At 45.4% G+C, this 70,464-nt stretch overlaps 3 protein-coding genes across 12 annotated transcripts in view; 2 read left to right on the forward strand and 1 right to left on the reverse strand.

Moving 5' to 3' along the window:
- Positions 1-230: 230 nt before the first annotated feature.
- AARS2 (alanyl-tRNA synthetase 2, mitochondrial) lies at positions 231-31,731 on the forward strand. 2 transcript variants are annotated; one of them, XM_081905646.1, is made up of 22 exons: positions 231-482; positions 2,661-2,849; positions 4,901-5,046; positions 6,136-6,330; positions 7,868-8,012; positions 9,492-9,637; positions 10,370-10,478; positions 11,799-11,837; positions 13,012-13,123; positions 14,254-14,381; positions 15,426-15,567; positions 17,767-17,936; positions 18,660-18,773; positions 20,142-20,282; positions 21,132-21,269; positions 22,483-22,592; positions 23,350-23,458; positions 26,514-26,636; positions 27,997-28,107; positions 29,218-29,301; positions 30,030-30,140; positions 30,784-31,731. In XM_081905646.1, exons 1-22 carry the CDS (start codon positions 246-248, stop codon positions 30,946-30,948), a joined length of 2,964 nt encoding a protein of 987 aa, XP_081761772.1. In that variant the 5' UTR covers positions 231-245; the 3' UTR covers positions 30,949-31,731. The 2 variants fall into 2 exon arrangements, with proteins under 2 accessions (XP_081761772.1, XP_081761773.1); XM_081905647.1 differs by lacking the exons at positions 231-482; positions 4,901-5,046 and having other exon boundaries at positions 2,745-2,849.
- Positions 23,476-53,175, reverse strand: LOC309366806 (uncharacterized protein). 4 transcript variants are annotated; one of them, XM_081905642.1, is made up of 20 exons: positions 53,037-53,175; positions 49,393-49,469; positions 48,223-48,389; positions 46,718-46,944; positions 45,695-45,847; positions 45,429-45,546; positions 44,630-44,780; positions 43,508-43,671; positions 42,822-42,867; positions 40,457-40,602; positions 38,755-38,881; positions 37,999-38,150; positions 37,619-37,776; positions 36,881-37,049; positions 36,585-36,665; positions 34,832-35,771; positions 33,923-34,118; positions 33,192-33,367; positions 32,003-32,131; positions 23,476-25,476 (listed from the first exon to the last, which is right to left on the reverse strand). In XM_081905642.1, the coding sequence occupies exons 1-19, from the start codon at positions 53,077-53,079 to the stop codon at positions 32,015-32,017; spliced, it is 3,408 nt and encodes a 1,135-aa protein (XP_081761768.1). In that variant the 5' UTR covers positions 53,080-53,175; the 3' UTR covers positions 23,476-25,476; positions 32,003-32,014. The 4 variants fall into 4 exon arrangements, with proteins under 4 accessions (XP_081761768.1, XP_081761769.1, XP_081761770.1 ...); XM_081905643.1 differs by lacking the exon at positions 23,476-25,476 and having other exon boundaries at positions 31,870-32,131; positions 40,457-40,599; XM_081905644.1 differs by lacking the exon at positions 23,476-25,476 and having other exon boundaries at positions 31,870-32,131; positions 40,463-40,602.
- Positions 53,176-70,281: 17,106 nt separating this feature from the next.
- DRC5 (dynein regulatory complex subunit 5) overlaps positions 70,282-70,464 on the forward strand; it is a 14,424-nt gene continuing 14,241 nt past the window's right edge. For 2 of the 6 annotated variants that reach the window (XM_081905312.1, XM_081905317.1), the window contains exon 1: positions 70,365-70,464. This exon is cut by the window's right edge and continues 6 nt beyond it. The gene's annotated coding sequence lies outside the window, so the exon portion shown is untranslated. The other 4 variants (XM_081905315.1, XM_081905313.1, XM_081905314.1 and 1 more) reach the window with 4 other exon arrangements.

Genomic DNA, 70,464 nt, shown 5'->3' on the forward strand with positions numbered 1-70,464 from the left:
GTTGGAGCATACGAGACAAACGTCCACCCCTCCTTTGGGCTGGACTGGACATAAGAAAAAACTGTAAAGCCAGGACTTCCAAGTCCGATGGTTAGGAACTATTAGGGTGGTCAACCGGTCCGTCACAATCCCACCATCCTCTGCAAGGAGGAAAGCATTCTTACAACGGCGGACTTCAGAGACAAATCCGCCCTAGCCATTGTAACCCTGAAGCCACGACTCTCGTAATTCCGCCCTCAGTTAAGATGGCGGCGGCGGTAGCAGGCAAGGGCTCGGTCAGGCGCCTTCTCCGGGTGCCCCCTGGCTGGTATTGCAGCTCCTGCCAGGGGACTCGTTCTGTTGCTTCGCCGTCCTCCGCGCGAGTGCGCCAGGCTTTCCTCCAGTTCTTCAAGGAGCGGCACGGGCACCAAGTGGTGCCGTCGGCTCCGGTGCGGCCGCGAGGGGATCCCGGGCTGTTGTTCGTGAACGCGGGCATGAACCAGGTACGTCCTCGAAAAGGGCGCGGCGGAGGAACCAGCCCTGCAGAGAATGGTTCCTACCGCTGCTTTGCGTGCCCGGTGTAATCCGGTTGGGATAGGACAAGTTATTCCTTTTCCTCAAGGTCCAGTCGACTCCGCCGCTATCCCTCCCTCTTACCTGCCGGACGAAGCAAAGGCCCTGTAAAAGGAGGAGCTCCGGCAGAGAAGGGAAAGTGTCAGGTTCAAGCTGAGGGGAAATAAAAACAAAACAAAATAAAGTAAAGTAAAGTAACTTAGGGAATCTAATGCATTTCCACTGGGAATCTTCCCCATGGGACTCGTCTGGGATTCCTTCTTTACAAGCTTTCTATGAAATACTTTAATCGCCCTGATGAAGTTTTTAAATCAAAGCAGTGCCTATAAGTGAAATGGAAATAATATTTTGCTTAATGTATTTGAGTAGATGTTTTCTGGTGGCCAAATCCCACAGGTTATTAGTGGGGAAACAATATATTTCATTTGGACAATAAAGCAAAATTGAAATGATTTCCATAGCGATAGCCTTGTGCCTCTTGCAACAAAACCAGCAAAGAGTCTTATGGCAGCTTAAGAGAGTAAGAAAAGTATGGTTGCATAAGCTTTGATAGACTGCAGTTTGCTACATCTGAGTTGCAGGGACACATAAACAAGATTGTAAGCAGTGAAGCTGGAAGGAAATGCAGTGCAGATAAGTACAGACAGGGATTATTAGTGATGGGCATTCACAAAGAAACATAATTGATAACATGTCCTGGCATTGATATGGGGACGCGGGTGGCGCTGTGGTCAAAACCACAGAGCCTAGGGCTTGCCGATCATGCTGGCCACATGACCCAGAAGCTGTTTGCAGACAAATGCTGGCTCCCTCGGCCTATAGAGCGAGATGAGCGCCGCAACCCCAGAGTCGTCTGCTACTGGACCTAATGGTCAGGGGTACCTTTACCTTTTATCTGGCATTGATAAGATGGTTAACGCATAAAAGTCTATTGTTCCCATTCAGTCCACTAGCAATTTAAATGAAAATGAAAATCGCAGCAGGCCCCAGGATGGGTTATAATAATTTTAAATTAAAAAACATTAAAAACAAATTGCAGTCACAGGAATAGGGAGGACCATGAAAACATACATCTCAAATGTGAAAGGGCCAAGGTAAAGAGGTGCATCTTTAGTATTTGCCAAAAGTTATAGTGAACGTTCCAGATGCACCCTTGTGGGGAGGGGATTCCAGAATTCAAGATGTATTGCAACACTTTCAAAAGATGCTTATTGCTTCAAAAAGGGAATTTCTAAAATCCTGGGGCAGTCACCAAGAATGCCTTTCTGGATGTACACATTTTGGTAGCTCCACATCCTGACAGTATGGAAGAGGAAGCCCCTCGTGTTAGTTGATAGCAAGATTTATTTTGAGCCTGTGCTATATATTAAGAATTCAGGTGATGTAAGTCACAGTTAAATTGGTATCCCAGGAGTCAAATAATTTGTTTTTATTAAGAAAAACTACCATTTTCACTTGTTGGGAGAAAACATCCCCTTTCTGCCCAACTAAATCATACTCTTGAGTACACCCTTTAAAATCAAAGACTTAAGTTACTTCCTTTTGGAGAAACCCAGGGTGGGTGGGTAACAGTAACCAAATAAAATCAACATTAATCCATGTGGTTTTTGTGGGGGGCTTACTGTTTTTGTTACTGTGTTACATATTTTTGTGTTTTTATGTGACCCTTGGCTGAAGGGAGGTATAGAAATTTTAACAACAATAATAACCCAGTATACAATGAAATACAATCCACCAGTAAAATACAGTGCTGCTGCAGCAATCATTGAGTTATAATGACTCCACGCCAGCTCTTGGCTATAGGCTTGGAGAAGGAGATACTTTTATGTTTTCACTTGAAAGAAAACAGTTGGGGGAGGGCAACCAGATCTCTAGCAGGGGCGAGTTCCAGAACTGAGGTTGTGCCATCAAAAAGATGCTGCCTTTTGTCACCATCTTGTGGTCTGATCTTGATGGAGGCACCATGAGCAGGGCCAACCTTGCCATTTAATTGGGCCCAGTAGTTCACTTGCAGGCTATTACAGCTTTATAGCATGCCTTCCCCTGGATCCCAGCTTCAGCATCTGTTGTATGTGAAAACTGCTTTGTGTTTCTCCTTCACTTTCCAGTTCAAGCCCATTTTCCTGGGCTCAGCAGATCCCCGGAGTGAGCTAGCAAGTTACCGGCGGGTGGTGAACAGCCAGAAATGTGTGCGTGCAGGTGGGAAGCACAACGATTTGGAGGATGTGGGCCGAGATGTTTATCATCACACGTTCTTTGAAATGCTGGGGAACTGGTCCTTTGGTGATTATTTCAAAGTAAGAGATGAGGCCATGCTTTATTATAAAACACATTAGGTGTTTCTGTTTATATTTTTAATTTGCTGCAGTATGGTAGAGACAAACTTTTGCGGTGATGTTTTGTTTTTAAACCACAATGCCTTTAGAATTGATTTATGCATGCAGAACTGCCCTGCGATCTTGTGATGAAGGGTGGTATATTAACAACAACAACTTTACTTGAATGCAATGCACACCTTTTTTTACCAAATTGTGTCATGAAAATTAGGGTGCACATTAGATTTGATGGCACCAGCAAATACTTTTTTGGTTTCAAGGTTTTGAAAATTGAGGTGCACATTATATTTGCATAAATATGGTAATAATAATAATATGATATCTGGACTGAAATAAGTGGGGGAATTTATGTTTCCCTATGTAAAGGACAATCTGCTTGCATGGGGAATCATAACATTGTAGAGTTTGAAGGGACCATCAGGATCATCTAGTCCAACCTAGCCTTGTCCCCAGCTTTCCACAGACAGGGCATTTTGATGTGGGGGAACAGTCACATATGAAATAAGCCCCCTCCCACACACCATGAAGTGGTCTAGATGCAGGTGAAATGGTGCCATATGCTATTGCTGCATGTTTGATATTTTAGACCTTGGAATGGTAACATGGGAGATGGTGAAGCAGGAGGTTGTGACCAATTATAAAGCATCTGTTTCCAGCTCTGCATTGATTCAAGAGCAGAGCATGGTGCTTTTATTTCATTTTTAATTGGGAAGCTAACAAGCCCAGTGCGTCTGAGCTCATATGCTGCTTAATGAGCCTGGTTCTTTTTCTTTCATCATTATTAGTTAGTCTTGCTGGCAGCATAAGACCTGTTAATCACCGTCAGTCTATCCACTTTTGCATATTGGTACCACAAGATGAGAGCAATTCTTGCACTCTTCATTTCAAACCATTGTTCAGAATTTCCTCCATTCTATCCTATGGCTCCAGTACAAAAACAATCAAAAGCAAGGCCAGACCAACAGCGAAAGAGGCTGTTCTGAGCTACAACAGTGGTGGGAATCTGCAGCCCTTCAGATGTTGTTCAACTCTTAAGTTCCCATGAGCTCCAGGCAGCGTCGCCAATGGTTGGGGAGGATGGGAGATGTAATCCAGAACATCTGGAGGGGGGCCACAAATTCCCTATGCTTGCACTACAAACATCGGAGCTGGAGGAAATCTCTTGTTGTAACTGGGGAACAAGCTTTTGTAGGTACTAATACACACACCCCATCATAGAAATGCAAGGCTTCCTTGGTTTTCCTGAGCATGTTACCAGCTGCTATTAAAGTATCAGTTGTGAGAAACCTGATGACATGTTGTCTAAACTAATCTTGTTTGTGTTTATGTTTACAAACATGATATAGCGAGTTTTCCTTCTCATACTTTTAGCCTAAGTGCTTTGGACAATGTGAGAGAACACAGTAAAAATGAAGTTCCCGAGTCATCCTCTGCCATTCATGAGCTTGTTTGTCTGTTATCTGTCTACATGCAACTCCCCAATTATGTGCGGCCTTGCTCACGTGCGGCGCCGGGAACCAAGAAGTGCTGAAAATTCCTCTTGGGTTGTGAGGAGACCCTCCTTAGGGCCCGAAGAGGACAAACAAAGCCCCTCTGCACCTCCGGTTTCTTCGGCATCCTCTTTGGGCTCTGGGGAGGGTCTCCTCACAACCCAAGAGGACTCTCCAGGGTGCTCCCCACTTATGCACATTTCACTTTTGCATGTGGGGACCTGGAACATAACCCCCATGCAAATGGGGAGTCACCTGTATTTGTATTTAATCCTTAAGCCTGAACTCATTGGAAAATCATACATGGAGTCAACAACAACCCTGTGAGGTAGCCTGCCCAAAAGGACTGAGTAAGCCCCTTTCTCTGGTTCAAATCTATCATTATGTATACTATGCAACACTGTCCTTGAAAATAAGATAAACTAAAATAGAAGCCACCCCCCTTGCAATTAAGTAACTTCCTTCTTATCCAAACATTGACTTGTTGTTTACCAGCATTTGACAACTTTACCTTGTCTTCAGGAGGAAGCTTGTAGCATGGCATGGGAGCTCCTAACACAGGTCTATGAAATCCCCAAGGACCGCCTATATGTCACCTATTTCGGAGGAGATGCCTCACTTAGTCTAAGTGCAGATGAAGAGAGCAGGGACATTTGGCTCAGCCTGGGGTAAGTAAATGAAAAAGATGCCAAAAGAGATAATACAGTAGTACCAGTGGTATGCATGCAGACGTCCAATTCAGTATCCAAAATAACACATAAAAAAGTTTGTAGTTTTTACAGGGTAAGTTGTTGAAAATGTGCAGGAAATGCCTCCAAAAAGCTTGGTAACTAACAAGGACTTTAGTTACGGTCTCTGCTAAGCACAGTTGGCAATCTTTATCTTTTCTTTGCATGGATTCTTGTTGGCACCTTGTCACCCTCTCTGCCAAAAATTCCATCTATCCAGATTGTGTCTATTCTGAGTAGAGAACTTGAATTTCTTGTCACAGTTAGACCTGCCCTGATGGGGAGTTTGTATGCTTTGATCTTAAAATGAAGTAAGCACTGCACAAATATATATATATTTAAAAAACATTGACCAAAGGCTTGCAATCAAAGTGGTAACTGTTAGGATATTTCCGTTCCACCTTAAAAGGGAGCAGGCTTTGTGAGTCACAGAGTCTGTGTATTTCCTGTTCACAGGATGTTTATGTTTTCTATTGCTTTCGTTTCTCTGTGTCCCTGAACGCGCAAGCAGGCAGTCATGTTTTTTCTTTGTTCTGACCAACGCTGAATAAGCTTGTAAATATGCTCTCCTGCTGTGCATCTTTCGCTGTGCATTATCTGCTGATAGAGCGTGCATCAGTTCTGGAATGTGGAAGGCTATTTTCTGGAACTCGTGTCGCTAATTGCTGATACTGTATCTACGGGAGATCGATGGACGTCCGGAGTCGACGTGGAGGCAGTGATGGCCTTTGTCTCCCTGGCAGTATCCCAACAGTAACATGGGGATGGGATAGAGTGTACAGAAAATATGTTAGAATGTGCAAAGATTGGATACATCCCAGCATACATTAGATATGACCAGCCCCAAGTATTTGCCAAGTTTTTCTGTACTTCTTGTTTTTTACTTATTAGTTTTTACTGATAAGGGGCTACCATTGTAGAGGAGCAGTATGATAACACATAGTTAATGGTAGTGTAAGTTTGGGGTAAGAAAAATGAGTGTGGTTTTATTGCCCTAGGTTCATAAGCCGTTCTCTTCTTGCTTTCCAGTGTGCCTCCCAGCCACGTGCTTCCTTTTCAGTTGAAAGATAACTTCTGGGAGATGGGCGATACTGGTCCCTGTGGACCCTGCACAGAAATCCATTATGACCATGTGGGCAGGGGTAGGAATGCGGCAGCACTGGTGAACCAGGGCAACCCTGAAGTGGTGGAGATCTGGAATCTGGTTTTCATGCAGTATAGCAGGTATGAAATGGTGGAGCAGCTTGGGTACCGAACTTTGTGCCAGAGCCTCACTTCTTGGTGGGAGGCTTCTATACCATTGGAACAATCACAAGAGTCTACAGTGGACTGATGTTTTGGACCACAACTCCTGCCATTCCTCACCATTGACCTTGCTGATCAGGGCTGATGGGACTTGTATTCCAAAACAGCTGGAGAGCATCGGGTTGGGGAAAGCTGCTCTACAGTAGAGTTGGGGAACTGGATCTGGCTGGCGGACTGGATCCAGAAGTAGCCAGATTCTTCCATTGCAGCCATGGCTCATGAAGAGAGGAAGCTGCCTTACATTGAATCAGACCCACTGGTCCATTTAGCTCAGTACAGTGGTACCTCGGGTATATACGCTTCAGGTTACAGACTCCGCTAACCCAGAAATATTACCTTGGGTTAAGAACTTTGCTTCAGGATGGTAACAGAAATCGTGCTCTGGCAGTGCAGTGGCAGCTGGAGGCCCCATTAGCTAAAGTGGTGCTTCAGGTTAAGAACGGCTTCAGGTTAAGAATGGACCTCCGGAACGAATTAAGTACTTAACCCGAGGTACCACTGTATAGTCTACACAGACTGTCAGTGGCGCTCCAGAACTTCAGACAGGGGTATTTCTTTCTCAGCTGCACTTGGAGATGCCAGGGATTGAACCTGGGACATTCTGCATGCAAAGCAGTTATAAATAAAATATAGTGGACCCACCACTTCTACATGGTTTGGGGTCCGCACACAAAGGCAAAATCATCTAAAGCCAGGAACCCCCCTAGAACCAACCTCCCGCCCCTCATGGGACCATCCCTACCAGTCCAGAGCAGGCCATGCCCTCTGCCACTGGGTGTCCTGGGCTCTGGAAGGTCATGTGAGGGTCCTGGGAATGTCCCAAAGCCCTCATATCTCCTTCCCTGAGGATGTTAAGCAAGGTGGAAGACTTGAAAAGCTCTCCCCATGGCAGGTGTCCCCCACTCTCTATTTATTTTCGGCCGTGCGCCTACAGTCATGATTGTGCAAGTAAATAACATGTTAAGTGGCAGACCCGTCGCGTTCAAGCTGTGGCTCCAAAGGTTTTCCCTTTGCAGCCTTAAACTGAAGCAAAGCTGTGGCTGCAAAGGAATAATTGGGAGTGCATTCAAAGTTATTCTTCCTTCTGAATGTAGCACCTTGCACCCTGCTGATTTCAGAAGAGTTCTGGAACATTCAAGAGCAGGGCGGAGGTTCCCTGCCAATGCTCTAGAGTAATTTGACCTGCCTTTCCAGCACCCTGCATAATGTAGTCCATATAAGAACTTTTGTAACGCCTCACTTTCATAGTCTGTTTGATCCTCTTTCTATCCTCTGCTGCAGCCTTCTGATAATGCTTCTGCTACCCTTCTCACTGGTTTCCCTACTACCGTATTTCCAAATTATGGTATCTCCTTTACTGTCTGGGGTTTTCCCCATCCATAGCTTTAGGTGAATAATCAAGCCCTTTGCTTCTGTCTCCCCCCCCCCCCTTGGTTACCAACTGGTCTATGGCCAGAGAGGCTGATGGGAGTCTACAGCAGCTGCCTGAGCATCATGTGGACACAGGAATGGGTCTGGAAAGGTTGATGACCATTCTGCAGAACAAGCGCTCCAATTACGACACCGACCTCTTCACTCCTATCCTGGATGCCATCCACAAGGTGATGATCAGTTGCCAGGGGAAGCCAAACTGAAACTTCAGAGGGTTTATATGTAAAAGCTACATACCTAGCAACATTAGCTGCTTCTGGGTGAGCAGAGAAATGGCAGTTCCTGGTCTCTTGGTGGTTTTTCATTGGGGGAGGGGACACTCCTAGCTGCACGGCTCTTTAGAAACTAGGAGAGATAGTTTGAGCAGCTGTGATATACCAGAGCAGTCATTCCTAAGGTGAAAAGAACAACAGCTGCAGCTGCTTCTTGGTCAAAACCCTAAAAGGGCTCAGGGAGATGGCAACACCAGTTTGCCAGCCCTTTCAATGTGACATTTCTTTCCTGGGTGGAAAAGTGCAGCTCTCGAGAGTTGAGAAAGTGTTGCAATAACACCTGGCCCTCCTTCTGAGTCTGGAATGAGTTCCCTGGCAGTCTCCTAGCTAAATCAACAAAGAAAGTGCTGCAGGATCAGGCCCAAGGGCCCATCTTGTGCAGCATCCTGTTCTCACAGTGGCCAGCCAGATCCCTGTGGGAAGCCCCAGTGAAACAGCAATGCTGCCCACTTCTGATTTGCAGTGACTGGTATTCAGAGACATCCTGCTTCTGACAGCAGAGCTACAACTATCTCTTTATGCTTTACAGTGGTACCTCAAGTTACAAACGCTTCAGGTTACAAACTCCGCTAACCTGGAAGAGTGTGCCAGTGGCGCAGCAGCAGCAAGAGGCTCCATTAGCGAAAGCACGCTTCTAGTTAACAACAGTTTCAGGTTAAGAACAGACCTCCGGAACGAATTAAGTTCGTAACTAGAGGTACCACTGTATAGCACATTCTTACACATGCCTTTGTGGAAATAATTCCCACTGGGCTCAATGGGGCTTACTCCTGGGTAAGTGAGAATAGGACTGCAACTGTAAAGGGCCAAGAGACACAGCCATGACAGTTCCTGCCCAGCACCCTGAATTATTTTCAGAGAGACAAATGGAACTGTGTACAGTGGTACCTCTGGTTAAGAACTTAATTCATTCTGGAGGTCTGTTCTTAACCTGAAACTGTTCTTAACCTGAGGTACCACTTTAGCTAATGGGGCCTCCTGCTACCGCTGCGCCACTGCTGCGCAATTTCTGTTCTCATCCTGAAGCAAAGTTCTTAACCCATGGTACTATTTCTGGGTTAGCAGAGTCTGTAACCTGAAGCATCTGTAACCTGAAACGTCTGTAACCCGAGGTACCACTGTACAAAGAGGAAGCAAGGATTGTGAATTGGGTGGGCGGGTTTTACAGCTATATTTCCAAGACTGATAGAGAGGCTTATGCCTTAGTTTGGCATAGTAGCTTCTATCTTGTACTTTTAAAGAACTTCCAGAGGACTTTAAACAAATGTTACAGAAAAACAATGATCATTTGAAGGAGACATCTGTAGTATTCAGTGCTATGAAACTTTCTGTGCAGCTCCCCTATTCAGGTTTCCTAAAAATATATTTGTCTTGCAGGGCTGTGGTGGGCCCAGATATCGAGGCTTGGTTGGAGAAGCTGACCCTGGGAGCGTGGACATGGCCTACAGAGTGGTGGCAGATCACGTGCGCACCTTGTCCGTCTGCATTGCCGATGGTGTTTACCCAGGCATGTCTGGTGCCGAGTAAGGAAGACGCACAATCACAAGGGTTGGTTGGGGCAGAGAAATGGCTCTGAACTTAAGGGGAGCTTAAGGAGACTTGAGCAAGATGGGGACTTTTGGAGGAGGAGGAGATTCTGGAGTGAAGAAGCAGAGTCTAAAATGGACATTGAGCAGGGGAGAGGAACCTCTGGCCCTCCAGATGTTGTTGGACTGCATCATCCCTGACTGTAGGCATGCTGCCTGCAGCTGGTGAGAACGGGAGTCCAACAACATCTGGAGGGCTACATGTTCCCCATTTCTGGCACAGAGAGACTACACTCTTGACTGCCGTCAGGAAACCAGGTGTGGAGGAGGCAGAAGAATCGATTGTCGATGTGACAGGTGTGAGATGCATGCAGGAGGATACTTGGTGATGAGTCCAGGGGAATCCGAAGGATAAATATTAATGGGATCTTATTGGTGGGGTGTTTGAACGTTGGGAGCAGGGCAAGGCTTTGGGGCGGGAGACCAACACGCCATTCAGCAAAATTAGAAGGTGTCCCCAAAGATAGCCTGGCTGGCTTACTACATTTTGTGATAAGTGAGAGAGTACTCATTTGCCATGTAAAGAGGAATGGCGTGGGGGCATAAGACCATTAAAGTCTGGTGTCTAAAACTGGCTAACTGCACTACCTGGTTGGGAGGCTGGTTAGAAAAAGAACAGCATTCTGACCAAGAACACTTAGCTGTTCTTGAAATTTCTTTTCCCTGCAGGCTTGTCCTTCGCCAGATCTTGCGCAGGGCTGTGCGGTTTTGCTCTGAAGTTCTCCATGCGCCACCTGGGTTCCTGGCCAGCTTGGTTCCTGTTGTGGTGGAAATTCTGGTAACTGAGAATTTTCCTGGGAGAGGCACTTGTTTCTCGCCTGGTTCCCATCCAAATGTTATAGCAATTTGCCTGTTTCATGTGTAGACCAAGAGTACACACCTAGTAACAGGATGAGCAAACTAGTTTCTTGAAATGATAGGCCCAGTACCTATGAGATCCTTTATTTATTTCACATTGTGGGTGGCGGGGGGGGGGGAGTGATAACTGTTTGCTTTAGGTCCTGATAAACGCTGGTGTCACCTTACTGAGCTACAAAGAGTCTGTTCCTTAATGTTTCAATAACTGAAGCTGTAGATAGAGTTGCTGGAGTTGTGACAAAGCAGAGAGGGTTGTATGTGAGGACAAAAGCTTCCTCAGATGCTATCCAAGGGAGACCTCTGTTATGCCAAATGCAAGGTGGTTCTTTTAAAAGAGTTTCAGAAGCAGTACAAAACACAAGTGAGTGAGAAGAAGATTTTACTTCTAAACAGCTAGCAATATATACATACCAAGCAAGCACTTCTGTCTGCCACTTGAAAGCCCTCAAGCAGCGAAGTGACTCCCCCAGGTAGCCTCAGTTCTCACGGCCCTGCAGCCGATCAGTCCGTGTACGGGTTTCTGAAAAACTCTGCCCAAACCATCCAATTTTATAGATAGCCACCTCCTCCCAATGCCTCGCTTTCCCACAACAATTTCCAACATCAAAGAAGGTTTCCAGCCCTATCCTCCTAGGCTGATTAAGGCAGCTGTGTGTGGGGCTTCACCTCCTCCCAACTGATTAGGACACCAAAGACTGTTCTCACACCATCAAAAACTTAACAAGGGCGAGGGATGGGGGAAGGAACAGAGGCGGGAAGGGTAACCATGTCAGATCCCTAACTCCTCATTTTGTCTTCTGGATGGATTTCCCATACAACCTTCCATACTAGGGAAAACATAGACTGGTGCAGCAGTCCCCCTAGGGTCTGTTCTTCATAGTCTCACTGCAAAATCCGCAAAGCACTTCATGCCAGAGAAGTGTGCCTGAGAGGTGCTTTGGTCAGGGGATTTAAAATGAGGAAACTTGGGCTGTGATTGCAGGGTTCCGCTTCTTTGACTGAATGACAGCCACACTCCTATTAAGCAGGGAGAAAGGACTTGAAAGGTGTGTGAGTTTAAAGGCCGTGGGTGGTCGCTGTGCAAACCAAAGCTTTAAATTGTGAAGTTCAGATATCCTGCTTATACAGGATAGTTCCTGCCACTGATGTAAGGAGCAAAGCTGTGTGCTTGGTAGTGCATGGGGAGGAGGCCTGGGGCTGGAAGCTCTGCTTCTGAGAGTCGGTCGTTCTTCCTTTGCAGGGAGATGCCTATCCGGAGTTAAGGAAGGATACAGACACGGTGAGCAACTGGAACTGGTGGGTCAAAACTCGTGTCTAATTAGTAATTACTGCCGGTTGCACGAAGTATAGGAACTATCCTCACTGGATGATGGTGTACAGAAACACCTTGTCTAAGTTTTCTCACGAATTCTCTCCAGTTGAATTTGCTGCACAGGAGCTTCCACTATTAAAGAAGGGATTCCCCCCCCCTCATTGGGAGGAAGCTAAAGGAGAGCAGCTGGGAGCAGGAATAAATGTAACACACTGAGCTGAAAGCAGGCTCTGTAGTTTGCTTCTTACCACAGCTGACCATGCTTACTAAAGCTGACCAGGTGCACCTAAAAGCCCAAACTTTTCTTAATATTCTGTACAATTTGGCTATTTCTTCCAGAGCAGAGGCTTTTTCTGCTACCGTCCAATCTAGTGTTGCAAATTTTAGTGTACATAGAAATAAGTGAAATGAAGTATTTTACAGGCATAGTTAGCAGAGCTGCGTTTCAAACCTATTTCCAAGCAACCAGTTTTGCTATAACCCCCCCCCCCCCCAAAAAAAAAACACAAGCAAAGCCTACAGCAGGGTTGCGGAACCTGTGGCCCTCCTGATGATGTTGGACTACAGTCCTCATAATCCCTGATGATTGATCATGCTAGCATGGGCTGATGGGAACTGGAGTCCAACAGCATCTTGTGCACTGGTCCCCCAACCCTAACCTACATCCTTTCCCCTTCTGTTTGAACCCAGGCATACACACACAGTGCACTTGCTTGCTGTTTTCCCCTACCTGCACTGGCTGCTTTCCTTCCACATGTACACAATATTCAGTAAATTGGATTTCTGCCCCGTTCGAAAAGCTGACCCTACTAAATGAGGCAGAATGGGTATAGCATACACCTTATTACCTACTTTTAACCCGCACCCCATCGGCTCATCACAGGGTTGCATAAAGGGCAGTGGTTTAAGCAAATGAGACACGACTGCACTACAGTCATGAATGACTGTACTCCACCTTTACTCCACATATTCAGAGCGATAGGAGGAGCCCTCGATGTCTTATGTCCAATCTTATTAATAGCTTATCACCTGCTGGATTTGCGTCCCCCCGCCGCTGCCTTTTAACACTTCCGTATCTCTTGGAGTTCTTTGGAATAATTGGTTTAACTGCCTCCTGAATCTGGCTCTGATCTCCCCACAGATTATGAATATCATCAGTGAGCATGAGGATGCCTTTCTCTCTTCCCTTCTGCGGGGGCGCCGCATTATAAACAGAACCCTCCAACAGATGGGTCATTCCAAAGTCTTCCCAGGCAAGTATTTTTTTCTTCTCCCTCTTGATGGCTGAAGGAGAAGAGAAAATGCAGTCACAAGGGAGGCATCACTTGCAATTTATTCCCATTTATAGCTGCCTGGCCTTTGAGTTGCCCTGCCTTTTTTCATCCTTGCAATTAAACACAATGTCTGTAACCGAAGGCACAGCTTACTTGTTCAGCAATAGAACCTTGCCACTGATTTCTGTTGAACTTTAGGTCCCAGACTTGTTCCTTTCTGTCTCCCAGTTAAGTATTAAGCATTATGTGTCACTGATACATCCCCTCCACCCCGGAGTGGTTTTATTAAACCACTAGCTAAGGTGGTTTTATGGCACACACCCTTGAAAAGGATAGGTCTGTTCATGGATGTTGGCCATGTTGGCTAAGTGAGAGAGGCAGTATCCACCTAAATAACATGTGTTGGGGACAAACAATGGGGGATGCTCTTCAAACCCTGCTTGCTAATGTCCAGAAGCACCTATCATGCCACTGCTGGAAATGGAACGCTGGGCTGGATCATTCATTCATTTCATTTCATTTATGAATCACATCCTGTGCAACACCTGGAACTAACTTAGCAACAAGACAACAAAACAATAAAACAGTTTCTATACAGGTAGAACCTAGGATAAGAATGTCCACTTAAAAGGCTTGTTGAAAAAAGGAAGGTTGTGAATAGGTGCTGAAAAAACAAGAGCGAGGCCTGCCTGAGATGTAACAGGAGGGAGCGCCAAAGATTAGGTCTGCCACATGAAAGGCCTGCATCTACATGGTCAGAACAGACCTCCTGATGAGACGGTACGTGCAGCGCAGTGCTGCTCAGTTGGGAATACAAAGAGCAAGATGATATTTTCAGATGGAGCTTTGTTTCATCTGACAAGACTTTTCTTTTTTTACATTCTTAAGGCAGGCAGACAAGCAGCCAATAGCTCTCTGACTGACCACAGTTTCTTCACTACCAGTGCACTTTCTCTCCCAAACGCACTGCATTTGAAGAGATAATTGCTTGTTTCTCCTAATGAATTTATATGCTGGAAGCCACCTTCAGCGTGTTCAATCCTTAAAGGTGGCCTGCAAATATTTTAAATAAACTAACACTCCTCCGTTGATCTTACTTCTGCCTGCAGTGGAGGTTGCTTGGTCTCTCCATAGCAATTTGGGTTTCCCCCTGGATCTTGTTGGCTTGATGCTGAAGGAGAAGGGAGTCCAGCTGGATGTTGCTGCTTTGGACCATGTGGCTCAGGAAGATGCTGAGGTAAGGCACAGATTTCTCTTCTTTTGTGCATCATGTTAATCTGCCTCAGACTTCATTCCCTCTGACTACTATCCTTCAAGGCATTCATTTACAGTGGTAGTTCCCTGGTGGCGGAATGCCCTCCCTAGTGAGGTGCACCTGTCTTGGTCCTGATTAATTTTCAGGAGGAATTGTTTTCACAGGCCTTTAGTGACTGAAGAATACTGTTCCTGGTAACCTCAAGACCATTGGATGGGGGAAAAAAAATTTAAAATAACTGCTTTTAGAAGTTTTTAATTGCAGTTGTTCTGTCTTAGAATGTTTTTTGTGGTTAAATTGTGTATCTTTTTGCCACCTTGGGCTCGTTGGGGAGGAAGGGCAGGATATACATTCAATAGATATGGCCTCCCATATGTTGTTGGACTCCCATCATTCCCAGGCAGCATGACTGGTGGTCAAGGAGCCTGGGAGTTGTAGAGGCTGCTGTATAAGGCCCTCTAAAGACACCCCTCAGTGTGTTGTAATAGTCCAAAATCTGTGAATAAGATTAATTGTAAAATACCCTCAGAAATCTAAATTCTGTCAAAGATCAAACCAAAGTCAGTGTTCACAAGAAGTTTGATCAACAGTACAAAATATCTAGCCTTCTTTCTTATTCTCGGCTGCTCTTTGAAATGGCTGTTGCATTTGGATTTTTATTTCCTCTCATAGGGCTGCACAGCAGCAAGGGAAGCTGAAGTGGGGATTATGTGGAAACTTGATTTTTAGGGCCATTGACTCCCAGGAGTCCAAATAGGGGACCTAATGCCAGCTGGTTTGTGGGATCCCCCAAGACTTCAGAGTTCTGCTCATCAGCTTTTGCTGTTGTTTTAAATCAGGCATAGGCAAACTCCAGCCCTCCAGATGTTTGGGACTACAATTCCCATCATTCCTGACCATCGGTCCTGTTAGCTGTGGTTGATGGGAATCGTAGTGCCAGACATCTGGAGGGCCGGAGTTTCCCTACGCCTGTTTTAAATGGTGCTCTTGAGCTGTCTCCCAATTGTACCCTTTCTTTCCCCACAGCGCAAATCTCAGCCACAGCAGGAGCAGAGAGCTGGGATGCACCTGGACCTGCATTCATTGGCCAAGTTGAGGCAGGATGGGGTACCTGCTACTGACGACTCTCCAAAGTTTGCCTATGAACTTGGGCAGGATGGCAGATATGGTAAGGTCTAACCGTGCTTGAACAAGGTGTATGAAAAAGCACTCTGGAGAAATGGGGGTTTCAGATTTGTATTCAAGAAACTTCTCACCTTATATATGTCTGGCATATTTGTTAATTTGTTGTGTGGAGAACATACTGTGTCTGCTTTATAAACTAAAGTCGACCTCTTCCTCTGGCCAAACAGAAACTGCTTAGGCTCCCGCAGCTCACCAAAGTAATACCCATAATCTGCTGTAAAGTTAGCAGGCTGCTGGTTCATGTGTATCATACATATACGTATTCTGTGCCGTTTCCTGTCTGTTAGGGAAACAATTTACATGCTAGTAAGAAAATATGCAAAAAATTACGTTACCAAGGTAAGGATGGTGAAGATACTGAAGTCTGTTCTTTCTGAGTATCAAAAAATATGAACACAACATACTAAATCTATGACTGTTGGGTAAATGTTTGCCGTTGTTTAAAGCGTTATAGTCCTCCAGTATCCCTTATCAGAAAGCAGAGCAAAGTGGCAACCAGTCTCTGAAAAAGCCGGTTTTCACATATTTTCCAGCAGGGAGATTTGTGGGCACTTTATTGAGTGCATTTGCATCCCGCTGCCAAGGTTTCCCAGTGAGCTTCATGGCTGAATGGGGATTTGAACACCGGTGTCCCAGGTCGTGGTTCAACACTTTTGTCCAGGGGTAGCCAGCATAGTACCCTCCAGATGTTGTTGGACCCCAACTCCCATCAGCCCCAGACAGCAAGGCCTGTGAAAAGGGATGATGGGAGTTGTAGTCTAACATCTGGAGAGCACCACATTGGTTGGCCACTCCTAGCTCACTTTAGGGGGAAAGTGCATAGTGTAACGTGGCGATAGGTGTGTATTAGGTTTAGTATATTCATGGAGTAGCAAACAGTGGCCATGACCATTAAGGGTTAAAATATACACTCAGACGGCCATCCTGCTGCTGCTTGATTTGTGTCCATAGCAGCAAAAGCGACACGTCAGGGAGTGTTATTAGATAATAGGTTGCTGTATCTGAGTGTTAAACTCCTGCCAAACTGAGCTAGATACAAATCTGTCGGACAATATAAAGCAGAGTTTTTCCATTGACGGACAGCAATTGAAGCAGGTTTCTTTCTGGCAGGGGGAAAAAACGGCTTTGGTTGATGCTAGCTGGGCGTTTGCCATTACTGCAGCAGACCTCAAGGTGTCACTGTTTCATACATAACCCAAAGTGGGTTTAGAAATCACTGTCACAGAAGAGTAAAGCCTGAATGGGTTTGCATAATCCATTTACATTTGTCTCATCGCTGTTGCCTCTCATTGGTAAATAATTGCTTGGCTTAAGGCAGAATGATCCTTAACAACTGATCTGTGGTAGTGGTTTCAAAACTCAGCCCAAGGGCTGTTTGTGGGGAAAGACAATGAGAGTATTGCCTGTCAGGTTTACCACAGCTGCCGTTCTCAGTGCTGCTAAGACTGCAGTTGTAGAGTCCAATATATTTATTTGGGGGATTTCTTGTTACAGATGATTATAATAACATTTTTGATTGTCCTGTATAAGGGATGTACCCGTTTTGAGGTTGCCAGGACTCTGTCCTCCCACAATAGGAGACAGGTGAGGTTCTGTTTCTGGTGGGCACATTGAGTTTCAAAGTTGCTCAAATCTCATAGAGTGTCTCCCAAGCAGAACATGATGTAAATGAGCCTAAAACCTCTCCGCCAAAGCTTTGGGGTGGAGGGCAAGCTACTAAGGTATAGTCTCTGCCATCATGCTGCACTTTGAAGGTGTCCCAGGTACAAAAGGACTGAGTAACAGGAGATGTGAAAGGCCTTTGCCTCAGACCCTCGAGGGCCACTGCCAGTCATAGGAAGTCCTGAGGCAGATGAGCAAATATAACAAGTCGTACTAAGGCTGTGTTCTGAATTCCTGTGTAGCACAACATGGATGAGCTTCAGCCATCCTGAATTCAGATTGGTGGAATAGCAGTTTGGGTTTCCAAGGAACATCTCCTGGGGCCTCTGTGTTCTGTTATCCTTCTACAGTGAAGTACCTGACTCTAAAATAACTGGGAGCTTTCCTGCATTTTCTGCAGTTGAATATATAAATACCTTAAGGGCAGTACATTGGCTGGCTGTTTTGGGTTCCAGATGGTCCAAGCGCATTGACTACCAAGGAGAAGGATCGGGTGTGATTTTCTTTTACCTCTTTGCAGTTTTCCGTCCATGTCAAGCCACTGTCCTGATGCTGTACAGAGATGGGTCTTTCCAAAAGGAAGTTGGCAGAGGGCAACAGTGTGGGGTCCTTCTAGACAGAACCTGCTTCTATGCTGAGCAGGGCGGCCAGGCACCTGACCAAGGCTACATGCTGCATGCAGCACAGCAGGTAAGGCTCTTCACTGACCAGGACTGAAACAGGTGCCTCCTGCCTGTTCTGTTAGGCTGGGCATGACCTCCCTGAAGAGGACTCTGTGCCCTGGCTCCAGTCACTGAGCAGCATCTTGTCTTTGCCTAGGCTTTCTTCTCTGTGTCTCAGCCACTGTGTGAGCTCTAGGAAAGGAAGAGGGTTAAGCTATTGTTTGATAGCAGTGCTCTAAGGGAATTCTGATGCTCTTACTTTGTAGCCGTCACCACTTCAATAGCAGAGTGAAATATTTCCTCTGTTCCCTAAGCCAGCTCTTTGTTGTAGATGATCCTTCTCTCGTGGAGGGTTGACTGGAATTCCCCTACACATTCATTGATATCATCCCTGAGTGAGCCAAGCAAATCACTCTTGAGCACGGGCCATTTGAGGTTGCTGCAAATCCTCACTGCTGGGAAAAATGCTAGAGAATTCATTGGTCATGTGAGCTCCTTGGGAGGTGGGGGGGGGGGGAGGAACTTGAGACACACAGACTGTTGTTGTAGCATTAACGCTGAGCACAGGCAAGCCTGTCTCTTCTGCAGCTCGTTTTGTGTTTGTCCCGGAGGTTAATTTAAGAGACTGCTATATTTTTTACAAGCTTGCCAGAGTGACCTGAGTTCCCTTTATTCCTCTGGAAAACCCATACTGGGAAGAGAATTGAGAATTTGTGCTAACTCCCCCATTTGTCTTGTTTCTCCTTTTGAGGACATGCTTTTCCCTGTGGTATCTGTACAAGTATCCGGTGGCTATGTGGTACATGAAGTGATTGTCTCTGAAACCCTGAAGGTCGGGGACCAAGTGCAGCTTTTTGTGGATGAGGTAATTGTCATTGCCAGGAGATGGCAGAGAGTTTCTGGTTCTGTGCTGTGCATCATGACTGGCACATATGCCATGTAAGCAGATCATATTGGGTAGGAAAGTAGTGCAGAAAATAGTGTTTTGTAATCCCGAGAGAGGATTAGGGGGACCAAGATACAGAAGATACAGAATTTTACCTCTGATCACACTTTCTCTCTCTTACAATTCTTAACAAACATAGATGTTGCAGCTTAATTTGTATCTAAGAAATCCAGGAACAGAGATCCCCAAGAATTCTCCTTTGCACACCCCACTAAAATGGGTGATATGCAAAATTGGATTTTTCAGTGGAAGTGTTCCTTTTCCCAGCATAATAGACACCAGAGTTCCAGCAGCAATCCTAGGCACATTTACTAGGGAGAATTGGATGGACTTTGCTTTGAAGCAAACATGCATGGGATTGGGCTATTAATTAATCCAGCAGTTCTGTTAAATGCTTCAAAGTGGGCTTGTATGCTGGATTGCTAGCTGGGGGGGGGGGGGAGTTTAATGTACTGTAACTCAGTTCTTCCAAAACAATGAAATCCTTCTCATGAATCATTTACTTCTAATAGGTAAAGTGGTTTTGATCCTTGTTTCCTTTGAGGGAGTTTACTATTTATAGTCTCTTTTGAGGAATAAGCTCTGTAGCAGAAGTGAAATGTCATATCGGGGATTTCCCATATGTTAATGCAGAATCTTTTAGGCTGTTTTAAGCCAAGCTTGCTTTTGTTATTTAGCTCAGGTGGTGGGCTGTTAAACCAGCCATGGCTGGTGTTTGGGCTATCAGGGGGTTTAATTAATTGCTGCTTATCTAGTGAATTTATTGGGAAACAAGTGTTGCGGATATAACAAGGACTCGGTTTTCTTTGGCTGTAGAAGACTGACTCTCTCCCTCCCCTACCTTTCCATAGCCAGCAAGGTAGTTCGTTCTCAGGTGCGACTTCACTATAGGTGCAGGCACTGTCCCCTTGCATACAGCTGTGTCAAATCTTGGTGGTGGTGGAGATGGGCACACAGCTCATGGACAGACAACATGCTGTGCATGCAGGAGGTCTTGGGTTCAGTCTCTGCAGTCTCCAATTACAACCGATCTCAACTACTGGGACTGGGGGAAAACCCCACCTAAGAGCCAACCAAAATAGCCAAGGTCTGACTTAATATAAAGCACCATGATTTATGAATTTGTAAGTTCAGTCTGCTAGTGCTATGCATTCATTGTGTCCTTCTTTTCTCCCCCGTCCCCCAACCCTGGATCTTCCTATTCTTCTTCCCCTGCCCAGGAAAACAAGGCAATGTCCACCAGTACTCCTTTCTCACCCCAAACATTGTGTTTTTGTTTGCTTTCAGGCCCAGAGGCTGGCCTGCATGACAAACCACACAGCCACCCACCTGCTAAATTTTGCGCTTCGCCAGGTCTTGGGAGAGGGTACGGAGCAACAGGGGTCCCATGTGACTGCTGAGTATCTGCGATTTTCCATCAGCACCAAGGTGACTACTGGGGTCTCCAAATTGCTCACATTAGAGCAGTGAGGGCAATGGGGCGTGTGGCTCATCTGGGAAGTTGGGCTGCAGGCATCAGCCCAGCACTTCCTCTCTTCTTCTGGCAACTCTGGAGTCCGGCCACTACTGCTTTAGGACTGGACTGATTGTTGCTCTGTGTTCTATGAGCCCCAGGCTACTTTGAGCCTGGCTATGGTAAAATTATCAGAAGAGCTCCATGGTGAATAGGGTCCTTTAAAACTACTGACAGCCCAGAATGTGCTTCCCTTGGTGGAGGAACATGTAACTGCTGGTGTCCCTTTGTGGTAAATTAACAAACGGAAAAAGGTGCTTGTTACTGTATTTGCTTGCTTGACTGTTTCCATGTGAGTTCAAGTGGAAGAGACTGTTGTGTTTGCCGGAGAGCTGGAGACAGTGAGGAAGAGTGGTTCACAGGATCTAATTTTAGAGTCTGGAACTGCAGAATAGGGCCTCGGCCTGCAATGAACACGATAATCCAATATCTGATAATCCGCAGAGAAGTAGACTTCGCCCAACCTTAACTGCTCAGATGGAAGCTCTATGCTTTTACTAAAGCAAATAAAGGAACTTATTTAAGTTCCAATATTTTTCTTAGCCTAAGATGATTATGAATATTCAAAAAACTGTGGTTCAGGACACCAGCGTTGAGAACTCTGTTTTGTAGATGGGGAAATCGAAACATAAAAGTATGACCCAAAATAGAACCCTGGAGACCAGACACCTATTCCTCTGAACTTCTAGCCATCTTGCAGTACTTAATTCTTCATGTCGCGTAACATTGCATCATTCTGATGAAAATATCACCTGCTTCACCAGGCTCCCATAACGATACAACAGCTGCTAGACGTAGAAAAAGTGATGCAGGAGGTGATCAAAAGGAATGAGGTGGTCCATACCGGAGAAGCCCCCCTCAAGCTGGCAAGTGCTGTGCAAGGACTCCGGAAACTAAATGAAGTAAGTCGGGGAGGACAGTGACCAGTGGCAACCATGCAGCTGGTGGGGTGACAATTGGTGTCACCCAGGGAAACTGCCCAGCATTAGGGGCCAGTCGTAAGCACTTCTTCACATAAGAGCACAATCTGGCACCAGTTTACAACCTTTATGCAGCTTTTGTGGTGCTGTATCCTAGCCTTGTAAATAACCCCACAAAGTAGCCTGCAAAAATGATTTCTTAGACTTCTGGAGGCTGGTGGAAGGGGCTTCTGTCCTCCCACAATCTACTTGGTTTCTCTGCTTGACTCAGTGTGCTTCAGCTGTGAAAAGGGCAAATTCCACGCTAGGGGTCATTAGGAAAGGGACTGAAAATAAAACTGCCAAAATCATAATGCTGTTACACAAATCTACAGGGCAGCCACACTTACGATACTGTGTACAATTCTGGTCACTTCTCCTCAAAAAGGATACTGCAAGCTTGTTAGAAGGTTCAGAAAAGCACAACCCAAGTGATCAAGGAGATGGAGAAATTCCCCTATGAGGAAAGGTTGCAGTACTGCAACCATTTGAGTTTCGAGGAAAAGCGAGTAAGAGGCGACATGATAGATGTTCATGAAATGATGCAAGCCATGGAGAAAGTGGGCAGAGAGGAGTTTTTCTCTCTCTGTCCTAACACTAGAACTCGTGGACAGCCAAGGAAGTTAATGGTTGGAGGATTCAGGACAGGTGAAAGGAAGTCGTCATTCACTGTGGAACTCGCTCCCATAGGAGACAGTGATGGCTGCCAACTTGGATGGCTGTAAAAGAGGATTCGACAGCTGGACTCTGCCGACCTGCAATTCCAAGCAAGTGGAGATAGAACATAGCCACTGTGACTACAAGCCGTACCTCCACATTAGTAGTCACAGTGGCTATGTTCTATCTCCACTTGCTTTGAATTGCAGGTTGGGAGAGTACTCCCGTGCTTCTGGTTGTGAGCTCCCAACAGGCATCTGGTTGGCCTCTGTGAGAGCAAGATGCTGTGCTAGATGGGCCACTGGCCTGATTCTAGCAGACTTTTTTATGTTAGGAGAGGCAGCACACTCCATCCTTCCTCTTCCAGCCTGCGTGCTATACCCTGGCCACCTGTCTACCATACCAGGCTGCAGTATGTAGCTGCTTCTTTTGGTTTAGTTTGCCACAGCCTTATAACTGCAGATAATCCTTCCTTCCTTCCTGCCCTCCCCTTTTTCAGGTGTACCCAGATCTGGTGCGAGTAGTATCCATAGGGGTTCCAGTGGAAAGAGTGCTGGCTGCGAAGTCTAAAGATGCCACGTCCACCTCCGTGGAGCTCTGCTGCGGAACGTAAGTGTCATCCTTCCTCTTAGTTTCTCTCAGATAAGAGAAACCTTTTTCAGCAGCCCTTTACTGGGTGCCTCTGAACTGGCACTCTTTCCCCTTCCTTAATCATAGCTGTCCTCAGGCCCAAGGGGAAGGCCAGCATCTGCATCATTGCTTTGATACAGTTTTACATACGATTTTTGACCACCTTATAAGCAGCAAGTATTGTTTGTTGATTAAAAGAACCGTACCTAGCAGTTACTAAATGCTTTCTTGTGGATCAGCTACTTCCTATTTCTTTGTAGCTTCAGTAGTAACATGAAGGTGATTCATTCTTGCTATATTGGCAAAGGGGCTGATTTTTAAAAATGCTGTTGAAATGCAGAATTATATTTTTTATTGTTTTCACCTTGGCTGTTTATCATCTCCAGCAAATGAATTACTTGAGTATCAGGGAGCATAAAGTATGTACGTTTCTTGCAAGCATTTGAAATCCAAAGAGCACAATTGTGACATTGCATGTAGTAAACAGCTGGTGTGAGATGCCAGGATATGCTCTCTCTTCAGCACACTACGGACTTCCTTGACTGACAGTGTCTCCTGAAGGTCTTTCCCACCTGTTACCAGGAATTCTTTTTAACGGGAGAGATGGTAGGGGTTCACTCTGAAACCTTTACGTACACAACACTTGTACTCTTCCATCGACTTATGACCCCTTTCCAAAATAAAAAAGGGAATTTGATGGCAATGCTGACACCTGCCATTTGTTTCTCCTGTCTAGGCACCTTCTGCAGACAGGAGATGTACAAGACTTCACTATCGTTTCTGAGCGGCAGCTGGTTAAAGGAATCAGCCATATTGTTGCAGTGACCAGAGAGCAAGCCAAGCAAGTAAGGCTGGATTGCTTTTGTCTGATGTTGCAGATGTGCACAGGTTGTCTGCTGCTGTTTTGCTCTGCTTCACTGCATGATCTTTAGAGGGCTCCTAGAGTGCTTCACCCGCTGCCTGACGCAATCACAAACACTTGCAATTATTTTTCACCAGTTGCCTCTATTCTGCTGCTCACAAGCAGATGCACTGGTTGGCCTTCACCCCTGATCTCATGGCAAGAATGCCAGAACCTCATGCCCTTGCTTCACCCTCGCCATCTCCAAATTCAGCAACTCAGAATCAATCAATCAATCGAACAAGTTCGCCTCCTTTGTGTTATCATTCATTGTGAAGAGGCTGTGATTGTGAAAGGAAGTGGGCTCAGTCTGTATGGGTGGCGAGTAGGGTAGACCACAGAGAGAGTGTATAAGCAAACAAGGAGCCCTGCAGGCCATAGAAGCTTCTCTGCCTGATTAGTGGAAGCTTCATACAGGTCTCTCTCTGGCTCTGACCATTGGGGAGATGTCTTCCAGGACTGAGCAAGCACATTGTGAGACACAAACGGAGCTCTTTCAACATCCTTTTCTACCACTGCTTTTCGTAGTACTCCACTTCCTTTTTGAAACAGGGTCATAGCATTCCACATTAGCTAGCTTTTGACTAGTAACTCCTTGTCCTTCTCTTACTTCAATTCCCTTGACCCCTCTTCTCTCTCTTTCCCCACCCCCTCAAACTTGGGGGGTCATTTCTTTTTTGCTCTGGCTCTTGCTGACCACTAACCGCATCTGGCGGCTTCAGAGCAAAAAGGCCCCGTTAACTTAGGTGCCTGCTAGGTGGGCAAGCAGCATTGTCTTCTGCCTTCCCCTTGGCTGTTGGTGGCAAAAGATTACATTATTCCCAAGGTTCGTATTTTTGCCCTGGCACTTGTGCTGCTTGTCTAGTCATCTCCTCCACTGTTACATTTTTGACAAGGTTCAGCCTGCCACGGAGGAGAGAAAGCTTCAGGGCAGGCTGGCCCAGATTACTGAAAGCGCTGACCCGAGGCAGCTTTGTGTCAGTGGTTCATGTTCACCTGCAGCTCCCTTTTATGTTTATCTCTGAAGGGAGCTGTTCTCATTCAGGCTTGTGTTTGCTAAGCAGATGGAAGCAGCTACGGCGATAACTCAAAGCACATCTTGCAGCGAGAAGCCAGAGTAGGCAATTATGTGCTTGCTCTGCTCTTACAGCTACTGATTTCCTGCAACTGGAGCTTAATTCTTCTGTTGGTCCAAGCAGATTTGGACAACCGTTTTGATGTAGAATGCTATTTGCATACTGTTCCTAGGTCAGGGGAGTGGAGCTGCTTCTCCCGTTGCCCCCAAGTGTCGCTGGATTATGACAACCATCTTCCCTGACATGAACTGAGGCTCATAAGAAATGGAGTCCCCCCCCCCCCCGCCATTCGGCATCTGGAGGGCCACAGGTTCCCCATCCCTGTCCCAGATGTAGCACACAAATCATGCAGTAAACAGTACTGCATACTTGAGTGGTAAAGATCAAGCTGTTTAGGGTGCTTCCTAAGTAAGGACATAAGAGTGCTGGATCAGGCCATCAAGAGTGCTGGATCAGTGCTGGCCCATCTAATCCAGAATCCTGTTCTCACTGTGGCCAGCCGGATGCAAGCAGAACATGAGCACAAATGCACCCTCCTCTCCTGTGGTTTCCAGCAAGAAGCTGCTCCAGCAGCTGCTAGGCCTGTTCACATAGTTGGCTATTCTGGACTCTTTTGATCTTCTGCTTTGAGTATACATAAAAAGTGTGGCAGAAATTTGTGACAGCCCAAGCTTTTTCTTTTCATTTGTTAAAAAGGACCTGGCTTTTTGCTGAGGAGCGTCGATGGGCATACTGTATAACCGGAAACCTCGTCTAGAAGTAGTTGACTTTCTCTTGTCCTCTGATTTTCTAATTTGGTGGCACCATCAAGGTCTTTGAAATACTAGCTTACTCCAGAGCTGGAGAAAGTGGATTGGCTCCCTTCCATCTTTCGGTCGCATGGAGCCTAGCAGGCGAGAAGGAATGAGATCAGCTTCTCACTATGATAGGAACCGATCAGATGAAGAGCAGATCAGTAAAACAAATAGACTCATCAGGGCTCCTCTCTCTTTTTTTAATCCATCCCGTGTGCCTTTTATCTTTGTGCAAAACCACAATTTGTGGAATGAATGCCACAAATAATTATCTCCTTGTTTAAAACAGTTGAGGAAACTCAGGCCCTTGGGACTCTTCCCAGACCAGACTCCTCGCTGCCCTTGCTCTCTACCCCTTCCTTCAGTGCTTTTGCCTAGCTGGAATGTGTCCTTGAACTGAAGTCATCCCTGTTGCTTGTCTGGATAGGGAGGGGTGTGTGTCTGTGTGTCATGGCTCCCTATAGCCGTGTCCTCCCTAAAACCATATATTTCCTATAACCATGTTCTCAGGGTGGCTCTCAGCAACGAAAGACCATAGCTCAGCAGCAGAGTGCACACTTGCATGCAGAAGGTCCCATGTTCAATCCCTGGTCCTTCCAGGTAGGGCTGGAGGAGACCCCTGCCTGAAACCCTGAAGAGCTGCTGCCAGTCAGGGTCAGTCAGTACTGAGCTAGATGGACCAGTAGACTGACTTCACAGAAGGCTCTTGTCTTTCTCTTGCCATAGGCTACAATTTCTGAGGGGATTATGTGTTCCCTGTGTGGTATATCAAATAATCCCAAAGGCAAATTGGTGTGGGGGGGAAATAACTCTAATTTCACTCTGTCACTGAGCACTTTCTGAAAAGGATCTGCCTCCCTATTTTTCGCTTGGTTTCTGAGCCAGCATGTATCAGTGGTGACAAATATCCAGCATAATTTGAGATACTATCTCTATCTCAACAAAGTTAATTAGCAGTCACATAAACCTAATCTAGTAATTGCACAATGCCCAGGGCTCTAGCCCTTGAAATAAACTCCCAACAGGCTTGTGACTGAAAATGGTTACACCCTTTGAATTGCAAACACAACCTCTTGCCCTTTGTATGGTTTCTGCCGAAAGGGGTCAGACATTTTTATTACTCTCTTAGGCTCGGGAAGCTGGCCAGGCTTTGGCTAAGGAAGTGGACTCCCTCACGGTGCGAGTGAAACTGGGAGGAACTGTGATCGATGAGGCCCAAAGACTCTCCAAAGAAGTTGGCCAGCTGACTATTGTGAGTACTTTCTCCCTCCTCACAACAAGGGCTCAAGAAAGGTTTTCGAATGCTTCTTGAGGATGTGTTTCCCTGCTCGTTCCTTGTTCTATGAATCCTGTTGAAGTTGAAATAATAGCTAGCTTTCCCCGAAGAGGCTTTTATTTCACCTTCTAGCGACCATATCAGTCTGGTTGAAGTGCTCTGTGTTTCATGGCATAGAGGGTGAGGTGTCTGGGTGCTGCAATGAAGAATCTGCTGAGGTCTTATCAACTCCCTCCCTCAAAAGCCCATCTGCGTGGCCCTGCGCAATAGAAATAAAACACTGCCTATCCTCCACTTTGGGTTTGGGGTTGTTGTTTTTTTAATTGGTATTTCCTTTTATCAAAAGCATATAATGCAGTAACATAATAAAAAATAAAGAAAAAACACACAATTGAATGAAAACTAAATACAGCACCACCACCACCCAAAAAATACACATTTGGATCATTTCACTCACAATCCCTGTGGGGAAAAACAATAGTTATTTATGCTAGAGGGTAGTAACATTCTTTTTCTTAAAAAAGATCTGCTTTAAAAAGTATATTAAAATACTGTCCTCAGGGTCTTACGACATTCTCACTTGAAGCTGAAAACTTAGTAAGGATTCCAAATAGTATCGTATTTCACAGGAGTCATTTGAACATTGTTACCATCATTTATATACAAAATAATTTTTGCCAAGTAGTTGCATATGAATCTTTGTTTATCCTCTAGTGCACTTTTATTTTTAGTCAATTTTTCAACAATTCTATGAGAATGGTGGTATATATGTGTAATTAAAAATAATAAATCTTGTTTTGTTGTATTAAATTTAATTTCTAGGAACACTATAGCTGTCACTGAATAATACTCCCACCACCAATGTGCCCTTATGTTTTTTATAGCACCAGCATTTTGGGGAGATATTGGGGTTAATATTTGATAAAATCAGAAGTATATAGTGCTACCTAAAAATCACATTCAACTTTCATTGTCTTTTCTTCTTCCTCCTCCTCCTCTCCTCTTCTTCCGTCTAAGTGACTTCTGCTATTGTCCTATCCTCCTTTCCATTAATTTTTAAATAAAATAATGACCAGGAACAGGAGCACAGCTCCAGTATTGGAGAGCTCTGGCAGAAGCAGTTGACACCACTGCAATACACTACATGGTTCATACTTTGCATGCAAGTCCATCACATCCAAAGGGCTAGTCGTAATTGAGGCTCTTTTGCTAGGAAACAGGCTTCATTCTTTTGGTCATAGGAGTCAAAATTCCTCTCTTCAGTTGCATCCCTGGAGCATCTTTTCATCCCCGCCCCCCGCGCAATCACTGGTAACAGAGCCAATTTGTTTTGCAGATCGTGGACAGCACCACAATACCTCAGTGGCAGAAAAGAGAGCTGCAGGCCACTCTTAAAACTCTGCAGCGAACAGCCAACACAGCAGTTAGAAAACTGGAAATCAGACTGGTAAGAATCCAGCAGCAGATCAGCCTTGTAATCTGCAGGCATGACAGAAGTATGGGAAGCTTGTCCTTTTCAAAGGAGTGAATTTATTACCAAACTTTTCTGTAGAGAAAAAGAACTCTAAGCAGCTCTGTTATCTAGTGTTCTAAATCAATTGCTTTTAAAGCAACCTTAGTCCACTCTCCGATGAATGGCTCCCAAGCACAGTTCCCCTCAAGCTCTGAAGACCCAGGGCTCTGAAGAACCGAGTGTTCTTTCTGGCATACATGAAGGAATGAAGCTTCCTAGGGCTGGTTGGCCTTCCCTTTGCCACAGTTGAGAGGCAGGGTGTGCGTGTCAGGGAGAAATGAACAGAGAATCTGGCATGCTGCTTGCTGTGTACTCTTCATTCTTTTGTATCAAAAAAGCCTAACATTTGCACTAAGAAAACTCAATTCAATTTTTTGGCAAACAAATTATGCAAAAAAAATTCCCACATTTATATAAACTTGAAATTTTTTGCTTAAGTTGACTGTTTTACATCTCTTCTGATACTGGAGATTCTGCCAAATCTGGTGCTCTTTCAGAATGGACGCTAGCTCTCTTGAGAGGAAAGAAAGCTGTGGTGAAACGGCAGCTGGGCATGCCATGAGCCTGAAGCAGAAAGAGCAGAGTTGGTTCCGCTAACCGCTGGACACTGAAATTTCTTACATATACTGCCTGCCTGTTTCAAATCTAACTTCCCAGCCAGAACAGTTAGATAGTACTCATTAAAAGGAGCAACATTAAAATTTTAGGAAAATTCCTCAATAAGCTCCATATTGAAAGAGAAGAGCAGTCCTTACCAAACTTGGCAAAGGTTCTGGTCAAATAAGTGCAGCTTCATTAAAGAAGCCAAGGTGTAAATGGGTGCTAAATTTTCCTGCCCCATCCCCCTTAAGATACCTAGGAAAATTGTTGCTAGGAATGGCTCCTGTGGGCAAAACAGGCATGTCCCCTGGGCATCATTTTTTAAAATGGTGCTTGGCAGAGATGTGGATGTGCATTTGGAAGCATTTTCTCCCCTATGGCACAATTTTTATGTCTGCTACATAGTGCACTGCTGACTGCATTCCCCCTACCCCCTTTTTCCAGGCTGCAGAGAAAGCAGATGACCTGCTAGCAAAGTATTCCAACCAGCCAGTCATCATAGATACCATCCCTGTTGAGTCGCACTCAGTAAGTTTCTACCAGTTGTGCATTTCTTTTGGAAAGCAAGGGTAACAGGCAACAAGGGCCAAGCTGCATTAGCTACCTGTGAGCAAGTCCAACTTGTCCTGTTGTGGCAGATCATTCCTTGAGCTCAGCTCTCACAGCTGATGATACTGTAAGGATTTTGGAAGGCCAGAGAGAAGGTAAACCTTGAGCTCCTCAGCAGATTGGGCATCCGTTGAGGGTGGGCTTGCTGGCATGCTCTGAAGATTTTTGTTGAAGAGAATTTCCCTCTTTCTTTCTTTCTTTCTTTCCCCATAACCAGTACAGTGGTACCTCGGGTTAAGAACTGAATTTGTTCTGGAGGTCCGTTCTTAACCGGAAACTGTTCTTAACCTGAGGTACCACTTTAGCTAATGGGGTCTGCCGTGCGATTTCTGTTCTCATCCTGAAGCAAAGTTCTTAACCCGAGGTACTATTTCTGGGTTAGCAGAGTCTGTAACCTGAAGCATCTGTAACCCGAGGTACCACTGTACAAGTTCGTTTTTTGCATCTATTATCATCCAGTTCCCCATAGGCTGCCCAAAGTGTACCAGAAACACTTCAGAACATCAAAATACACTTTAAAATTCCAGTGGTTTTTCATGTGCTTAACCTTCTTAATCAAAATTGTATATATAACATTGCAGGTCTTTGAGGGAGCATTTTAGTGTAGCAAACACAAGGGATTTTATTTTAACTTATGCTCTTTCTAGGTCCTGATGAAAGTGGTCAACCAGTTATGTGACAAGGTACCAGGGTCCTCAGTGATGTTGCTAAGTCCACAAGCTTCTGGCCAGGTGTTCTGTGCCTGCCAGGTATCCAAGGTAAGGAGGATCCTGCCCCTTGGCTAATAGCTGACACTGTTCTCTGGAACATAGAATGCAGGAGCCTCATACAGTAACTGTTTCCTATTGCAGAACATAAGTTTTGAATTTTGGTGCTGGTGCTTTCATTAAGTGGTGGAAAAACCATTGCAAATTTTCATTGCCATAACAGTTTGAATAAATAGAAAACACAAAGCCCACTGCTTGATGGTCTTTCCTTGAAAGGGTCTAGATAAGGTTTCAGAACCAAGGAATGACTAATTCTGTACTCTGCATAAATGGGAGAAATTGCAAAAAGGATAGAGTTTGGAATTAGACAACCATAGAGGTGCAAGAAATCATAGCCATGGAAGAGGACATGTAAACCCCATGTTCTGAATTTTAAGGAAATCTAAAGTTTCTGCATGCAAATTTCTGTATCAGAAACAGGTTCTGCATGTGTGCAGTGAATCCATTAAGAGTGCATAATATGCACATTCTGTGAAGGTAAGGTTTTGCAGCTGTAATGTTGCCAGTCTATCAGCTTTGAGTAACAAAAGTCCAGAATTGGAATGACTAACACCAAGTTGCCTACATATTTGCCCTACGGGGCCATTCCTGGCAGTTCAGCTAATTTTTCCATTTTTTTGGTCTTCTTCCCCAGAGTTCCTTGCCGGTGTTTTCTGCTGCTGACTGGGCCCTGGCTGTCTGCACTCAAATGGGAGGCAAGGCAGGTGGTTCTGGAGTTGTAGCCAGGGGCAGCGGGACAACCAGTGACTTGCAAGGAGTTCTGACAGCAGCTCTGGAATATGCAAAGAGCAAACTCTGATTCCTGCTTGCAAGGTCAATGTGTCTGTGCAAGAACACCGAGATGGGACAGTGGCTTGGCTGCGATTGCTAACAAGATCTGTCTACAGTGGCTAAACAGCACCTGTGGTAGTCAGAACAGTAGATCTGTCTTGGACTGCAGCTTCTTTTGCAATATTGAGGTGGCAGAAGAGTCTGGACTTGCCCATCTGGTCATTCATGAAACATGATTATTGCATTTGCAGATAATGGTGTGAGAGGAGCAAGGCTGTCCCATAAATGCAGAGGAAGGTAGCAGACAGTGACATAATGAATCTGACCACCAATAGGGCTGAGGGCACTCTGGTGAGAGGAAAGTAACTACAGTATTGCCATTATGATAATGAATAGCAGAGAGGCACACTCGTGATTTACTTTGGGATGAGGAAAGATGGGAGCTCTTTTTCCCAGGAGACCAAGGCCTATAAGTTCAATGGAGCTGATTCCAACATAGTGTAAGGCTACCATACTGTGCATATATATGTTTGTTCAGCAGTCTAGCAACAGAGGTTTCAGCCCTGTACTGTTTTATTTAAGCAGATCTTTCAATCAGGAAATTCTCTCAATATACAAAGGAAATCTACTTTACACAAATCATTGTTTCTGTATTGCCTAGATAACTTTCATCATCAAAAGTCATCTTTGAGACTCTGAATCTTATTATAATTTCCCCAAAATGCATAGTAACCTTTTGACCTAATAGGAAAAAAGTTTTGTGACCAACAAACTGTTAATTGCATAATTAAAATGGAGCCTATTGCTGCTACTTAATCTTTATTTTGTCCCATTTTCAACTGTCTCCAAGTGTTACGTTTTCTGTGATATCATCCTGGCCAACAGCAAGGAGTACATGTGTGCATGCAACACATACATGTTCTCATCTGCGCAACCCCCTGGCTGTGAACTTGCTCTTGGGTGCCCCTCTGTTACATCAAGCTAGCTTTTGGGGGGGGAAATCATTCTAAAATGCTCCATAGTGGCTTCTGGCTGCCACTCAGCATTCATGCAAAGTCTTGGGATCTGAATAATGGTGGTACCTTCTTTCATGGTCAAGTGAGCACCGGCACATTGGGAAGTGAGGGAAACTGAAATCCAGTTGACCTCTTCCTGTTTTGAAACCCAGAAGAGCTAGTCTTGCTGTGACTCGTGAGTTCTTTGCTCATGCCCTATGGAGAAAAGGAGTTACTGTATTAGTGTATTATCATTTTCTAGCCTAAAGTGACACTGGAGTGCATCAGTGTTTCAGCAACAACTGCAGGGCAATACCTAGTTGACACACACAAGCTTTTAGCCCACCAAAATTCAAGTCCCTGCAACCGGGATGGGGAACCCTTGGCCCTGCAAATGTTGTTATAATCCCTGCTCTACAACAAGGAATTCCAGGTATTCCATTAACTTGCTGAGTGTCTTTTACAGATCATGGTATTCTCTGCAGAACTACTACAACCCATTAAAGATTACTACTATTGCATATGTAAAAATGTTGTCAAAAAGACCAGGTTATGAGGCCATAAAAAACAACAACAGAGGGTAGGCATTTCTGAGAGATGATCAACTCAATTCATCTGCTCCTGCTCTCTAGCGTAGGCTCATGGGACTAAAAATCTTCCTTGAATAGGGAGATTATTGTTCAAAGATAAGCTTTCCAGCAAGTGGTCCTATACATTGCTTCCAAGACTGCTTGTTGTAATTTCTTGCTTTTGATGCCATTCTGCCAAACACATATAAAGCCTGCAATGAACTGTTTACATTTTCAGCTATTCTGTTACATTCTGTTTAATTCCAAAGACAACAAATACTACCATTATTATATCTATTGTTGGCATACGTATGCACCCTTTGAGCGTGGAAACGAACCAGAGACTGCATTTGCAACAGGCTCCCAGGCATAGTCATCTGGGTGTAAAAGCGGGGGTGGGGGGGACTTAAGTTGGCAGCATAACTCTCAGCTACAGCAACAGAATATGCTGGTTAGGGTTGTTTGTGCAACACTCAGGAGCTGTTATCACCAAATTTGGTGATAGCTTTGTCTTGTGATGCTCTGAGTTGTTGCAGAGGAGGAACTACTTTCTTAGATGAGAAGCAGCTTGCGGGAACATCAGCCTGTATCACTTAGCAGGGAAAGCCAACACTCTCGCCAGACTGGTTTGTACTTTCACTCCTCTCCCACTATTCTAAGCAACTGAATCCTAGGAAACTGTAAAGAGCGCTATGCTGCATACTGACCTGTAGTGTGAGGCCTTTGCTGATGGAGAAAGTGTAAGTGAAACCCTCCTGACCCCTGCTTTGCTGGACTTCCCTGGACCGCTGGAGCGGTGGCAGTTGAAGAAGCTGTGTTGGTGGCCCTTGCACCTTTTCGAGCATGGCCCGCCTCTTCTGGAGGAGGAGCTGATTTCTCAACACTGCAGAGAGGGAAGACCTATCAAAGCTGTTTCTTCTCTCAGTGTGATGTACTGGTAAAACACATGGGTGTTACTCTGGAGAGCTTTTACTGTGCAACCTTTACTCCCTGTTCCATTAAACACGCTATGCCCCAAGACAAAGTCAAAGTCAGAAATTGGACAGAGCTGATTTGCACTTTTACTGTCTTGAAAGTGGACTTTCTGCCAGGAGGCCGAAGCATTTTTCTAAGATTGAATTAGACTAACGGGCTACCGAGACCAGGCCCGTTTACCCTGGCAGTAGCCAGCCATCTGCTGCCTCTGTTGGAGGTCTTTTCCAGCATTCTCACTTGTGAGATCCTTCCAGCGGAGAGACTGAACCTAGGACTTTATGTATATTTTGCATTAGAACTACACAATTGCACTTAATTTTCCTCACACATCAACCAGGAGGGCAAAACATGTTTTGCCACAGGGATTGCCTATGTTAATGCGCGCACACACACCAATGGCAGGATCTCTGCATTGACATTTGCCATTTTCTTTCTTCTGTTTTCCAAGTGAAAATAAACCCACCTGGGGCTTTTTGTGCGCTTGCAGGGGACTGCTTGAGCCAGTGTTTTTGGAAAGCGGCCCAGTACGGCAGCAGAATATTAAAGACTGAATCCTTCAACTCATCAAACAAGCTTGGAGGCGGCACTGGAATCTCTTCCTGTATGGCCTGTTCAGCTGCCCGGATAGCTCTTCCCAGCCTCCGAGTATCCACTGCAACCTGGAGGGCAGGAAGCACACATTCAGCATCCTGGACTTGGGAGCATGCCAAGATAACCCACAGGAAACATCCTCCCTGCCCACGGCTCTTCCAGCAGCAGAATAAAGCAGAAGCGCTAATTTGAGGTCAAGCGTGTGTGCTCTCACTCACACCATTTTCGTACTACTCTGGCCTCTGTTTGGGTATAATCTGGTTTCTCTGCCCGAATGCTGAGAGGCAGCAGCTGCGCGCAGGCAAGGCATTCCCCAGATGCAATGAGTCAGGGACTGTGAGAAGCTGAGATTAATTCTGCTGGCAGGAGACTGATAGTAGCATTTAATTATTTTGGAATTACTGATCTGCAGGCAACACCAACAACTAGTTTGCCAAAGCTACTAGCTTTTATTTATTTATTTAAATTTGTATACCGTCCTTCATCGGTAGATCGCAGGGCAGTTCACTGCATAAAAATGCAAGCTAAAAACACAAAATATGTAATAAAAACCACTGCTGCCTAGGAAGTCTGGTCCACTGTCAAACAGCTCTTTGAATGCACCTCCCTTCCCAAATTTACCTCTTTAGGAGCAGGCTCAAGGGAGAAAAAATACAGCGGGTGTTGCTCCCTTGCCACGCCTGTTGTTTGGAGGTATAAAATAGGGAGCCTTTAACCCCTTGTGCAGGATGTTTCCCTGTCACATTTGCTGTCTGCCCCTTACCCAGGAAAGGTGTCGTACCTGTAGCCGGGGCTCAATCTGAGAGTTGAGAAAACAGTCACGTATCACATGGACTTTCTTCTTCAGAAGAGCCATGTCAGGCCAGGCGTGGTGGGCGTTCTTGAACTTTTGCACCTCCAGTAGAAAATGGAGGCCGCTCTCCAGCACAGGGGGGCCATGCCCCTGGAGGTGTTTGAGGAAATGGAGCATCTCGATGGTGGGCCAGCCCTCTGCAGCTTTCCTTAGGGACTGCCAGAAAGAGGTCTTGTCCCCCTTAACAGGTTGAGCTGTGGCTGCTGATCCATCGCGAGCTTTCTGGCTCTTTAAACGTCTGAGAGCCACTTTGGCAGCAATGGAGTGTAGGAACGGTTCCAGCTTCCCCCAGCGCTCCTCTGGGATCTCGGAGGGCTGCACCCCATGCTTCCTCAGCCCCTCACTCATTTCATCCCAGAACTGCTCAAAAGCAGGGGCCAGAAAGGAACGCAAAGAAAGCCGGATTTCCTTCCAGCTGGAGTCACTTATCCCTCCCCCGGCTACCTCTTGCTTTAACCTCATCTTCAGCTCTTCTGGGAAGCAGGCACTTGATCCCACAGCTCCTGGCTTGTCCCAGATCTCTAGAAGCCTCGTCACACAACACAGGCGCTTTTCACTCTGGGCAGCATCCTGGCAAGCCTCCACTTCCTGGAGCAGCCCCAGAATCCTTTGCAGCGCCACATCCTGAATTTTATGAGCCACCTTCCTATAAACTTTTAAAACAACGGCGTTGCTGAGCAGGTCGGGTGCATTTTGAGGGGTGGGCACATCTTGAGGGCTTGGTGACCTCTCTCCAGTTGTCTCTTGCTCAGCAGCACTTCCTGTGCAGTGAGACGTCATGGCTGCCTTCTTCCTGCTTCTTTTCCTGTGTCTCCCTCTGCCTTTATGGTCATGATGTGGCCAAGCATTCTGCCTCCGTTTCTTTATCCTGCAGGAAGGGCCACACAAATGAAGATCATTGCAGAACTTGGGAATCACAGCTTCACGTTATCATTCGATATGAAGCCTCCCTGCTCGCAAAGTATTAGCCCATAAATATTTATCACTCAGAGGACTTGGGGGGGGGGGAGAACTATATTCCAGAGGTGTATCAATGAAATGCAAATTCCATTTTAAGAATAAATCACCCAGATCACCAAAGAATGGTGCATTTGATTTGATTTTTGCAAAATGTAAAGGGACTGCAGTAGTTTGGGTTTCACCTGGGTACTGAGTGAGGTGGGAAAGGTCTAAAGATGGGTGGGGATGGCCTGAGAAAGCAACCTGGACAGGAAGATAAGAGCTTGGGCAGAGAAAGCAAACCCTGTTCTTTCATTTCAGTAACCATGACCAAGCTCTATTTGCAGATTTTGCACATGTATTTTCAAACTTTCCTTCACACCTATGAGGGCTAGAATCTCTCTCTCTCTCTCTCAAATATATAAAAAAATGAATTCACAATAAGCGAAATACTTTTAGATTGTGTTGAAAACCGCCCTGTTAATAGCTTCTGCTACACTTTAAGTTCCATATAATGGAAAGGTTATCAGCAGACCCAGGGGAAAGCCAGACATTTGCTGGTACCTAAAAAACTTTAGGTACCCTGTTCTCCCCAGATATTACTTTTCATTCATTAGATTATGAATTAGGATATTGTAAGGGCACAGAGGCTAACAGAACAGCATCTTTGTAAATCCAGGCCTCTACTAAATAGAATTCAGCATCTAAGTTGCTCCTTTGTTTCCACAGCATTCTGTATTACCTCTCATTTCCCTCCTGTTTTACTCTATCGCCTTCACTCATGATACTTTGGTCATCGTCATGAGATTCTGGTACACAGTATCTGCAAAAAAGAAAATTAGATGGCAATTTCCCCCCTTTTACAATCAACGAGCTTAAAAATTATTTGCAAAGAGCACTGGCTGACTGGCAAAAGGATATTTAAAGTTTTCTTTACTGACTCTCAAAACCCATTTTGTTAATAAAGCAACAACTGGGTTTAAACTCAGACTACACCATCTTACATGGTGGGACAGTGTAGGACAGCTTGGGACTCACTCAAGGAAAGTTGTGACTTCATGGCGAAGATAATGGAGCCACATCTCATCCAGAACAGCCAGGACATAGGGAACCACTGGTTCAAAAGTGGAAGGCTTCAGGTCTTCACTGCCAAAGGAAAGCATCCTCTCAAGATGCTGGATGTATTCCAGTATAAGGGCACTAAGCCCTGCAAGGAAAGGAAAAGCAGAACACAAGGCTGGCTTAAGACCCCCATCTTCAAAGTGCAGGTTTGCTATGATAGTTCTTTGGATGAGCTATTACTTAGACACCAAGTTTCCCCATGCAGTACTACAATTCCCAGCACCCTTAACAAACTACAATTCCCAGGATTTGGGGGAAAGGTGTTTGCTTTAAGGATTTGGTGTGTATGCTGCCTCAGTGTTAACAGCTCTGTGTATGCTGCAGGCCTGCTATTTCTCTCTCTGGAACACTCCTCTCAAATTCCTGTGTGTGTGTGTGTGTGTGTGTGTGTGTGAGTGAGAGAGAGAGAGAGAGAGAGAGAGAGAGAGAGAGAGAGAGAGAGAGAGAAGAGAGAAGAGAGAAGAGAGAGGTGCAATTTTAACTGTGGTCTTTCCCATCCCTGGCATGTGCTCCCCAAGAGATAAACTCTGAAGGACTGTGGCCCTCAACAGATCAAAGGGTTCTCACTCCTAACAGACCCAGGTTCCTGCCACCTCAGAGGCATATGACAGAGCAGAGGTAACAAATGCTGCTCCACATTCCTGGACAGCTCACCTGTGTTGCATCCCGCATAAGACACCATAAATGTCTGAAAAATCTGCCAAGCAATATGGTGAATTTCTGACTGGCTTGCCTCCTGCGCCCATGCAGCCTCATAGAGCTTCAGCTTCCTCCACAGCAACAGGTTGTGGGTCTTCTGAGGATCCTCAAACCTGAAGGGTAAACCAGGAAAGCTGCCTCCCTTAGCTTAACAGAGAACTGGAAAAATGCCGCCAATAAAACCAGGAATATAAGGAGGCAGCTGGTCTGCACAAGGCTGCGAAAACATTCCCCACAAGTGAATATCCTTCCTTGCGTCACAGATAGGAAGCAACACACACACACCCCGACAAAGAACCGTAAATGTTCAGGCTGCTAAGAAAAGCGTAACTCACCGAGTCAAGTAGTGAAGAAAGCCGTCACCATCCCCCAGGTCACACATCAGTACCTGGAGAAATCGGGTGGTCGTCAATGTTTCAGAGGGGTCTGCTGGGAGGTCCAGCTGCTTGCTTGGACCAATTCTACTTTTTCTGTTCCTCCTAAATTGCTGAAGCAAAGATGGACAGATATCACAGCCGTAGCAAAGAGTCAAATGTTCCTTCAGGGCCTCACTGCTAGATGGAGTGGAGCAAGGGCTAGAACTGTGTCCAGATTCTCCAAGGCCATTCTGAAACTCAGCTTATTTGATAAAGCAGAGTTACCCTAAATACATACTTGGTCACCACGACTACCAGTGAAAGCCTGGAAGCATGTATTGGGAATCTGCAGCTATCCAGATGTGACTGAAATCCTAGCTCTCAACAATCCCAGCTGGCATGGCCAACGGTCAGGAATGATGGGAGTTGTGGTCCAGCAACATCTGGGGGGCACAGCTTCCCCACCCCCTGCTTTAAAGAGACCTGGCTCACCCCAAATTCTCATGTGAGTTTCCCACAAGTCCCTAATATCAAGTCACGTTAATTTCAAGTCACCTTAACTTAGTCAATTACAGACCATGGGATGATCAAACTGCTGGGGGAGGGTTGCAGCAGCAAGAAATTCACCAGCATATCTTACATCAAGAGAGTTATTTATGATCACAGGATAACAGTATAGGTCAGAAATAAAACAGAACCAAGCATTCTGTGATTTTAAAGGGTTGGTACGCACACCATTCTCGAGTCTTCATTTCTCATTGTGTCCCTTTGGTCATCCACAACAGGAAGCAATGCCGCCATGTTAAGAGAGGACAGGAAGTCAGTACTTGGGAGGAGCTCCTTGTCGACTGGGAAGCCTGAACTGAGCCAAAGTGTTCAGAAGTGTTAACATAAACAGGCTGGCATTATTTTGAGCCAACAAACAGCCTTCCACTTTCCCCATTTGAAAAAGAGAGGGAGATGACAGGACATCAGCAAACTCCTCAGCTTGAGGAAGACAACAGAGAATGCAAGCGCCCTGAGGAGCCAATTTGCACATTATAGTCACCACATGAAGATCACTTTTAAATGTTCAGTGTAGCAGCTGTTAATGTGTAACAATGAATGTGAATTTTACCTTCTGTACAGAAGGCTAGTTTCTTCACACATCCCTCTCTGGCCTCCAACTAGGCAAGCAAGAGGCATTGCCAGAGTTCAAGGGCACATTGCAGCCTGGCAATAGCACCCAAGGAAGATGCAAAGCTAGGCTGGTGAGAGGTGTGACATTGGGAGAGTCCCAAGTGCTAGGCAGAGAAGCATGGAGGGTTGCATTTGGCCCTGAGGCCCGAGGTTCCCCATCCCTGCTCTAGTGTTCCATGCATTGGTAGGAGAGTGGATTAGATCACCCTTTGGCCTCCCTTCCAACTCAATGATTCTGTGCAATAATCCAAGCTCCCGTTTACCTGCCCTAGATCTCTCATAAGAACATAAGAAGAGCTTGCTGGATCAGGCCAATGGCTCATCTATTTCAGCATCCTGTTCTCACAGTAGCCAACCAGGTGCCCGTGGGAATCCTGCAAACAGGAGCTGAGCACAACATCACTATCTCCTCCTCCGAATTCTGGCATTCAGAAGCATTTCTGCCTCTGACTATTTAGGCAGAGCATAACCATCATGGCTAGTAGCCATTGGTAGCCATTATCTTCCATGAATTTGTCTAATCCTAAAGCCATCTGAGTTGGTGGCCTTCATTGCCCCCTGTGGGAGTGGTTCCATAGTTTAACTGCATGAAGAAGCGCTTTCTTTTATCTGCCCTGAATCTTCCAACATTCAGCTTCATTTTATGCCCAGTTCTAGTGTTTAGAAGGGAAGGAGAAAAACCTTTCTCTATCCACTTGCTCCATGCCATTCGTAATTTCATAAACTTCTATCATGTGACCCCTTACTCGCCTTTTCTCTAAACGAAAAAGACATTGCCTCATCTTCCTGTCAAAGGCCTCTCTGGTTATTGAATTTTGCTGCCAGAGTGAAATATACTCAGAGTCAAGAGTGGATTTCATGCTCTTTATTCAGCTCATAGTGGTGAGAAGGAATGGAAGTTCCCCCAGAATGTCTGCTTTAAATACATTATTTACACAATGGGCCCCATGTGATTGGCTAATTCCGGGATTCACCTGTAGGCCAATCAGGTTGCGGATTCACTTTCACCTGGAGCTGGATTGGGTGGCTCCTTTGGACCAATCAGACTGCTGCATTCTGGATCCTATTGTTCTAGGGCCAATCAGACTGCTGCATTCTGAATCCTATTGTTCTAGGACCAATCAGACTGCTGCATTTTGGATCCTATTCAACTCAGTAAATAACACAGAGAAATATCATTTAACTGCCCAGTGCAGCTGAAAAAAATAACCCATTCCGCACACCCCAAATTCGCATTCATTTCATGATCCCTCAACACACAAACCTGCACTGCCTGGTCCTCTGGTGGTGAATGAGAAACCGGGGGACCCAGTAGGAGCGAAGGCGCCTCAAAGCATCGTATTGGTTTCTGCTCAAGGCAGCAAAAGCAGTCTCCTCAGGGCTTGAAGTTTCATCACGTTGCTGCTGCCAGCAGAGGGTCATTAAAGCAGTAATGTTATTATGCAATTTGTAGAAAATGGAAATTAAATAACCACTTGTCATGTTTCTTCTAGACATTTGCAGTTGCTACCACCTCCTTTATTGCTCTCACACTGGCTGAGTCCAGGCAAAGTTCCTCTAATACAAGGATGTGTCTAGTAAAGGTACCCCTGCCCGTACGGGCCAGTCGTGTCCGACTCTAGGGTTGTGCGCCCATCTCACTTAAGAGGCCGGGGGCCAGGGCTGTCCGCAGACACTTCCGGGTCACGTGGCCAGCGTGACAAGCTGCATCTGGCGAGCCAGTGCAGCAAACGGAACGTCGTTTACCTTCCCGCTGGTAAGCGGTCCCTATTTATCTACTTGCACTTAGGGGTGCTTTCGAACTGCTAGGTGGGCAGGAGCTGGGACCGAAAGATGGGAGCTCACCCCCCGCGGGGATTCAAACTGCTGACCAGCAAGTCCTAGGCACTGAGGTTTTACCCACAGCGCCACCCGCGTCCTAAGGATGTGTCTAGGGGCCTGATTTAGGTTTGATGAGGCCCTAAGTTACCGAAGGTAATGGGGCCCTTTATATGTCCAGCTCTCCTGGTCAACAACAAATTGTCACTGCTAATTTAAGAAAAAGATAAATTTTGGATAAATATTATGTTAAAATTAAGCTTTTAAGGTTTGGATAAAAGTATCTAAAATTAGGGACACAATATTGGAAAATTACAAAGTAAGAAGTGAAACAAGGTGATAAATTGCTGGTTAAAGCTTTATAAATTTAGAACGCAGGAATGAGAGATGTGAGGAAGCCCAAAGAAGTGAAGAAAATATGGTTATTATATATTATATGTTATTTTGCTTTTTTTCTTTTATTGTATTAAGAAAATTTCTAATAAATATTTTATTAAAAAAAACAAAAACAAATTGTCACTGCTTTCTGTGTTGAATATATACTATGTGGTAATTTATGGACCTAATAGGTATCTAAAGCCATTTGCACATAACAAATAGGAGCCTGCACAACACAAAACACTGTTGCTGTCTGTACTTTTTATTTTATTTTATTTTTTATCTTATGTTTTGGAAATGTACATCCATTTGTTTTTTCCTTTAATTTTTTGGGGGTCCTCCAAGAGAGTGGGGCCCTAAGCTATAGCTCGTTTAGCTTATAAGTAAATCTGGCACTGGATGTGTCACCTGTGTGACAGCTCCCAAGGTGTTATTGGACTACAACTCCCATCATCCCTTCCTATTGGCCATACTGGCTTGGGCTGATGGGAATTAGTTTCACCAATATCGGGAGGACCACAACTTTCCCAGCCCTGTTTAACAGCTTGTTGAGCAAGGTATGTACTTCAAAGGGTGTGGAGTATGCCAGTTGGAATGGAAACTACCACAGAAGCAACAACAATCACACCAGATACCCTTCATATAAATGGGGCCTAAGTTCTTTCACAGGTGGTAAGGCTTAAATAAGTTGTTCTCATTATTCACAATTTCTTATAGATTTCCTGAGTTCTATACATAGAACTATCCGTGTAGGTGCTCTAAGGTGATGCCTTTTTAAGACTTTGCAAAAGACTGTTGATAACTCTCATGTCTTGCTGACTTGTCTTAAGATGGTCCAAAAAGGCATAAGTGAGGGGCGGAGATTATCATAGCCAGGGAGGAGGAACAAATCAGATGTCTTTGTCAAATAACACAAAAGGACAAGACTGTCATTTGAACGAGACACAAAGAGCTGGTGATTGCAGTTTTGGTATAGGTCCACCCACAATGGGAAGGTGTGGAGACAGTGGCGTGATGCAGAATCAATCTGCAATGAGCTTTTATTTTTAAAGCAGAACAGCCGTTACTGAATGCTGCAAAAATAGTCCATGTCTGGAAGCACCCACAATGCAAAGTTGGAAACAATGGTAAAAAGGCCAACAGAGGGAGGATAGAAAGAGGAAACAGAAACTTGTTCTGATACAAAACACCCCTCCCCCCCACCCATCATGAGATTCAGGCTACAGCTTCAGGAAACAAATAATTTTCCTGACAGAGGAGGTGGTAGGAGGTAGACATTTGTCCCTGGGCTTCCACCCCCATGCAGGCTAGCAGCTGAGCTACGCAGTTGGCAGATTTGTCAGTTTCCCTGGGGAGAGTAAAGGTTCTCTTAAAGCTGTGACCTGGAAAAACGCAGGGGCACCTGCACCCCGAGCAGCATTACTCACCCGACAGGCAGGAGGAAGCATCACCTTGTACTTGGCTTGAATGCTCCTGCCAACAAAGGAAGAAGGAAAAGCTAGAGCAGGAAAAGTCTGAGCTGAGTGCAAGCTGGCTGAGCCAGAAACTTAGATTTGGTGGGGCAAGTGGGTGGGCCACATAACTTAGAGAGCCGGTTTGTTGCTAACACATCATGGCATCAGCCTGCATGGGGCTCTTTTCTAGTGTGATACCACCCAGATGTTTAAGAAACACTGAAGTGGTGGTCATGTGGTGCAAGACAGCACCAGCATTGCTACTAGCCCCACTGGGGGTGCGGGAAGTACAGTCATCTCATAGGTGGCAGATTTTTATCCATGCTGTGGAGCTAATAGCAGCTTTGAAGGTGATACAGTTTTGGTAAACAGCATGACGGAAAGGATTAAGCATCTTCTGCCAGCTAACAAGCAGGGGCGAAACTAGGCTTTATTTCACCCAGGTCAAAGACCCAATTTGGCTCAAACCCCCCCCCCCCCCGGAGGCTTCACCCAAGGCAATAATGATGATGATGATGATGATGATGGCTAGGCCCTTGGTCCCTGTAGCTACAGCACTGCAACAAGTGCTTTATAAAAAGCACTTGGGATCTCCCATGTCACATCTGTATAGCCATTCTCCTCCACATCTAGTTTGAAAAATTCATTTGCATCCATACCGAAGAGCGCTGAAAAAGAACAGCTGGATCTCCTGGGATGCAGTTCTGGCCTTCTCCAGGCGCGTGGTGTGCTCCATAATATCCTCACAGTCAATCCAGAAGTCAAGGAGGTGGATTCCCAGTGTGCCATGGAGGAACTCCCTGAAGCTGTCCATGCCAGCCCTCTGCAATACAAGAGGGAGGGAGGGAGGGGAAAGATAGCTGGTAGAGCTGTAAGCACCTGAGAGGAGAAGGAAATGCCACCTGCCCACAGCTATACATCTGAGGGCCCATTCTATGGCTACGCTGCACAAGAGGGAAAAATGGGGAAAGTTACATGCAGGGAGAAGTAGGGTGGGTGGGTGGGTGGGTGTGGTGCTTCAAAGCCCTGCCCTTTCCAACATGCCATTTTTACCCAGTTTACTCATGGAGGCCCCTGGTGCCAAGTACAGCCCTGAATGGGTCTTTTCTGTAGTAGCCCCCCTGTCTATGGAATGCTCTCCTCAGGGAGGTCCACCTGGCACCATTGTTTCAGCACCGGGCAAAGACAATTGTGTTTTCCTTTCAACTGACTGTTTGTCATGTTCCGGGTGGTTACCTTGAGAACTAATTCTTTCATGACACTGTATTCTTTACTATGTCTTTAACATGTTTGTGCAATTTATTATTATTATTATTACATTTCTATTTTGGTTGTAAACTGTGTTGGGACTTTTTGTAGTGGGAAGCAATCTATAACTTTAATCAACCTAAACCTAGTGGAGGGTTCTACACGCATGGAGACCGAATGCCCTAATAGGGCCACTGTTGTTAACAGTGCAGTTCACATCACCATTGAACAGAGTGAGACAACCATCTTTTCTTCTGTGACTTTGGTAGTCATCATCAAAATACAAGATCAGAGAATCAGAGACTTGGGAAGGACCCTGAGGATCATATAGCTGACACCCCTGCAATGAAGGAATATGCAGCTGTCCCTTTCGGGGATCGAACCTGCAACCTTGGCATTTATCAGCATCACGCTCTAACCGACTGAGCTATGCTATATAGATGGATCCATATAAGTCAGGAAGCAGGGAAAATGAGCTGGATAGAGAGAATGCCCCCAAGCCAAGTTTCTCATCAGGGTGCCACATTACTCACAGTCCCTAGGATCTCTTCTTTTAGCTGCTGCAGAGCGGCACTTCCAAAGCAAGGCAAAAGAAATGTGTCCCCTTCCCCTTCCTGGGAGTTCCTTGTCTCATTCAAGTCAAACTGCAATACCTTCCCAGGACCTGAAAATGGCTTCCGGCAACTTCGAAAGGAACAGATGGAACAGTGTGTCAAAACCAGACAATTGATGGGGACGGCTTTTTGCAGGCAAATCTTAGGGCATTAACAGAATTAGATAGTTCAAAGGGATATCAAAGTTCATTTAGTCTGATGCAGGAAACATACTATTACAACATGCCTGTAGAATATACAGGATGGGTGCCACCACTGATAAAGCACAACACCGTGTTGCTGTGCTTCAGGCAGCCAAGAAATCTGGATCATATTCTCATAAGACAAACAAGGCATGCAGGGAGGAACATATAGAAGAAAGCAGTCTGCAAGGTACTTAGGTCCCAAGCTGTTTTAGGTTTTTAAAGCTTAAAATAATTGCCTTAAATTGGGCACATTAATGGACTGGCCACCATTGTAGATCAACCAATATGGACATAATTCTGTTCTGATAACCTTTATCCAGTAAATATTCTGGCAACAGCATTTTGCATTAGATAACTCTCAAGCATGGAAAGCTTGAATTCATTGTCACCATGAAAAGTGAGCTGCGCCGTACACATTGCACAACAGATTTCAGGTTTCACGAGACCATTTCATCTGGCAGGAGAACATGACATTACCTTGGTTAGAAATAATTTGGTATCCTCGTCATGGCACTTTTAGCAGCCAGACTTACCCATCCATGTGAAGTTCAGTGAATTCTTGATCAGGCGAGGAGGCAAGAGCACCTCTGCTTAGATGAATTGGAGTTACCACTGGCTCACCAGCATTGGTCCAGCCACTTCTGAGCCTTCCTGTAAGGGGACGCATATCAGAAGCAAAATCACAAATAGCTGACCTTTGAAAGCACTTCCTTCCAGGGGCCAGGGCAATGAATGCACCCTTTCCCAGTTAGCTCTTAGCCAACCTCCAATCTCCCCAACCTAGCTGCAGGGTTCCTACCAGATGCTCTTCGTATGCTGGAGTCAGACAGGAGTCTCTGGAGCTGGAGCCTGCTCAGATGTTCTGCGGCTGGAGATAGAGCTAAACTCAAGATACCTGGGAACTCCAAAGATATCTCAGTGGAGGTTTGGCCAGATGATCTTACAAAATGTCCTGCAGGAAAGCATGGAGACAGAAGGTTAGAGGTATCAGAAGGAAAATGTTTACAGATGAGCTGATGGATGGCGAGGCTTGCTCCCCACCTGGGTGTAGAATAGAAATACAGTGGTACCTCGGGTTACATACACTTCAGGTTACATACGCTTCAGGTTACAGACTCCACTAACCCAGAAATATTACCTCAGGTTAAGAACTTTGCTTCAGGATGAGAACAGAAACCGTGCTCCGGTGGTGCAGCGGCAGCAGGAGGCCCCATTAGCTAAGTGGTACTTCAGGTTAAGAACAGTTTCAGGTTAAGAACGGACCTCCAGAACGAATTAAGTACTTAACCCGAGGTACCACTGTAAGTGCAATGGGTTCATGTGACAGTAGGAAAGCTTGGATCCTGCCCCATCTAAGTCATTTTCCAAACTCCCTTTTGACATGGTCAAGGCAACATGAATAATTTTACTTTTGCATGGCAGGTCCCTTTTAGGAATCTTAGCTTGGATTACTTTAAAAAGAACTAGCCACAAATTCACTGACAACAAATCTATCAACGGCTATTAGGCGATGGCAGCTTCATGTACTAAGTAAAAAGGTTGCTATTGCTGGAAAGGAGGTGATCCTTGGTCATTACCATTTTCTGCACCTTTACCATTTCTAAAATACCTTTCGAGGTGAGGCAACCAGAACTATACACAGTATTCCAAGTGCAGTCACACAACTTAGTTTTGTCTTCTTTCCAGCCAACCAAATAGCAGTCTGAGAGCTAAACATGCGAAGAGACTGACAGGCATCTCTCCAGCAGTGGAAAGGGACCAAGATATGGCTGAGGAGATCCACTCCTGAGGGTGCAGAAGACAGCAGCTGAGGGAGACTCACCTAGGCAGGCTGGAGTACTGCGTGTTTGGCTAGGAAGTCTTAGCAACACGTGGCTTGGGACTCCAGTGGGCTGCCGCTCTGTTGATGAATGGCTGGGGATGCTGGAGATGGCAGTGCTGTCAGACTGGCGACTGAACCCACGAACTGCGTAGCGACTCCCTGGGTACTTCTCATCCAGAGGACACAGCAACAGCTTTGCCAGTTTATACTCCAAGTAAAAAAGAGTCCTAGCAGGAAACAGGCAGCAAATGAACGCTTCAGAAACAGCGACAGCTCAGAGCACCAGGCCACAGGAAGGGCCGCAAAGCATTATTCTAAGCCCACTTTATCCTTTAGAAAATTATTTTAGGTGGTACATTCATCGTATTCACAGTTAAACTGTTAACTTTTACAAATTAGAAAAGGGGGGCATGATTCACAAATCCCTCCCCCCCTTCAGAAAGTCTTCTTGCACACGCTTCTGTGACAGAAAATTTGTTTACAGGTAGGTAGCCATGTTGGTCTGCCGTAGTCGAAACAAAATTTAAAAAATCCTTCCAGTAGCACCTTAGAGACCAACTAAGTTTGTTATTGGTATGAGCTTTCATGTGCACCCACACTTCTTCAGAAAAATTGTTCTTATATTGCAACATAGGGTCTATGCTGGTTAGTTTTATCTTTAGCACTGGAGGGGATCTCTAGATGCTGCTGGACTACAGCTCCCATCATTCTTGACCCTGCTGGCTAGGACTGATGGGAGTTGGAGTTCAACAATCAGAAGGGCCACAGGTTCCCTAACCCTGCACCAAAAGGTATTGGCGGGTTTTATAACCCTGGAAATGCCTTCAGTTGCATTTGTGGATGCTCAAGTAGTTTATTTCTTGATTTGCATCTCAATCATATGCACCCTTATTCTGAAGTCTATGGTAGGCAATGGGTCATCGTCCCACGTGACTGCAACCTGGGACAGATTTGCTTGGACACAGCATGAGAATATCTATTCAAGCCCCTTAGTCTCAGGGGCTTGAAATTTAGCTGTTGTTACTTATGAGGAAAGGAAAAGTACATGCTCAAATTATCCTCTTTGGTTGCCTGTGATTAATGCCATACTGCATGGGAGGAGTCATGTCCCAGAGCTCAGTGCCGCTTCTGAAAGTAATTAAGGGGCCCAATATAATATGGGATGAAATTAAGCACAGGAACTGGTTCTGTTGTTCTAGCTGTGAACACGACTGGGCCAAACAAATAAAACTGCTGGATGTCAGAGACTTACTGATCTGTAGAATGGGCATCATATACACTACATGACATTCAATGGCTTCCGTGTTTCCTGTCCATTTCCCTCTTCACAAGATTAAAATGACTGCAACCACCTTATAGACACATAGGAATTCACATCAGCAGGAACAAAACCCTGAACCCATATATGAAGCATGGAAAACACCTGCAATGTGACAGGTCAATGGAAATGTAAGAAATAGTGCAGAGCATTGCATAGGAAAATGCAAACAGATCCAGTGCTCAACCTTTGAAATGGGAGGAAGCGCTCCTGCGCTAACCAGCTCAGGGCCCTTTCCCTCTCTGTATCGGTTGCTCCATAGCAAAGGGAATTTGACCCAATTGGCAAGAGGAAGCCATCCAGCTCCTGCAGTCGTCCTGTCAGCCGGTCGTAATGCAGTCTAAGAGGGAAAGCCTACTTGAAAGAGAAAAAGCATCCCTTTAGGCAGGAAAGTGACACATCACCTGAAAAGCCGGTAGAACAGTGTCTGCAGAGGTCACTTTTAGTTCTAAGAAGAATATGAGCACAGAGTATTTCTGAGCAGTCATTCACCACAGGTCCTTCGGCAGCCATTAAAACCTGGCTTTGCAACCGGTGCTACAAATATATATGCCAGAAAATGGAAAGCTGGAAGGGCAACTGAGCAAGCATTTAGTCTTGTCCTTACTCCATTGCATCAAACAAGTAACTTTGTTTGTTTTTAAAAAATGCAAATATGCTTATGCATATCTTCAGTCATGCCTCACATTTATAAAATGTTGTTAAAAGTGTGTCATGGGAGGTGAGAGGCCAGGAATGGAAGATGGGGACACAAATGGAAATACGGTACTTGGTTCTGTCTTCCATGGGCTCTGGCTCCCCCTGCTGTTGGTCTCCCAGCTTTCTGACCTACCAGTCCCAATGGCTCCTGGCCACCTCTGCTATTTGCCCTTCTCCCCGCATCCACTGTGATCCCAATGAAAATTCATTCCTGGAGCCATTATAAACCCTGGGAATGAAATCTCCATTTACATACAGCTTAGGGGGCAATATTCCTCAGAGTTGCAGTGTGAGGTGGGGCAAGGATTAATTCTCCTTGCCCAGTCCTGATCTTATAGAAACCTTATTTATACCAAGTCAAACCACCGGTCCATCTAGCACAGTATTATCCACACCTACTAAGCAGTGGCTTTCTAGGAATTCAGGAAGAAACACTTCACATTCTCACATGGGAAATACCAAGGATTGAATCTGGGACCTTTTGCATGCAGCCCTTTCCCACAAATACCCCCCACCCACCAGCTGTTTACATTAAAAATATCAAACCCCAATGCACTGTTCTCTGAGAAGAACAGCATGTTACAACTGTGAAAGTATCCTTCTAACCCAGCCAAAACCCAGAGTTCAGATAACAGGGAAAGATGTGACCTGTACTCACAGGCATAGCCAGAAAAGCATTGAATGTTTCCAGAAAGAGGTCATCATAAGTCAGCAGCTCCTCTAGAAGCTCATGCTCTGAAACAAAATCAAAAACCAAGGCAGCAATGTAAGACACTGAGGTCTACAAGCCCCACACAGACCTCTGCAACACCCAGGAGCAAGACATCATTGGTTTGCATAAGGGAAACCTCATCTGGAATCATTCATGGATACTTTAACAGGAGCTGATGGCAGCCAGAGTTCAGAACATCTCAGTTAAGACAGGATGGCGCCACAAAAAATATGCTGAAGTACTAAATTTTGGAGGTATCATATCAAAGTCACAAGTGAATTATGTAATAACAGAGTCTTGTGGCACCTTAACAAATTATGGCATAAATGTTTCTAGACTAAAATTCACTTCATCAGATGCACCCGAAGTCATATCTTAATAGTTTGGTTAGTCTTTCAGGTGCAATAAAATGAGTTGTTTTTTCTGTAAGAGACTAAAATGGCCACTCTGAAAAGCGTATCATGACACTTTCCACACAGTGAGAAAGATATTCTGCTGAAATTTAGAAATGGCTTGATTTGAAATATTTGGATACCTGCAATTCTTGTGAGGTAATTTTTTAATGCTCATTTAAGTTTTGGTGTGTTTTGAGGATGGCTTTTTCTTTCTTTCCATATATCATAATACCATCCATGTGTGTAATAAAGAAGGCTGGGCAAGGTGTATGAGATTTGTGTGTATTTAATCTTGTGCTTCAGATGCAATGTGAACACTATCTTGGGGGATGCATACAAAACCGGTCTGAATAATTTAATATCGCACACACACAATATTGCACACAAGATATGGCTTTGCAGACTTAAAAGCAACACAATAAAACTGCTAGCACATTTGCAAAGCTAAGCAGGGTCTGGTCTGGTTTCGAATTGAATGTGGGGACCACATGTTGAGATTCGTGCATTGCAGGGCATTGGACTAGATGACCCTGGGGGGCCTGTTCCAACTCTACAATTCTATGATTCTATTATTCCAAAAAAGAAGAAGAAACATTTGAAAGGACACCATTATAACAGTATGTATAAACCTTTAATCAGAAAGTGAGAATAGAGGAACTCTCTACTTTAAAATACAGTGTTCCAGATAGTGAGAAAACACCACAACATTTGTTGCCATTGCTGGTATCCATCTGTTTCAGGAGACAATGGAGGAGTGTGGCTTTGGGGGTCAAATTGCTGGATGGTTACAGAGCCTGCTGTGGCTGTAGAGACCGATACAGGAGAGACATGTTTTGTTGCAGCTGGGGCAGATGTAGGTGTCTGGTTGGGCTGCTGCAGATGCACCATGGTGTTTGCTTTTTCTGCGCTCCCTCCCAGGAGTCATTCTTTCTCTGGTCACTGCTATGGATACACGACATGACTGTTTGTCTCCAGGCACTGAGGTCATCTGGAAGGGATTCCCACACGACAGGGTTGCCAGCCACCATGTCACATTTGCAGAGGTTTTCGTAATGCAGAGTTGGCCTACCAATTGGCCTGTTGCCTGAAGCCAGCTCCCCATAGAGCATGTCACAGCAAGGCATGAGATAAGCAGAACTAATATCTACATTCCATAGCAGTGAAAATATCTAAGGGTGGAGTAACAGCAAACAGAATAGCAGCACCAGATTTAGTGTGGTGCAGGCAGTTCCGCCCTGGACAGGGCGCAGAACGGAGGGGGACACAAAATTGAGAAGATCCACAATTCAGAAGATCTATTTGGGGGCACCAAATTTTGGCCTCACGCAGGGCGCCATATTATGAAGGATTACCAAAGTCCATCCCTGAGAATATTTGAAAACCAGCAGGAGTCTTCTAGTCAACCTTGACAGGGACAATTGGAGGAGATGGGGGGGCACTGTTACAGCTGAATGGGGATGCCCGAGGATACCTGGGAAGGTATTGGAAGGCACATGATAGCAACCCCCTAATGTTAGAGTGTCAAACTGGGAAGACCCAGGTTCAAACTTCCAGTCATGAAGCTCATTTGGGTGACCTTTGGCCAATCACTACTGATGCTAACCTACCTCACATAATAATTGCGAGGATTAAATGGAAGGAGGGAACCATGCATGCCAGCCTGAGCTTCAGGGAGGGTTGGGCTATAAATGAAAGTTTAAAATACATGAAGGTCAATCCAGGGGCTATTTAGTACATAGTAAGGTATGCTCTCTGTTCCCGTTTTTGAAAATGCAAATAATTATTTTTTTTTAAAAAAACACACACAGTAAGGTAAATATTCCTACTTAAATTTCAAAGCATCTTTAACCATATGGTAAAACGGAAATGGAAATAAATTCTTTTTATTGATAGTTGCATTTAACTGCATGTTTTCCTTGAATTTGGCCTCCATTTTTCTGTGCCACCTTTCCCTGTTTTCTCTCTGCATTTCAACAGGCAATAGGTGGGAGAGGAAAGTTCAAGTTTAGTTGTAAGGAGCCAGATGTAAAGAAGGAGCACAACAGAAAAGGAAGACAAAAACCTAAGTAACTGAATGAGTCTAAAAGTCAACCTTCAGTAACTTGGAGCCATTCCACTCTTACACTCTTTGATCTAGAATTAGACACTCATCAAGTTACCTTTGGACGTACAAGCCTTATCTCCGAATGACCATATGAAAATCTTAACTGTCTCTGAACATGGAAGTGTCATAATGTTAGACCTTTCCTTGTGAATATATCATCTCCTTTTGAAGCCATCAAAACCACTGGTCCATCACCACATCTTGTGGCTATGAGTTCCATATGTTAATGATAGGTTGTGTAAAGAAGTACTTCCCTTGGTCGGTCTCACACCTGTAGTTAATTGGTTTCATTGGGTGACCTCAAAGTCCACATCCTGCATCTTTTTGGAACTTCTTAATCTCTTTGTAAACTGCATATCCCCAAACACAGGCTCCTCTCAGGCAGCTGAAAAACTCAGATCTCTTTTTCCACTTCTTGGCTACATTGCCCATCCCTAAACTGTTCTCTAGAATGTGGTTGCCTAGCAACCACTCACTACTGCTGTCTAGAATGTCTCTCTATGGTTTTCAAGTGGGACATCCCTTTTGGGAAAAGCAAAAGCCAGAGCAGAAGCACATATATGAGATGGCCACAAAAAGGGGAAGCTTGCCATTCTGTGACACTATTACATGGCTTTAGCTTCATTCAAGCTCCATCCCCCCAGGATGAAGTTCATTTTAAAAGGCTCATCCTCCAACTCATGCACTTATCCCTGAATCAGACCATTATTCAGCAGTAAGGAATGTAAGGAGGCAGCAATTTCCACCCTGTTCTGTGCTTATCACAATCAGCACTCTTTCTGTTCTGCTACAGTTCAGTTTCTGCTAAAACCTACATTATTCATCTAGGCCAAAACCAAAGTAATCAATTGTGCAATTAATTTCAATGCATTTCAATGGAAGGGAAACATGAAAAACAATGCAGAAAAAAACATAATGGTTTACATAAATTTCTGGACAAAAAACCCCATCAATACCGAATACTACATGTATTTTGCTTACAAGATTTCCATTCCTGACCTCAAATGAATGTGCCAATAGTGGTGATTTGTGCTCCCATTTCCATTTGATTGACTTCTCCAGCATCCCTATCCAGAATAAATTATACTCACCTGCTCCTGGAGTCTTGGTTCTGGGCCCTTCTGTTACGTGCATTTTTAGGGTGATTGTGGAGAAGACTTCTTTTCCTCTCCTCTCCTGTTTGCTTTCACTCAACTGAAGCTCTGTTTACAGGGGAAGTATTTACAGTTGGTGGCAACTGAGTCACTGGGTGGAGCAAGGTAGGCTTCTCAATCTTCCAGAGTACCTGTTTGTCCCCAGCAGAGGCAGCTCTGCAGATGGTTTACAGGTGAAGTGCGGAGCAGCCCTCAACCCATTAAGCTGAGGCTTGAGGCACCTCCCTCTATCAAACAGCAGTTGCTAAGCTGAGCGATTTCCCTACACTTACTGGGTGGCAGAGCAAGTCACAGCTTCTCAAATCCTTCACTTGCTTTTGTACTCTGATCTGCTTAATTCTAGTGTCAGCCAAGGGCTTGTCAACCCAGATAATAACTTTATTGAGTTTCTGGCCATAATATAACTACACCGAAGGGTAGTTTCCATCTCGTTTAAACACTGCTTGAGATGGCAGCAATAAAGTGACAGCCAGTTGGCTGCTCCGAGGTTCCTGCATTAATGCTGCGTCCACATATACTGTACTGAGTTATTTGGGAATGAAGGGCTGATCCCAAGGATCCACGTAAACTGCTTTCTGTCCTCCTATTACATGACAGCCTTGGATTCTGCCAAATATTGCTTCCATGCAGCTGCTGCTGCTGCTGTTGTTTAGTCGTTTAGTTGTGTCCGACTCTTCATGACCCCATGGACCAGAGCAAGCCAGGCCCTGCTGTCTTCCACTGCCTCCCGCAGTTTGGTCAAACTCATGCTGGTAGCTTCGAGAACACTGTCCAACCATCTCGTCCTCTGTCGCCCCCTTCTCCTTGTGCCCTCCATCTTTCCCAACATCAGGGTCTTTTCCAGGGAGTCTTCTCTTCTCATGAGGTGGCCAAAGTATTGGAGCCTCAGCTTTAGGATCTGTCCTCCCAGTGAGCACTCATTTCATTCAGAATGGAGAGGTTTGATCTTCTTGCAGTCCATGGGACTCTCAAGAGTCTCCTCCAGCACCATAATTCAAAAGCATCAATTCTTCGGCGATCAGCCTTCTTTATGGTCCAGCTCTCACTTCCATACATCACTACTGGGAAAACCATAGGTTTAACTATACAGACCTTTGTCGGCAAGGTGATGTCTCTGCTTTTTAAGATGCTGTCTAGGTTTGTTAAAATGCTTAAAAGTTGCTATGGGTAGTGTTATCTGATCAGTATGGGAAGCTTCCTTTCCAGCTCTGGGGTTGTATTTTCTCAAGGCCAGCCTTGCTGTGGTTGGGTGGCGGTGGTTGGGGCTGGAACCAGAGGCAAAAGTGGAAGGAGCACTCCAGCCACGCAAAAGCCAGTAGCTTCTACACATATGAACTTGGACACAAGCTAGGGACTGTCACCAGCTTACTGGCACATTCTAGCCAGGAAGAAGCTCTCAAGAGCGCACTGCAGAGGCGTGTCCTGGGGACAGAGGATGTGGCTTTGGGAGAGTCCTGAGGCCAACATTCAGTTCCTGGGCTTGAGATTCCCCACCCCACCTTAAAATAATCCTGCTACCAAAAATCATGCAGGTGTACATGGTTACCATGTGTTACCATGGCACTTGTTTTTAAATGGGAGGGCACCTTTAAGATTTTCTATGCTGTTCCTCATTGTGGAGACAATTCAAGTATATCTAACAAGCTTGTACTATACAAAGTATCAACTAGAAAATAAATTTAGAAACTCCTATTCCCCCCCCCCCCGCTTTAAAGCTGTGAGAGCAAAGGAGGAGGAAGACAAGAAAGGGGAAGAAAAAGCACGCCAAATACTTTGCCCACAGAAGGCAATATTTTTTCTATGCGTTTTGCATGGACAGAACATTTCCTAGCCAAGTGGGTCTGAAAAGGGAAAAGGGTGAAACAATAAAATTTACACCAGCTATAGGTCAACTCATTAGCAAGAAAAGCCTCCCTATTTATCATAATCAATACTTAGGTGTAATCAGTTCTGAAACTTACCAGTAGGTGACAGCCTTGAATCTTCAGTCATTGGTTTTCTCTTACAGTACCCATCAGTGAATACATAATGTACCATTGACAGCTCACTACTTGTATTAAACTATCGATCTGAGTATGTTTTTCCCTGACTCGGTAATACAACGTTTCCAAATACTCAACCAGAATACCAGTGCCTCATAGATTATAATGATGACTTAAAAGATTTATATCCAGCTTTCCACTTCTATCATGAGATAACCAAAGTGGCTTACAGAGACAATTTTAAAATCTACCTATTTTATTTATTTATTTATTATTATTATTATTATTATTATTATTATTATTATCATCATCATCATCATCATCATCATCATCATCATTAACTTTATATCCTCCCAAGGGAGCTCAAATCAAAAATGTTAAACACACACACACAACCCTACAAAAAGTGTAACAAGGAAAGCAACAGTGCAGTTATACAAATCCAAGACCAACAGAAAATAGAGGATCCTGCCACATTTAAATGCCGGGCTGCCAGATCACAGATCACCTGTTAAAAGTGAAATGGTCTGGTCAGCCTGTAAGCGCTGCCAAAGAGGTAGGTGATTCCACATACTGGGCACTAGCACAGAGAAGACCGTTTCCTGTGTCACCATCAGATGAACCTCTGGGGAAAGTGGGAAAGGGCTCCCCCACCCCCCAATCTAAGTGGACAGGAAGGTGGGTGTGGGAGGACTTAAAGGGTCCAACTCCTAATTAGTGTTGGGTTTTAATGGATGTTTTTCTCACACCTTCCCCAGTCCCCCGAACATAGCATTCTACAGCAATTCAAACAACACCTGAATGTTAATCATTCTTTTAAAACTTTGGATTTAGTAAGACTAGGATGCAATGAAGGCAGGATCAAACCCACACACAAGGGTTCAGTAAGCTGAGTAAGCAAATGAAATGCATCCCCCCAGCTGCTTTCTGACCTAGAGAACTCTTCCTGAGGAGGGACATAAGTAATCACATTGCCCCACTGATTCCACCCCCCCTTTTAAATGTCACTTTTAAAAGAACTCATTTTTATCCCTGTTAAGAACAAGGAGATATTCAATAATAACTATTAGAGATGTTTAAAGGAAGCCATCCAAAGAAATTACTTACCCTCTGGGAGATAATTTTCCGGGCTTTTGCTATAGAAGATGGCAGCTCGGGAGTGCCAATCATACTGTGTTGCCCCATAACTTGAAGCCAACCCATTAGTTAAATGGTTAAATGGAGAAAGTATAAGTCTCCCTTTGATGAGACTGGGGAAACCTCTCTTTCCTCTTATATTAAAACAGATCTGAATGAAGTCCTAATCCTAAGGATATTTAGTTTTAAGCCAAACAGGGAGACACAAGCTGAAGCTGCTCTGATGTGTTTCTGTCTGTCGTCCTTGAGCCCTGAGAGCATCCTTGAGAACGCTCATAAAATTTATAAAGACCAGCAGTATTTCAAAGCTTAGAAGAGACACAGAGCACATTTACAACCACAGGCAAAATAAGAGGGGGACTTAAAGCAAGCAATGAATATTTATACAAGGACACGGAAATTAGAATTAGACATAGAAAACTGAAGAATGCAAATCAGCATTGATGATTGGCTTTTAGCCAAGGCGGATAAGATGGAAGAGTTCTAGTTTAATAGGTAAAACAGGATCCAGCAGTTTCACACAGAAGCCAAGACAGGCTTCTTTCTGCCTTTGTTCCCAAAACCAGCCCAGATGCATTTGATCAGTGAGCTTTCTGCCAAGCCCTATTACAGACAAAACTTGTTCAAAAGAGTCCTGGTATTAAATACAACAAAGTGAAAGGAAGGGACTGGCATCAGTTTCTAACCCATCCTGGATCTTCTTCTGGGAGTTTCCAGAGTAAAATATTCACACTCAAAATTCCTAGGACGTCAATTAATTTCCTGTAGAATCCCACACAGCTGGGATCTAACAAACTGACAGCAGAAGAAAATACCAGTACGTAGAAAGTACAGTTGGAGTTTGATTGAGAAACTCCACATGCAAAACAAGTGCCATTCCCTGCTCTCCACAAAAGTAGATACAAACACAACTCAGAATGGTATTACAACAAAACAAAAAAATTCCTTCCAGTAGCACCTTAAAGACCAACTAAGTTAGTTCTTGGTATGAGCTTTCGTGTGCATGCACACTTCTTCAGATACAAGTTTTGTGTATCTGAAGAAGTGTGCATGCACACGAAAGCTCATACCAAGAACTAACTTAGTTGGTCTTTAAGGTGCTACTGAAAGGAATTTTTTTTGTTTTGACTATGGCAGACCAACACGGCTACCTATCTGTAACTGGTATTACAACAGTTATCAGTACTGAGGTTTGTAGGAGAATGTTGTGTCTCCAATGGAAGTAAGTAGTATCATGTACATGGGACGCAGGTGGTGCTGTGGGTTAAACCACAGAGCCTAGGACTTGCTGATCAGAAGGTTGGAGGTTTGAATCCCGGTGATGGGGTGAGCTCCCGTTGCTCGGTCCTGCTCCTGCCAACCTAGCAGTTCGAAAGCATGTCAAAGTGCAAGTAGATAAATAGGTATCACTCCGGCGGGAAGGTAAACGGTGTTTCCGTGCGCTGCTCTGGTTCGCCAGAAGCGCCTTAGTCATGCTGGCCACATGACCTGGAAGCTGTACGCTGGCTCCCTAGGCCAATAAAGCGAGATGAGCGCCACAACCCCAGAGTCAGCCACGATTGATCCTAATGGTCAAGGGTCCCTTTACCTTTACCTGAATATCATGTACGCCTAATACCGCTTGTGTTGTTATACCATGTCTGGTATTATCTGTTAAGAAGAATTTCAGTAATCAGTGCTTTTGTTTGTTTGTTTGTTTGTTTGTTTGTTTTGTACCATTATGGCCTACCTTTCCTCCAAGGATCTCAAAGTGGTATACATAGTTCTTCCCATTTTATCCTCATAACAACTGTGAGATAGGTTAGGCTGACATTCAAAGCTGCATTCCAACTGGGCAAAGACACTCCGGTTGCAAAGCAGGGCCAATGAAGGGTGTGGCCTGGGGAGAATTCTGAAGGCCAGGTAAGGAGTTCTGGAGGGCCACATTCAGTCCCTGGGCCTGTAGCTCCCCACTTCACCCCTGTTCTACACAGCTACTTCCCCAATTATTTCACTGGGAACAAAGTCCTGGCCTGGAATAAGTCAGGTTGCTGTGCATCCCCTAGCAACTATCCATATTTCCTGACAGAGCTGGCCCTACCATTAGGCAGAGTGACGTAGCATCCTTAGGCAGCTGTTTTTGGTAGCAGAGTAGCAAATAGTTATTATAGTGGGATGTTCTGCCTCAGGTGTCAAAATAACTTGGTCAGGTTTGCATACTACATACTACCTTGACTTGTTGAAGGAACCGGAGGGAACATTCTACAAGGTATATTGGGCTGGTCTTAAGTTTTGGCTCTAGAATAGCAGCCTGAGTAACTACTCAGGCAGCTAAATGCAGAAGGCCCCACCTTCAACCCGAAGCTCTATCCCCTCTGCCGCAGCTCCAAACTCCAAACTTGCTGTGCTGTCAAGAGGAGAAAATGTGTCCTCTCAATTCCTATTACATCTGGAAAAGCCTCTCACTGTTCTTGCCTATTCCCAAGATGCAGGTTTCTCTCAGCATCTGAATTTCCAGTGGCCTTCTCTGGTCATGTTGCCATGTGAAACAGATGGGCTGCTCTCCCACTCACCTACCCAGCACAGAGTCCCGGCTCCTCTTCTAACAAGCTGGCGGGCTGGCACTGCGGGCTCAGCAACAGCCGAGAAAAGAAGTGTGGTGTAGGTATAGGATGTTGGCCATTAATTCTAAGGGCACACCTGGCTGTTGTCCCCCCCAAGTTAAAAAGACAGAGAAGATCAATGTTCAAAGCAAGACACTGAAATTAGTCTGGAATTTACCCATGCTCAAATAGTGGGGTTGCTGCTAAAAACCTGCCATACTGATTCAAACCACTGGTCCATCTAGTTCAGTATTGTTTGCAATGACTGGCAGAAGCTCTCCAGGGCAAGAGTCTATTCCAGCCATTCATGGAGACGCTGGGGATTGAATCATCTATATACAAAGCAGATGGTTGGGTACTGAGCTATGGCCTTTTCTTCTGAAAAAATAATGACAAAAGGCCTGTTTTCCCACCCCTCCATTTTTCTTGAGTGGTGCATGCATGTAAGCCCACCAGCTCCTGAATGCTCAAGTCCAGGCAAAGCTTTTATCTGGCAGGAAGTTTGAGAAATCACAGTGGCAATTTATACCAGCAATAGCCATCTTCTCTTGGGGTGGGGGGTCAGCCATCTTCACATCTCCACAAGCTGCCTATCCCATTTACCTACCTATGCTCTGAAAGACCAGAAGATAGCGACTGCCACTCAATCCAACTGTATGTGTGAGACAGACAGAGGGCTCTTAGAAATGGGCTGTGGTGTGCAGAATTTTGTCCCTCACATTCCATCGTCCATCATCAAGCAACAGAGCACCTGCGTTGTGTTACTCATGCAATCAGCAACATTCGGACATTGTGGCTTTTCCATCCCATTGCCCCATTTAAGGGTTCTGTGGTTTGTTAAAGGTGCTTGGAACTGCAAGGGGTAAACTATAATTCCCAGGATTCTTCGGGGCTGCTTTAAATGTATGGATGTGGATGCAATCATAAACAAGTGAAGTTCTTTGGACTCCGCCAGCCTGCCTGTAGTGTTTAAGCATCCCACTTTGCTCAGTTTCCAGCGCTGGGAGGATGGGACCAAGCTAAAGGCACATCTATCTTATTTTCACATGCAGGGGAATTATTTCCACTTGGCTTGGAATTTGCTGCTCCACTAATTTTGTTGTCTCCTCAATTGTCCATTGTCCCACATTTCCAAAGGCATTCCCCACCCCCAATTCACTTCTCTCTGCCCAATCCCCCGGGATTCTGGCAGGTACACAAGGAAGCCTATCCATCAACTCAAATATCACTGAGTTTTACAGAGATGAGGGGAGGGGAGAGACAGAACTGCCTGACCTTTAGAACAACTAAGCGCTCGGGTTCCCTTCCTTGGCTGGGAGATGCTCTGCCTCCCTCCCTGCATTGTAACCTTCTCCTCTCTGCCCCTGCATTTATTTATAAGCACTATCAATAATTGAGAGGCTGACTGCATGTGCACCTCTCCTCTTGGCCCCTGACATTTCCCTATTTCAAACTGCCTCTTCTGGTTAGTTATGCGCTTAATTTCCTCCCTCTGCCTTGTTAGGAATGTCAGAATCACCAGCCTGGAACAAACCAAGGAGTCACATTTCACCTTATTGGAAAGCAAAAGCAGCCTCCTTAGCTCACCTTCTCCTGAGTTAGGGATGACTAGGTAAAAAGTTCAACCTGTCTCAAGATCCCTACAGTAACAGAATATATTGAGGATTCCCTTTGGCTTAGTTCAGCAGGGCCAGCTTGATCATGAGGCAAGGTGAGGTAATGGTTTTAGGCAGGGGTTCAGCAAACTGGCCCATACCCCGGCCCACCACTCACATGCCTTATCACCTCCTCTCCTGCTGCTGCCGCTGCCTACCCACCCAATTAAAAATTGCAATTAGAAATGGTGCTGGATTAAACCCTGTGGAGGCCCCAGACAGTAAAAATAACTCCTCCTTTTCTCTTGTGTGTACACTCTAGTGGGATAACACTGAACTAAGAAAGCTTGGCTGTAATTTTCTTTCAAGATCAAATAAATACGGTATTATTTTGACCCGTTGTCACAGGACCCCTAATAGACATGGGGTCCCTAGGCCATTCCTACTCTGCCTATTTGGTAATCCGCAACTGGTTAGAAACCATTCAGCATCTAGCAGAGTGCAGTGGGATTGCTACCATAGGCAGAAAAATAAGTAAGTGGCCCACCAAGACCCTCGTCATTTTCAAGTGCTCCATGGAGGGACAGAGTTTGGGAACCACTGGCATAAGCCATCATATTTCTGTCCTGAATCAGGAACTGCATTTTAAGAAGTCCACCTAGCTACGCTCAGAGGCTGGATTGTTAATCCTGAAAATTACAGTACCTGGTTGGCATTGTCTCCTTGCGGTTCCGAAAGTGGCAAAGTAGGCCTGAGATGCAGATGCAACTGAGTTTTCTACCCAGCTGCTGTCAAGAAGCAGACACTCTGCAGCACTCCTAGTTCTGTCTTTGGGCTTTCTCGCCCATTCTTCCCATCCTCAAGAAGGAAGATGGGTTCCTACCAGATCTTAGTCCCTTGCAGCCGTGCTGTGCACTGCCTGTTAGCTCTGTGGGGGACCCGGAGAGAATAATAAGAGAGCTGGTTAAAGCAACGGCAGGAGACGGATCTGTCACAGAGAATCACTTTGCCAGGACAGTGATGTGTAGCTTGCGGGCTTCAAGGGCCCGCCATCGTTCGTGGCTACCATTGGAAGGGGCTGAGGATACAAGGGAGAGAGCATCAAAGGACAGTGTCAACTCAGCAGCCCTGGTAGCTCCCAGGCTGTCGTATCCCATCACTCCAACCTAACTGGCACCGTCCTTGCCAGGATGTTGTGAGATGCTTTATCTGACCACTCAGGGCTGCAAGAGCTTCCTGCTGAACGAGGGTTCCTCACCTGAAGCAAATAGAAGCAGCTGTGGAGCCTCTGGTGACGCTGGTCCCCTTATTAACAGCAGCAAGGAGGAAGCAGGCAGAGCTTAACTTGATATCTAGTTCTCAAGTGGAATCATCACTGATGGGGAAGCCCCTCACTCTGGCCATTGGAGCAAGTTAGAGGTATAAGAAGCAATGCTGCAACAAAGCCACCTACTTACCTGTTGCTTCAGCAGAAGGTGCCTACTTCCTTTCCCAATTTAAGCTATAACTTCTTGCCTTGGGTGCTCTGAGGCGTAGGGAGCAGTGGGAGTGGCGCTCCAGGAGACTAAGGCAGGCAAGGGCCCACAGCTCAGCTCCCTAGCTGGCCAGGTGGGTCTCGCTAGCTCTGGGAGGAGGGCTGTGATTCCTCAGCTGGAGTAGGTTTGGAGCAGCTGAGGGTCACATGTCTCATCAAGCCCAGATGCTGCAATCAGCATGCAAAATATAAAAGGGCAACAGAGTGAGGTGCTTTGTCTGCTCAACTGCCCATGTTGAGGGACCTTGATGCTCCAGGATCTCTGTGCCCCACATTGTTGAAACAAACACCTGCCATGATGGGCCCTTGTGCCTCTGTTGAGACCTAAGACAGGAAGAGAAACTTTGGCACCAGTTGGTTCATCCCGAGCCTCATACCAAAGCCTTACATTTCTCTATGTCCTTCACATTCTTGGAGAAAAGGCCTGAAGCAGGATAGAGTGGGGTGGGGATAAAAATGGAAGGCAGCCATTTAGTGCAACGATTAATTAAACTGCAATCCATTTCCATGTTGCCTCTTCTTCCTGACAACACTATTGATATTAGCCCAACTCGTTACCTCTAATGATCCTATTATGTTTCTTTTAAGTGTTCCCTAACCCCACCCGCTTCCATACTCTAGACTTGAAATTTGCTCCAGACGTTAATCACCAAGCCAGCTTGAAGCCATTTCCCCACCATCTCTTTGGGATTTTCAGTGCAATTGGATAAATGTGCAGTCTAAATGTTCCTTTCATTTTTTAATTGCTGTTTCGATAAAACAGAACATGCTCCTTCCTTCAGGCAAGCTGCTAATAAGGGTCTGACCTCTAAAGTGATAGGAAATTATTACTAACTGGATTCTTAAACCAATGGACAGATATGCTCTTATCACCTTACACTTGCAATTCGATATGCGCTTATTTGAGAGGAAGTCCCAATGAACTCAAGTGGGCCTTGCCTCCGAGTCAGCACATGCAGGATCACTCTGCAAAAAATTGCAGCATGGATTCCCCGCCCCCCCCCCCGTAATACACCCTTTTAACCATAGTTGTTCGTATGAAATTTCCACAGATTTCAGTGGGATTTACTTAAAAATGTGGGCTCAGCATTGCAAAGTCTACACTTTTGGTCATATGAGCCTCTCCAGCATCAAACTGCCGCCACCACCACCACCCCACAATTTTCAATATTCAGGCTGTGGTGCCTCTTGCACATGTAGCCAAAACTACACACAAGAGGGAAATATTGGGAACGCAAGATTTGCAGAAGTACAAACACATCTTTGGGGTGAGGGAACTGCCCAATGTGGAATGAGCATGTTCAGCAGCAGCAGGAAGAGGCAGAAAATGGGGGTGGAAATAGAATGGAGCACCTAAGCAAGGGCTTTCCAACTGCACTGCAACATTTTGTTGCAGGCTCCACTTGCCCAGTAGCGATTGAGAAGTCTCCTGGGGCAACTGTTTAAGATGTTGACGGGTGCATGAATTGACCTTGAAGCCTCTGCTTCCGAGGCATATTCTTGTTTGCTGGCGTGCATCGCATCTCCTGTTGCTGCTGTACTTTTTAAAAGGCCACTTTGCCTGCTGGTAAACCCCACCTCCCCTGGTGTGATGAGAAGCCACAGGCAAGTGCCAGCAAGAGAGCCCCCATGAGATAAACCTCTTCCTGGGCTGCTAAGCACCATTCTGTGCAGAACAATTAAGAGGAGCAGATGGGATGATTCCTGCGCAGGCATCTCTTCCTTTGCTAAAAAGCAGGGAGGAGGAACCAAATCCAATCTAATTAGAGGGTAATTACCATTCATCCCAGAGACGACTGTAGGAGACAGAACCCTGCTTTCCCTCCCATCTATTAATAGTCATCAGCAGGCACACAGAACCTGCTGGGAACCAGGCAAAGTGGAAAGCACTAGCTATGCCTGCATCTGATGGAACTTGCAGCTGGTACCGGCACAAGCCCAGCACGTGTGCAGGTGATTTTGCTTTCTTATTCCAAGATGCAAAGATAAAAAGAAAGGATTTTATGGCCTTTTAAGAGATGCTCACTGCCAGATTGTTCGATGCAAACATACCTATGAGCTATTGCTTCATAGGATGATGTGGGGTAGTAGCAGAAGAATACAAATTCCTATAAGGATTTAACAGTTTCAGGGAATCAAAGCATTGCAGCCTGCAGGAACCCCACCTTTCTTTTGGGGAAGGAAAGGCTGAGAGGTGCATTGTGTGTTATTTGCTCCTGGGCGGAGTCACCATCACTTCCCCTTTCAAAAGAGGGGATCATAAGCCTCAACCTTTTGCTGGATTGCACATCCTCTCATTTACAGGATGGGAAATCTAGCAAAGTCATTCCAAAGTTGGCAGCAGTCACAGTGCTGTGAAATGTGAGGGTTTCAGAAATAAGATTCAAGTTGGCTGGCAGCAGGTCAGTCCAGCCTTGTGCCCAAGCAAAGATGGCCTCAGGTTGTCTAAGTGGCATAGGCACACACACACACACACACACACACACACACAGTCAAGATGGTATCATTTCCCATCAGTGTTATGTTCAAAAAGTTATTTTGCAACCCAAAGGGACAATATTTTTAAAAAAGCAGAGCTCAACGGCTGCTCAGTAAATCAGCAAATTCAATGAGAAAGGCCATTCTGTGACAATTTATGTGGCTGCATGATCTCATTATACATGCTGCCCTGCCTGCAGTCTTTCCCGGGACTATGTCCTGTCTAGTTTCCAGTATGCCAAGTGATGGGGCTCTCCCCATTCTCTAGAGACAAACTGTTTTGCATTCATCAGAGTTGTGTGTAAAGAACATTTTCTGGATGTTAAGCTCATTTTTTTTAATTGAATAATTTCATGCCACTTTAAAAATGGGAATAAGATCAAACAAACACATCTTTATATATTTTGAGCATACTTTTTATGCCACCCCAAGTACAGTTCATAATTAGTTCATAATGAACTGTAAAGTACATGAAATTCAGGCTGCGATCCCATATTTGGAGAGCCATTGTGCAGAAATGCTGCTAGCCTTTTCAGCTCTGTAGGCATGATTTGGATTTTTCAGGGAGTGCAGTCCCCTCTGGTCACTTCTATCCCTCCTGGATCAGTCCCCGCAACACAGGGAGATGGGAAGAGAGGAAGCCCACGTGCACATACTTTGTTTTTCCAAGGGATTTCGGATCCAGTAGAACTCACGAGTCTTGAAAAGCACACGTAGCTGAAAGAGGAAATAGGAAAGAGTGTCATTCTTCTCACTTCCTCTTTCAGCTCTACGTGCTTTTCAAGGGTGAAAAACATAACTTTACCATCTCATACCCAAGAAAGCTGTGAGTTGGAAGCCTCAGAGGCTTCTTGGGCACCCAGGGAAAACCTCAAGGATTTAATTGCACCCATGAGCACCATGATGGCAACATGGATGATGGAGTGCATTTGTTTTCTGTAGCTCCAGGGGGCGGGACTTGAAGCCATGCGGGCTCAAAATACAAGAAACAGGATTTACACTAAACATTAGGAAGCGCTTGAGGACAGTACAAGCTGTTTGATGGTGGAACAGACTGCCTTGGAAGATGGTGGACTCTCCTTCATGTTAGATGACCATCCACTCTCTTGTCTAAAACATAGCTGTCAACTTACAGATTTGAAAATAAGGGACCAGCAGCCTCGAAAATAAGGGATCAGCAGCCAAAATAAGGGATCAACAATTACTTTGATAAAATACATATTTTGTTGCATGCAGATGGCTTTAGATACCTATTAGGTCCATAAATTACCATATAGCATATATTCTACACAAAAAAACAGCAACAATTTGTTGTTGACAAAGGACAGCTGGACATAGAAAGGGCCCCATTACCTTCAGTAGCTTATTTAAGGGACATCATCAATAAGGGACAGCAGCAGGACATGGCGCTGGGATAAGGGACTGTCCCGCCAAATAAGGGACGCTTGACAGCTATGGTCTAAAAACCTATCAGGGATGCTGTAGTGGTGAGTTTCCTACATTGGCAGGGTGCTGAACTAGATGAACTTTAAAGTCCCTTCCAACTCTCTAAGTCTAGGTTTACATGGAAGAAAGTAAAGGACTGTCTCCTCCCATATGTGGGCCTGTCCTCTTGTTAAGAGGCTCTTCTTGTCCTACCAACCAGTGGGCAGAGGTAAGACCAACTGGGATGCAGAAGAGGATCTTCTCAGTGGCCCCACTGATGTTATGGAGTTCCGTCTCTCAGATTATTTGACCAGGTCTCCTGGAGTTTTCCACTGCTTGCTTTGCTTTTTCAGCAGGCATTTGGCCTGCCAGGTTGAGAAGAGTTATTGAGGAGGCCCTTGTCCAGGAGTCAGCTACCTAAGGCCCATGGGTCGGAAACGGCTCATGGAGTTCATTTGACCAGCCCATGAGCCACCCCCGAACTGAGCCACCTGCTCGAGCACTGCGCTAAACTGGTGCAATCCGGCGCAGGGACTCGCTTCCACGGCGCCAGAAATCACGCACAGTTGCCAAAAATCACGGGTGTGCACGCACAGACGATGAAAATCACTGGCGGGCACACTCACGCCCACGGAGTTATCTCCGCGGGACCGATCCGGCCCAGGCAAGATAAACCTTGCCGACCCCCGCCTTTGTCTGTCTGTTTTTACAGCACAATCCTGTGCATGTCAATTTAAAAGCAAGTCCCATTGAGTTTGACAAGGCTTACTTCTAGGTAAATGGTTGCAGCCTTCAAGTTGCATTAATATGATGTACTTGATGGTTTTTTTCCTAATATGCAATGAGCCATCCTGAGCCATGTTGCTGAAACAGGAGGGTAGGATATAAATAGCCTCATTAAGCTAGCAAGCAAGTTCATTGGAGTCATGGAGGCTATGTTACTTCCAAGTAAACATGGCTACAACAGGAGTGTTAATGACAAAATATTTCACACCTGCTCTGCTATTTAAAAAAAAAGTATTTCAGAAGTAAACACAAATGGCACGATCCAGGAAGCATGAATAGCTGTATCCTTCCCATCCTTCTCCTACAAGAGCTGCTCCATGTATGAGAGCTTCCTGGCACCAAATCTCACCTTCCCATCAGTCCCACTCTTGTCAATAGAGAACCGAGCTAGTGGAAAGGGACCGTTTCAAAAATATGTCTACAAGATCACTGATCCTTATGTTTCTGACCAAGAGGAGCCCAACAACAAGGGTTTAGATTTGATTCAGACTCACTTATTATAATACAGTGGTATCTCGGGTTATGGACGTAATTCGTTCCAGAGATCCATTCTTAATCCGAAACTGTTCTTAACCTGAGACACACTTTTGCTAATGGGGCCTCCCGCTGCTGCCGCATGATTTCCGTTCTCATCCTGGGGCAAAGTTCTCAACCCGAGGTACTACTTCCGGGTTAGCAGAGTTTGTAACCCAAAGTGTTTGTAACCCGAGGCGTTTGTAACCCGAGGTACCACTGTGATTTTGTTCTATTGTTCTATCTGCAGCATAAAGTTGCCTTTATTATTTATGCAGAAATAAATCTATTGTGTTCAGTGGGGCTTGCTTCCTAGGAAGTGTTTTAACACTGCACCCCTAGTCTTCCTTCCCTGCAATATTTATTTATTTATTGCTCCAAAGCAAGACTCCAAAAGGAAGTAAAGTCAGGGGTGGCTTGGCCCAGTGCTCCTCTCCACCCACCAAGGGCTGCATCAGCTGGCCAGGCTCCCCCCATATGCTGGCAGAGAAGAAACCCTGGGAAGAAAAGTGACATCAATTTTTGCTTTTAACACCATGCTGGAGCACACATAGTAGCTTTAAGTTATGTAGGACGCTGTCTTGTACTGTGTCAGAGCATTGGCCTATATGTAGTCCTGCACTACCTACATTGTGATGCAGCCTCCATAGCCCTAGGCCATTGCACCACCCCTATGAGATATTAACTATTTCATGGCCCTTTCTTGTTGTCTTTAGCACAGAAGCAGCAGCAATAGATAAGAACTTAGGGAGAACCCTGCTGGATCAGGCCAAAGGCCCATCTAGTCCAGCATCCTGTTTGCATAGTCGCCCAACTACAGTACATGCCTGTGGGAAGGCCATATGGAGGACACGAATGCAAGCAAAATGATGCAGATGTTTCCCCAAGATGACATTACATCAGGTTGTTCTGTCTCCTTATTCGAGCTGCATTTCTGACTGTTACTTATGCTGCCTTTTTGCTTAAAGGAGAGCTTGTCAAAGGGATTAGGCCAGAAATATGACCCTCCGTACCTTCCAATTGCTCTCTTTTGCTCAGGAATGTCTTGTGTCATTTGCGTCTCTCTTGCTTAGAAGTTCTTTTTCACTATACAGCCAAGTAATTAAAAGCGCCTAGCTGCTCATTTTGGCAAAATTGCCTTTAGGTAGCATGATTTTTGTAGATGGTCAGGCTCGATCACTACAGTCCACTGCTATGTTGCTGGGTATCTTGCTGTTTCCAGCATCCTGGTTATTTGACTGGTATAAATTAAGATTATTTGAGAGAGAAAATATTATTATTAATAATTTGTTAATTTATTAATATATCTATTTATTTGAGTCCGTTCGTATGACTGGGTTGCCCCAGCCACTCTGGGCAGCTTCCAACAGAACAAAACACCAGACATTGAAAGCTTCCGAATAAGTCATATAATTGTTTCTCTTTGACATTTGACAGAAGGGTGTTCCATAAGGTGGGTACCACTACCAAAAAAGCTTTCTTCTTGTTTCCCTGTAATTTCACTTGCCATGTGACAAGTGCCTTTTTGGATATGCTAAGTGGCTTTCTAGTCAGGAATGTGTAGTTTGCTTAACAGGCAAATGTTTACTTAACAAGCATGATAATAGCTGGGCTACTGGGTTATATATGCCACCTTTGCTGGGGGGGGGGGGGGAGAGGGACTTTGGCAATTCTGGATGTAGCCAGTGTCAGAAGAGAAACAAGTTTGTGAACCCGCCCTGAGATCTCCGGATGAAGGGCGGTATACAAACTTAAATAAATAAGTCTAAGTTTTGCAGCGGGCTGGTAAAAGCAGCCTTTCATTGGCTGCTTTCCGGGGAGAAGGGAAAGCTTCTCGCTGCTACTTTCCAGATCAGCGCTGGCCAAGTGCGTTCTCGCTGCTCCCCGCACATATTTGCATCATAGGAACTGCAGAACCCTCCGGTATATTCTCTTCATAACCGGCCCGGTAGAGGATTGCCTGGCCATGAGACTTCCCAGCGCTCCAGGGGAATGGGGCTCACAATTCTGCACGATGTCTTCCCTCTCATTTGCAATGGGCTTCCTATAATGATCACCACAGCATGTCCGTTGTAGATGAGCCTGATTCATCACCAGGACTGTTTCCTACCACATAGGGCTGTACTCTCCAGACTGGGTGCACAGCAAAGCTCCCTGTGGTACTGTTGTACCCCTGTTCAGAAGGTGGCACCCATCCCATACTTACTGTGGCAAAGGCATGCCAGAGCCCGCCACTAGGATGACAAAAGCACCTTTTACGGCGGTGCACCCTCCTCCAGGCCAACCCTATGAAAGTTTACTGCAAAGCCTGCCCCACTGGAGACTTACCACCACAAAAACGCTGGAGTGCTCCTATTTGTTGTTGTTTAGTTGTGTCCGACTCTTCATGACCCCATGGACCAGAACATGCCAGGCACTCCTGTCTTCCACTGCCTCCCGCAGTTTGGTCAAACTCATGCTGGTCCAGCTCTCACTTCCATACATCACTACTGGGAAAACCATAGTTTTAACTATGCAGACCTTTGTTGGCAAGGTGATGTCTCTGCTTTTTAAGATGCTGTCTAGGTTTGTCATAGTGGTCCGCAATGAATGGACGCCTGTCAGGCACATGGTTATGTTTTAATCTAATCTAGGGCGGCAGGCTTCGTGTTGGGGTGGGGGTGGGGGAGGGCAGAACCGAGTTATCTGTGATGCAATTAGTTAAGTATTTTTATTTATTTACTTGGTGGGGGGGCAGCTGCTCCTCCTGCATCCCCCTGGCTACGCCCATGCCACCTGGGCGAAGAATGGGTGGTTCTCAAAAGGTGGCCAGGTAGACGCGAGACCAAGGGCTCCTGCACCTTGCAAGTGGCACAGCTATTAAAGGTGCAGGAGCCCCGTCTTCTTCTTCACACGAAAACCGCGCGCGCTGTTTTTACCAGCGCCTCTCACTCCCCTTAGCGCAGCCTCCAGTTCTGAAGGCGGGAGGTACCCATTATTTGGGCGGGGAGGGACGTACGTCGCCCTGACGATTTTTGTTTCAAACGCAAAGGGGACAACGCAGTCCTAAGCCCCGCCCCTGGGCGTTTCTTCGCGCCCATTCCTCTGAAGCGGGAATGGGCGGCTCCCGCATGCTGATTGGAGGCTGCGCTAAAAGCCCCTGGAGGGGCGGGGCTGAGCTTGCATCTGTAGCGCCGGCCCTTGGCAACGCTTCGTTTCCCTAGCAACCTCCCCCCCCCACCCCCGAGGACTAAGCGGGCAAGTGGGATAGCGCGGCCCGAGAGACGGGCGTGTGCTGGGACCAGTCGGGAAAGGGGAGAAGAGGGACCCTCGAGACTTCCGGGTTAGCAAAAT

The sequence above is a fragment of the Podarcis melisellensis genome, assembly GCF_964234715.1.
Source record: "Podarcis melisellensis genome assembly, chromosome: 3".
In the NCBI taxonomy this organism is placed as follows: Eukaryota; Metazoa; Chordata; class Lepidosauria; order Squamata; family Lacertidae; genus Podarcis; species Podarcis melisellensis.

Bases quoted from the DNA above. Each gene is read 5' to 3' on its own strand.
- AARS2 (XM_081905646.1), top strand. From the start codon at position 246: ATGGCGGCGGCGGTAGCAGGCAAGGGCTCGGTCAGGCGCCTTCTCCGG. The intron at 21,270-22,482 runs GTAAGTCGGGGA...CCCCTTTTTCAG, and splicing joins GACTCCGGAAACTAAATGAA to GTGTACCCAGATCTGGTGCG. The intron at 30,141-30,783 runs GTAAGGAGGATC...CTTCTTCCCCAG, and splicing joins GTGCCTGCCAGGTATCCAAG to AGTTCCTTGCCGGTGTTTTC.
- LOC309366806 (XM_081905642.1), bottom strand. From the start codon at position 53,079: ATGCACGTAACAGAAGGGCCCAGAACCAAGACTCCAGGAGCAG. The intron at 48,390-49,392 runs GTGAGTACAGGT...TCTTTCAAGTAG, and splicing joins ATGCTTTTCTGGCTATGCCT to GCTTTCCCTCTTAGACTGCA. The intron at 38,151-38,754 runs GTGTGCGTACCA...TCTTTGCTTCAG, and splicing joins GAAATGAAGACTCGAGAATG to CAATTTAGGAGGAACAGAAA.